The sequence below is a fragment of the Sinocyclocheilus rhinocerous genome, unplaced genomic scaffold (genome assembly GCF_001515625.1).
Source record: "Sinocyclocheilus rhinocerous isolate Xijiao unplaced genomic scaffold, SAMN03320098_v1.1 scaffold2749, whole genome shotgun sequence".
Classification (NCBI taxonomy): domain Eukaryota; kingdom Metazoa; phylum Chordata; class Actinopteri; order Cypriniformes; family Cyprinidae; genus Sinocyclocheilus; species Sinocyclocheilus rhinocerous.
Genome location: NW_015626398.1, coordinates 121,632 through 187,590, shown reverse-complemented (window position 1 = coordinate 187,590; position 65,959 = coordinate 121,632). Strand labels below are relative to the sequence as shown.

The 65,959-nt window shown below is 37.1% G+C and overlaps 3 protein-coding genes across 4 annotated transcripts; 2 read left to right on the top strand and 1 right to left on the bottom strand.

The window, feature by feature from the left end:
- Positions 1-16,893: 16,893 nt before the first annotated feature.
- Positions 16,894-22,461, top strand: fgf17 (fibroblast growth factor 17). Its single transcript, XM_016520531.1, has 5 exons — positions 16,894-17,245; positions 17,613-17,649; positions 18,223-18,403; positions 18,964-19,070; positions 21,827-22,461. The coding sequence occupies exons 1-5, from the start codon at positions 17,214-17,216 to the stop codon at positions 22,115-22,117; spliced, it is 648 nt and encodes a 215-aa protein (XP_016376017.1). The 5' UTR covers positions 16,894-17,213; the 3' UTR covers positions 22,118-22,461.
- Positions 22,462-37,563: 15,102 nt separating this feature from the next.
- LOC107714572 (tubulin beta-1 chain-like) lies at positions 37,564-40,642 on the top strand. The gene is made up of 4 exons (XM_016520445.1): positions 37,564-37,690; positions 38,654-38,762; positions 38,846-38,956; positions 39,466-40,642. The coding sequence occupies exons 1-4, from the start codon at positions 37,634-37,636 to the stop codon at positions 40,524-40,526; spliced, it is 1,338 nt and encodes a 445-aa protein (XP_016375931.1). The 5' UTR covers positions 37,564-37,633; the 3' UTR covers positions 40,527-40,642.
- A 2,942-nt stretch (positions 40,643-43,584) lies between these two features.
- bcl2l16 (BCL2 like 16) lies at positions 43,585-47,008 on the bottom strand. 2 transcript variants are annotated; one of them, XM_016520507.1, is made up of 3 exons: positions 46,817-47,008; positions 44,875-45,485; positions 43,585-43,761 (listed from the first exon to the last, which is right to left on the bottom strand). In XM_016520507.1, the coding sequence occupies exons 2-3, from the start codon at positions 45,340-45,342 to the stop codon at positions 43,633-43,635; spliced, it is 597 nt and encodes a 198-aa protein (XP_016375993.1). In that variant the 5' UTR covers positions 45,343-45,485; positions 46,817-47,008; the 3' UTR covers positions 43,585-43,632. The 2 variants fall into 2 exon arrangements, with proteins under 2 accessions (XP_016375993.1, XP_016376005.1); XM_016520519.1 differs by having other exon boundaries at positions 44,875-45,345.
- Positions 47,009-65,959: the final 18,951 nt, after the last annotated feature.

Sequence of the window (65,959 nt, the reverse complement as noted above, 5' to 3'; positions counted from 1 at the left end):
TACAAATAAACTTGAATTGAATTGAATTATAATTTTAACTGTAGAGTTATATTTGATATTACATTTAAAGTAAATATATTTTAAATTGACTAAATTGCAACTTCATCATTATAAATGTGTAATTATAAATATATTTATAAAAATAAGTTTCTATAGAAATTACATAAAAGTACATTTTAGTTTACAGTGAATGTCAGTATGTTCAGCAGTACACTTTAACCATATTTCAAAGACAATACAAGTAATTATTAAATTACATATAAAGATGTACTTAAGTCCTACTTAAGAGGGTCAAAACACTCTTAAATGGTTTTTAATATAAATTTAAACAGCATTTAATTTAGTTGCAAATAACATGCAATTAAGTGTCAGTTTATTATTTTAAAGTACATTATTTCGATAATGTTTTTTTAGAGTATGTTGAATGTGGTAACCGTGTAAGCGTGGCAATTTGTTATAATTTTGTTATATTATGCACATAACAAAAATAGAGCACTTCAGTCAGAAATTCTAAGTTTCTATTTTTTTTTTCCAGATAATCAGCAGTGAGAGGTAACCACTGTCTCTCTCTCGTTCACTTTTCTCTCTCCTTACTCTAGTGCTGGGATGAGTGTGGCCCCTGTGCTGTCACTGTTGGGGGTCCTGTAGTAACTTGCAGAGCTCTCCTCAGCGCACACATCCGCACAGGTGACTGGAAACAGGAGCTGAGAGAGTGTCTCTCACTGAGTGTTTAAGTGCTGTCTGCAGCGGTGTTCTGTTACCCTGCTCTCTGCCCGACCTCAAACACATACACACACACACAGCATCAAAGCCTCGCTCCATCACTCGCTGTGTGCTGATGTCAGTGCTGGAGAGAGCATTTGATTTGGTGTGTTTAAAGAGATGAATCTGAAGTGACCGAATGCGTTTCCAAGAAGCCAAACGCTGAGGTGTCCCGTGATCTCACATTTCAAATGGAAAGTTTAAAGTCAACATGAAAATTTCACCCAGTTTACTTTCCTAATGCACATTCCCAGTCGATTCCTTGAGCGATTCATCAGTGCACATGATATTTAAAATTAAAAATGCATTCGTAATCTTCAAACATATTCTGAAAATACTTTCCTTTTTCACTGATGTTTCTAAAGGAGCACAAACTAATAACCAATAACTACTTAACATTGTAAGTAGTTATTTATAACAACTCACATTGTTGTTGTTGTTGTTTTTTGCATTCAGTTGATGGTAGCCATTGACTTATAGACTTCTATAGGGGAAAAAATACTATAGAAAGTCAATGGCTACCGCCAACTGCTTTGTTACCAGCATTCTTCAAAATATCTTCTTTTGTGTTCAGCAGAAGAAAGAAACTCATACAGGTTTGGAACAGCTTGAAGGTCAGTAAATGATGACAGAATTCTCATTTTTGGGTGAAAAATAAATGAAGAGTTGAAGTGCCGTCTAAAGTTTTCTTCTAAAATTGTCATTTTTCTCAGGCTCCTATGTTTATGTTCAGTTATTTCACTTTAATGGCAAAGAAAAGAACCTATGCATTGCCATTAAAGTGAAATTACTGAACCTACACATAGGAGCCTGATAAAAATGCTCATTTTAGAAGAATATTTCAAACGGCACTTAGAAGCTTTTGCATCTGAACTCTTCAAATATACTAAAATGTATTAAAAAATACTTTTATTTCATGCTAGGTATACTACAAATACATTTACATATTTTTGTGCTTAATACAAATACCCTGTATTTGTACTTTTGGTACATACTAACCTGGTATACTTAAAGTCTGCTAAATTGGAGCAACTAATTTTGTACTAAATGCACTTTAATTGTGCGGAAGTAGTGCTGAGATTCAAATATAGATATGCTGAAGTATATTTGATTGGGCTAAAGTGGAACTATTGCCAGTATACTTCATGTACACTTTAAATATCTTGCATTTAAAGACCAATATTATTCAAAGATCATACAATCCTCATCAATAGTGACATTAAAACACGTTTTAGGCTTAATATTAAGAAATGTGCATTGTGTAAAAGTAGTACTCCAAAATAAAGTTTAATCATTGTTATATCAGTAAGTCTCGAGCGATATGTCAGTAAATATGTAAATAGATTTGAACTATACTTAGTATGAAATAAATGTATTTAAAATATATTCCTTTTATTCTAGGGTATGACTTTAAATACACTGAAGTAGCCTTTTATGAAATATTTTAAAATATACTTTTAAGGTTTGAAGTACACTACAAGTGCACTTATTTTTCACAAGGACTGTACATCCCTGCTCAGTATTCAGCAGCTACGGGTTTTCCCGCCACACCAGTGCATCCTCAGTGTCAGGTTAACCTTTGTCTTCAGCTCTGTGTACTAACAACGTGGCTTACATAATGCTAAACTCAGATTTAAACTCTGAGAAAGTGACTCTCCTTTCTTTTCTGCTGGGATGAAGCGTGCCTGAAGCAAAGATAGCATGTACTTTGTCTAACTTTTACCCAATTAAAAGGCATCTGCTGAGTTCAGGTGCCTGCTAAAAATTCATTCAATAGTATTACAAAATCAGCTGCATGTGTGTAGTATCCCACAATGCAGTGCACTTGAGTTGAGTAGGGAAACCTGATTTCAAAAATGACTAACACACACACACACACACAAAACAATCAAACATTTGAAAAGTACTCCAAAATAAAGTTTAATCATTGTTATATCAGTAAGTCTCGAGCGATATGTCAGTAAATATGTAAATAGATTTGAACTATACTTAGTATGAAATAAATGTATTTAAAATATATTCCTTTTATTCTAGGGTATGACTTTAAATACACTGAAGTAGCCTTTTATGAAATATTTTAAAATATACTTTTAAGGTTTGAAGTACACTACAAGTGCACTTATTTTTCACAAGGACTGTACATCCCTGCTCAGTATTCAGCAGCTACGGGTTTTCCCGCCACACCAGTGCATCCTCAGTGTCAGGTTAACCTTTGTCTTCAGCTCTGTGTACTAACAACGTGGCTTACATAATGCTAAACTCAGATTTAAACTCTGAGAAAGTGACTCTCCTTTCTTTTCTGCTGGGATGAAGCGTGCCTGAAGCAAAGATAGCATGTACTTTGTCTAACTTTTACCCAATTAAAAGGCATCTGCTGAGTTCAGGTGCCTGCTAAAAATTCATTCAATAGTATTACAAAATCAGCTGCATGTGTGTAGTATCCCACAATGCAGTGCACTTGAGTTGAGTAGGGAAACCTGATTTCAAAAATGACTAACACACACACACACACACAAAACAATCAAACATTTGAAAGGTCTTTCTGCATTTTACTTTGGAGCAGGTGTGATTGAGAGGTCACTGCAGTGAGAGATGCGGCTTTAGATTGTGGAGGTGAGGAGATCATTGAGAAGGAAGAAGGAATGAGAGAAAAGGAAGGTGAAGAGAGATTGACGGGGAGTTCAGAGGTCAGGGACAGGTAAGAGGGCATGCCGGCTGACCCGAATAAAACCACGCAATTCCCACGCTAAATGACCGCCTACGGACAAGATGCTTCACTGTCAAAAATGACCGGAATAATCAGCAAAAAAATAAAATAAAATAGTTATAATTATCATCTTATAAAAATAATAAATAAAATGCATCAAACATTTTCTTAAATTTTCCCACATCAATATTCTGACATCTTACACTACCAGTGAAGCATTTGGACACTTAATTCTTTATTATTAGTATTTTGATCATTTTAGAATAAAGTCATAAAAACTTTGAAAGAACAGAAAGTAAAGGAATTATGGATTGACCAAAGTATATTAAATCAAATGCATTTCTTCTTGACTTTATGAGGTGCATGTCTTCTAAAAAGCAGATGTTGTCATCAGCCTCCTATTACCTGAAAGAGCCTCCCAAATTTAAGGCAACAACACTAAGAATTTAAAACAATTTACAAAGCATAAATGGTTGTTGCTTTTTCAGATGAAGGTGTGAGTACACAGTGGTGCGTTGTGGTGATCTAGTGTGCACACTTTTGTACAGACTGTGACTGGCATATATGGTGTGTGTGTGTGTGTGTGTGTGTGTGTGTGTGGCAGTTGTAGGGGCCGCTGGGGGTGGAAGGAGGGACTGGCTGCTAGAGAAAATAGAAAATGGAAAATTCCTGTGTGAAGTGCCGTGGTTTGGGATCAGGTGTGAACTACAGAGAGATCAGACGCACAGGCTGGAAAGAGGGGAAGGGGAGGGGCGGAGTCAAAGGCTAGACAGCTGCCCCCCACACACAACATACACACACACACACACACACACACAAGCACGTGCGGCTCAGAGTCATACTTTAAAAAGTCAACCATTCTGACACTCCTGTAGTTTCTAGTAGGGATCTGCTGCCTGGATAAGATGCTGGGTGTTGTGGGTGGTTGCCAAGGTGTTGCTATGCAGTTGTTAAAGTTTTCTGTGTGTTTTTTAATGTGCAGCTATCAGTATGTTCAGGAGGGTTGCTAGGGCATTTTGATGTGGTTGCTAAGTGATTTTAGTGTGTTGCTATGTGGTTGCTAGGGTGTTGTGGGTGGTTGCCAAGGTGTTGCTATGCAGTTGCTAAGGTTTTCTGGGTGTGTTTTTAACATGCAGCTATCAGTATGTTTAGGACGGTTACTATGGCATTTCAGTGTGGTTTCTAAGTGATTTTAGTGTGTTGCTATGCGATTGCTAGGGTGTTGTTGGTGGTTGCCAAGGTGTTGCTATGCAGTTGCTAAGATATTCGGATTTTTTTTATGTGCAGCTATCAGTATGTTCAAGATGGTTGCTGGGGCATTTTGATGTGGTTGCTAAGTGATTTGTGTTGCTATGCGATTGCTAGGGTGTTGTTGGTGGTTGCCAAGGTATTGCTATGCAGTTGCTAAGATATTCGTTTTTTTTTATGTGCAGCTATCAGTATGTTCAAGATGGTTGCTGGGGCATTTTGATGTGGTTGCTAAGTGATTTTAGTGTGTTGCTATGCAGTTGCTAGGGTGTTGTGGGTGGTTGCTAAGGTGTTGCTATTCAATTGCTAAGGTTTTTTGTGTGTTTTTAATGTGTAGCTATCAGTATGTTTAGGATGGTTGCTAGGGCATTTTGATGTGGCTGCTAAGTGATTTTAGTGTGTTGCTATGTGGTTGCTTGGGTGCTGTGGGTGGTTTCTAAGGTGTTGCTATGCAGTTGCTAAGGTTTTCTGGGTGTGTTTTTAAAGTGCCCCTATTATGGGTTATGAAAGGTACATATTTTGGTTTTGGGAGTCCCCAACAACAGGTTGACATGCATGCAAGGTCAAAAAGCGCTTTCATTGTCTTATAATATGCATTTATTATGTTGTGGGTGATTGCCAAAGTGTTGCTATGCAGTTGCTGTTATGAAGCTGTTTCAATCTATTTACTAAGATGTGTTGCTGGGATATTCTGGGTGATTGCTTCATTGCTGATTGTCAACCATGATGTTAATGTAGGTCTCACATTCTGTGTTCTGTATGAATTTTGGACGTTATATGTGGTATGTTCTCCTGCTGGGGCGAGTCAAAGTGTTTTCAGAGTTGCTAATGTGTTAATGTGTGAGCAATACGATGAGATGTTTCACAGGCTAATTTTACCAGATGAAAGGCACAGCTATTGGTCCACTTGCCGCTTGCTGAAGAAAGAAATGAACTCCCTCGGAGTGAATGTACCAGTGCTCTTCAAAAGCACACAATAAGGAACTTTAAGTGGCTCTGTAGAACTCAACAGAACTGTTAATGGAGCCTGCGGTGTGTTTGTGAGTGTCTGTGTATGTGTGATATGAATGTGCTGAAGTGTTCGTGTTTGCTGATGACAACATGAGTCCCCAATATGACCGCTGACGAGACCCTGCAGCCGCAGACTGGACTGCTGATTTAATGGATGCATACGTCTCCACTGGGACATGGAGGTCACATCAGTCTGTATACAGAACATTGATAAATGCCTATTTATTAAAAAGCTGTTACAGTTTGATCAAGATCTAAGCTAGTAATCAGAAACATGCTGATTTGCTTTTTCTCCCTTAGATGTAAAGGAAACAAATTAGGAATCAGATCTCCTTTTAAAAGTAATAATAATGTTTTATTATTGTTTTTAAAGACGTGAAACAGCTTTGTTTTAAAATTGTATTCATTTAGTCAGTACAATACAAGCCATTTTGTATTTTGAATGCATTTTTATATATTACCATTTTTTTTCATCGTAAGTTTGTCCAAATCGTCAATGTGTGACACAAAGGAAACATCAGAATACTTTTTATTTAAATTCAAAATGTCAAAAACAATCAAATAAATAATAAATAATAATTTAAACATTCTTTACAATTTTTTTATTCATATATACACACACTGTACACTCTACACACTCTGAAGAAAACATCAGAATATTTTTGATAAAAATTCCAAATCTAAATAAATAATCAAATAAACAATAAATAATCATTTAAATAAATAATCATTTTACATGTTTAAATTCATATACACATACACTCTCCCTAGTAAGATTTTTACTGTAATATTATGAAATATTATTACAATTTAAAATAGCTGTTTTCTATTTTAATATATTTAAAAATGTAATTTATTCCTGAATTTTCAGCATCATTACTCCAGTCTTCAGTGTCACATGATCCTTCAGAAATCATTCTAATATGCTGATTTGATGCTCAAGAAACATTTCTGATTATTAATGCTGAAAACATTTTTGCTGCTCAATATTGTAGTGGAAACTGTGAGACAGATTTTTTTTATGAACAAAAAGTTAAAAAGAAAGTATTCAATAAAATATTATATTTTGCAACAAAATATAGTCTTTACTGTCACTTTTGATTACTTTTAATGCGTGCCCTTTATGAATAAAAGTATTAATTTCTTTAAAAATATATATGTTTTAAATATTTTATTTATTTAGAAAACCCCAAATAAGCCAAAGTAGACATTTTTATTTGTAATTGACTCATAAGGTTTTAAATTGATCATTTAATATTTAGCAGCAATAATCACAGCTTTGGCTCTCTGTCTTGTTAAGTTCCCCAGTGATGGTCACACCAGTCCGGTGATAAGGCTGTGACCGGAGCCCCGGATTCTGCCACACATGGTCCTTCTTTCCGTCTGTTCACTGCATGCTGACATTTTGCCTCTTAAAAATAACACAGATGTTTGAGTGCTCTTGGACAAAGCAGGCCAGGCCGTGCCTGTCAACCCCCTCCTCACTGTCCAGCAGGCGGCTATTTTAACTGCCCGTGCGAGAATGACTGGAGACTGAGTAACATGACTGGATTTGGGCTCTGAGATGTCTGCGGGACGGGTGGCAAACGAAGCAGTCAGCGGCTGTCTGCAGCTATTGGGTGTTAATTGAGGAACACAAACTCAACTTTCCACATTTGAGTGGACATTCAGAGCAGGTCCCTTATGGATTTGTGTATTTCTCTCTTAGAGAGTCCCAGAGATTCAAGCATATCATAATTCAGTGAAGTACTAATGTTGACAAATCAAGATTTAACTGAGGTAGTTGCTTTGGACCTGGCATGCAAAATTATAACTCATGCATGCCGCGGTATACAAGTATATTTATACATACATACGTCAATCTGTCATCACAGTGTCTAATCAATCTAAAAGAGAAAATACCTCACCCAATGGATCAAGTGAAGTTTTTTTTTAAATGTTTGATCCCCTTTTTTTCGTGTAAATAAATAAATAATAAATACATACATACAGACAGACATACACACATGCACACCAGTAAATTTATTTATTTATTTATTTTGTGCATTAAACCTTGTAAAGTTTTGTCATGTATTATTTTATCCCTGTATAATATTCTTTTTTTTCTGTGAAACCCAAAAGGAGATATTAGGCAGAATGTCTAAGCTTCTGCTTTTCATAAAGAAAATGTTAATAAAATAAAATAAAATAGAAAATGAATCCATATGACTATGTGCAATATTTATTCAAAATCTAACAAAAGTTGGTACGACATGAGAGTGGAAAAATTATGAACTTTTCAAACCATTCCCAAGCACTATTTGTATGTTTATGTTTGAACATATAAATATTTTAATATTAATTATTATTCAAAATATCTAATAATATAATATAATATAATATAATATAATATAATATATGTCATTTTATGCTGACTACTCCTGTCATTGTCAATTGCTTACAGAATAATTGTTGTAAATAGATAAAACATGTCCTAATAACTATGATAACACTAAACATTTAGGAAAGAATATATTACTATAAGTGTGATATTTTAATTAGTGCTGTCAAACAATTAATCGCGATTAATCGCATCCAAAATAAAAGTTTTTGTTTACATAATATATGTGTGTGTGCTGTGTATATTTATTATGTATATATAAATGCACACTCATACAGAACATATTTTGAAAATATTTACATGTATTTACATAATATATGTATGAATTATATTTATATAATTAATATTATATAGAAATATATTTAATATACAAATATAACATATTTTTCTTAAATATATACATGCATGTGTGTGTATTTTATATACATAATAAATATACACAGTACACACACATATATTATGTAAACAAAAACTTTTATTTTGGATGTGATTAATCGCGATTAATCGTTTGACAGCACTAATTTTAATTAAATCTTTGAGTAATTACATATTTATGCTATATTTGAGTGTAATCAGTTATTTGATAATCAAACCTTTTAAAAATAAGTGCCACCAGTTAGAAAACCTAATAGTCATGTGACCCTCTGACAGCCATCTAAAGCTCCCCTCATGTCACATGACCATCACCCTGAGAAAATCTGACCACTGTTTGATTCCATTTCACCTGATTTCCAATTTACCCTTTAATTCCAACAGTCAGAAAATGTGATGAGCTTTTAGGACTCTGAGTGCATCTTAACCTGTGGATTTGTGACTAAAGGAGTGTGTTTGTTGTGAGGGTGAGGGGCTAGGCCTCATCACAGATCAAGGGGGAGGTGGAACTAGTTCAAATTTATTGCCTGTGTCAGCTGTGTCAAATTTGGCAAGCTCAAATGGTCAGCTTGCAAATGGCTGGGGTAAAACGAAGAGTCAGTGGACAGTGTAATAATTAACCATTAATCCACTTCATTAGGAGGGAAATGTAGCTTATTGGCTCGTCTAAATGTTTTCATTTCTGCTCAGCAGTGTGTTACAGACTCTTGTTGTTGTGTGTCTCAGGCGTCTGAGGTGAGGAGTTTTCTGATCCCATGCTAATGTGTTCTAATCAAAGCACATTAGAGGTGTTATGAAGACAAGAACTTAACCTCACCCTCACACAATGCTCTTTTTTTTTCATTGAGAGCTGACCACCCACTTTCTGAAGCTTTGTCTCTATTTTTGTGGGGTCAGAAATGAGTAGCCAGTTGTTCTTTATGGTCCAGTTTTTTTTACGATGTGGTTTAAGCTGTTAGAGAGACCACCAATCGACCTTTCACTTGCAGCTCACAAGTACACTAACACATAGCTAAAGGCTAATGTTGATGAAAGACAAAACTTAGAGCAAGTGTGATAAAGAGTCCAGGTAGAAAATATTAGTATTAGTTTAGGTAGTAAATATTTAACAACACTGCTTCATTGCTTATTCATATATTTAAAAAAAAAAAAAAAAAGGCTGAATCAAAGTCATGTGGTGTAACCGACATGCAGGAAAAAACCCCCCAGAAAATTAGATCCTGAAGACCCTCGTGACTGTTTCAAGGTCATTAAAGGGATAGTTCACCCAAAAATGAAAATGTGATGTTTATCTGCTTACCCCCAGGGCATCCAAGATGTAGGTGACTTTGTTTCTTCAATAGAACACATATGATGATTTTTAACTCCAACCGTTGCAGTCTATCAGTCTTTTTAATGCATGGCAATGGTAACAAAATCTATGAGAGTAAAAAAAAACATGCACAGACAAATCCAAATGAAACCCTGCGGCTCGTGACGACACATTGATGTCCTAAGACACTGTTCGATTTCTGGCACAAACCGATCGTTTGGTGTCTTAGGACATCAATGTGTCGTCACGAGCTGCAGGGTTTAATTTGGATTTGTCTGTGCATGTTTTTTTTACTCCCATAGATTTTGTTACCATTGCCATGCATTATAAGACTGATAGACTGCAACGGTTGGACTTAAAAATCATCATATGTGTTCTACTGAAGAAACAAAGTCACCTACATCTTGGATGCCCTGGGGGTAAGCAGATAAACACCAAATTTTCATTTTTGGATGAACTATCCCTTTAAGTCCATAGATATGTAAACATAGATGCTTCATTAAAGGGATAGTTCACTCAAAAATTTAACTTCTGTCATTAATTACTCACCCTCATGTCATTCCAAACCCGTAAGACCTTCGTTCATCTTCAGAACACAAATTAAGATTTTTTGATGAAATCCAAGAGCTTTCTGACCCTTCCATAGACAGCAATGGAACTGACAGGTTCAAGGCCCAGAAAGGTAGTAAGGACATCGATAAAATAGTCCATGTGACATCAGTGGTTCAGTTTTTACAACCAGAGGCTGCACAATGTTGTGGCATCTTGGAGAACTCATTGATTTTTACTAAGTGACGACACATCGACCGTTCCAAGACATGTCTGAAGTTGTCATCGATACATATCTATGAATAAAGCCCCGTTCACACCAAGAACGATAACTATAAAGATAACGATATTAGCGTCCACACCAGCGAACGATATCGTCTGTTTATTCTAAGCGCACATGCGTCTGCCGCTTTAAATTCTCGAGCTTGTTACAGCAGGATGGATTCTGATTGGCTGTCAATTTTTTATCGTTAATCAGCTGGAGAAAAATCATTTTGAAAGTGATTCCAACGATATCATTTCTCTTTGTTGTTATCGTTATAGTTGTTATAGTTGTGGTGTGAACGCTGCTAATATTGAGTACGATTTTTAGAACTATATCTTTATCGCTATCTTTATAGTTATCGTCCTTGGTGTGAACGGGCCTTAAGTCTCTTAAAATATCAGGTAATTTGACTATTTTATGACAAGTCAAGGTTACTTTATGTCATGTGGTGCAACTCTCAAAATCGTAATGATATTTCTGAATTAATAATTCATTATCATTTAAAAAAAACTATACTTTTACCTTGAAAAATACATTTTAAAACCTGGAAAGTATTGATTAAAATGTATTCATAAAAGTCTCAAAGACGGTTGCACCACATATCATCGCGCTTTTTGAAAGTGGTATAAATTTTTTTGAAAACTAACATGATTTCATGAATACAAAAAAATATATTTCGAAGAACTTTGCATGTGTGTTTTAAAGGGGTCATATGATGTTGCTAAAAATAACATTATTTTGTGTATTTGGTGTAATGAAATGTGTTTATGCGGTTTAAGGTTCAAAAAACACATTATTTTCCACATACTGTACATTATTGTTTCTCCTCTATGCCCTGCCTTTCTGAAACGCGTCGATTTTTACAAAGCTCATCGGTCTGAAAAAGCGAGGTGTGCTGTGATTGGCCAGCTATCCAGTGCGTTGTGATTGGCCGAATACCTCAAGCGTGTGACGGAAATGTTACGCCCTTACCATATCGTGATATAGGCCGGAGCGATGATTCAAAAACATAAAAACCCGTAAACATAAAACCATATCTGCATTTGTGATCGGAGAAATGACAAACAACAAGCCCTACTCTACACTGCCCACAAAAACTTGCTTTAAATATATAAAATATAAAAACGCTTTAAATATAAAAAACGTACTTACAGTATGCGAGTCAGAACAGCCGGCATTGTAGTCTACTCTACCAGGATCAGTAAACAGTCCTCCATAAAATGTGCTGCACACATCTGAATATTTGGGTTGAAGTGTTCTGGAACAGTGTTGTAAATACAACTTAACCACTGATTTCTAGTCGTGTCCATTTTTGGAAGACCAAACAAAGTAGTTTCGCTTTCACAATGAAACACAGCGTCACACAAGGTGGCCTAGAGTGAGCAGCGGCGGCCTAGAGCGAGCAGAGGCCGGGGGCTAAAGTGAGGAACGGTCGGAGGGCTAGAGTGAGCAGAGGTGGTGGATTCGACGAAGGAGCGTCCGGCGGGTTTGTGTCAACCACATGTGACGACCCCGGGCTGGACTCCGTTAGAACGAGACGTTTTAGGTAGGCGTGGCTGACTCTTAACTTTTATAAAGAATATCTCTTTGGATTTCTCTTTGAAGAGCTTGTAACACTCCAAAGTGAAAGGAAAAATTGAAATATTTTTCTTTGTAAACACCAATGTAAGAACCAGTGTCAATGATGTCTTCTGTTGTTCTTTTTTTTATGGAAAAGATCTTCATTAAGAATCTTCGAAACGCCTCATTTCGTGTTCCACGGAACAAAGAATTTAGAATAAACTGAATATTAATAAATACTGACGAAATTGTCGTTCTGAGATGCATCATCACATACACTAAAAGAAGTGACTGCTCTGCATGCTCTAAGAATACAAGGATGACCAAACAACATGTGGCTCTTACACACAACATATGCGTTGTTAGCAATCACTCAATAAATAGATTAATGTGTTATGTTTTATAACTAGTTAGTTTTAGAGCTGCTTATGTTGGACCTGGGCCATTCGGGACACGACTGTGGTAGAAATGAATGGCTCAACACGTCTGTGCGCTGTCATCACATGTTAACACTTTGACATTGAAGCTCTGAACCCAAACATGATCCCATGTCCACTTGTCATCTGTGTTTTTTTACAGCATCTCCCAGTCTTTATTTAACGGGATACCCGTGGGTATATTCTGGGCCGGGGCTGTGGTTGGGGGAACTGCTACCTAGGTTTCTGTTGCTAGGTGTCTGATCGAGACTCTGTGTTGGTTTATTTCCATCGCTAAGGTAGCACCAGCAAAGCTCGAGACGTGAATAAATAAGATCAGGTTTCAGGGCCAAAGATCTCACCGCCGCTTCGTAAACTGAAGGGGGTGAAGCAAGGGAGGGAAAAAAAGTGGGAGAGGGACGAATCACACAGCGCCTTCACGACATGACGGCGGCAACAACAATACTACAGCGAGAATAAAAGTTACGCCTTCTTTCTTTGCGTGAACATTTGGGCAGTGTTATGCAAATCTTCCCACATAGTGATGTAGACATGTGGGGGCGTGTTAGAACGAGACGTTTTAGGTAGGCGTGGCTGACTCTTAACTTTTATAAAGAATATCTCTTTGGATTTCTCTTTGAAGAGCTTGTAACACTCCAAAGTGAAAGGAAAAATTGAAATATTTTTCTTTGTAAACACCAATGTAAGAACCAGTGTCAATGATGTCTTCTGTTGTTCTTTTTTTTATGGAAAAGATCTTCATTAAGAATCTTCGAAACGCCTCATTTCGTGTTCCACGGAACAAAGAATTTAGAATAAAATGAATATTAATAAATAATGACGAAATTGTCGTTCTGAGATGCATCATCACATACACTAAAAGAAGTGACTGCTCTGCATGCTCTAAGAATACAAGGATGACCAAACAACATGTGGCTCTTACACACAACATATGCGTTGTTAGCAATCACTCAATAAATAGATTAATGTGTTATGTTTTATAACTAGTTAGTTTTAGAGCTGCTTATGTTGGACCTGGGCCATTCGGGACACGACTGTGGTAGAAATGAATGGCTCAACACGTCTGTGCGCTGTCATCACATGTTAACACTTTGACATTGAAGCTCTGAACCCAAACATGATCCCATGTCCACTTGTCATCTGTGTTTTTTTACAGCATCTCCCAGTCTTTATTTAACGGGATACCCGTGGGTATATTCTGGGCCGGGGCTGTGGTTGGGGGAACTGCTACCTAGGTTTCTGTTGCTAGGTGTCTGATCGAGACTCTGTGTTGGTTTATTTCCATCGCTAAGGTAGCACCAGCAAAGCTCGAGACGTGAATAAATAAGATCAGGTTTCAGGGCCAAAGATCTCACCGCCGCTTCGTAAACTGAAGGGGGTGAAGCAAGGGAGGGAAAAAAAGTGGGAGAGGGACATGGGGGGTGCTAGACGTGTGGTGTTTCATTAGGACACATCACATCCCTCTTGCTCTGAGCCGCCCGATCCTAAAAAACTGTGTCCGACACCCTTGGCATCCTGCTGGGGCCGACGGAATTCCGGTCTGGTGAGAAGATCCACTGCTTAAGCCCTCTGATGCTTGGCGTTCACACACACACACACACATACAGAGCCTCTGTGGGTCTTCAGTTCAAGCTTTCGCAAAAGCTGCTTTGTCTCTATGTGTCTGTCAGGGTGTGACTGTTTAAATGTACAGTATGTCAAACAGTTCTGAGGGTCAGAACACAGTTTAATAAACATCTGTCTTCCTTTGATTTCCCACCACTGGACATTGTCTCTTAATAGGTGAGGAATTCACATCGTTTCTCATAACTCTATGAGGGCAGCAGAGAAGTTTTCCAGGACATTGCTTCAAATATTATAACCCTTAAGCAGGTCCACATGGAACCTGTACCCACAAAATTTCACTGAAAGCAGATTTTGGCTGAATGGACCCTTTTTACAGACTGTGATGATGCAGAGTTATTATTTCATAGTTATTAACATTGTAAATCTAAAAGTTTCACACACACACACACACATATATAACATAGTTAAATTATAAAATATTTAACAGTTAAAGCTGCTATGCGAGTGTTTCTAATACAACCACTGGGAGAGTGATGCAAATTTGACATCTTTCTCTTATCTGACTATGTAATCAATATCTTGATATTTTTCCTCCTTTGGAAAGTCATAGAAGCACCATCATGGATTTTTCATTTTGCTATTGTGTCAAAAATTATTTTTGCTGTATTTTCTGTTTACCACTATAAAATTACCCAACTACACTGTAAAAAAAAATTAATTTTTATAGTCAAAAATGAAGATTATTGGAGTGTTTAATAAGAAAATACTATTTTAGTCATTCTACTTCAAAATTACGTTTAATGCAATATGATACTTGCTGTTTCTTTGTATTTCTGAGTGAAAATAGTTTCTATACCAATTTTTTCTCAGATTATGATGGCTTCCCCTGAAAGCATGAAAAGGTCCATTGGAGTGCTTGTCAATAATAATATTTCTCTGCTTTTTGAATGTTTGTTTACATATTTTGCCAATATTTGGGCTATTTTGATTGTGCATTCAGCTTCCAATGAGAGTACCGTACTCTCAGATCAGTTTAGCACATTTTGCCATCATAAAATCCATTTAGCAGATTTCTCCTTCCAAAACAAAATTTGTGCAGAAATAAAGTTGCGTCTGGGCTTGCCCATGAGCCAAAAACTGACCATGAGCTTACACTGACTAAATTCTAAAAAAAAATTAAAAAAAAGGAGTAATGCTAATTTTAATTTAACACTAATCTAATACGTATTGCATTTATTTATTTATTTTATTTTTTTATTTAATTAATCAGATATCAGTGAAAAAGCGTGTACAGTTAAGACTCATGCCAGATTTAGAACATAAAGACGTGTGCTATTATTCAGTCCCCCGGTTACATTCACATCAAACACACACCTGTCTCGCCCGCCTTTATCGGCAATAACTATTCACACCTCCCGACTATCTGTCTATCGTTAGCAAAATACAGACTGATGGGTGGAGAACACATGGCAATATACGTCAAGAGTCTGTCGCCATCATGCCCAGTCAGATGGACAGTTAGCAAAGAATCAGTATGAATTTAAATTCATTCAGAGATTAGTCCATTAATAAACTGAATAAAAGGACCTCGGTGTGATAAAATGGAGGTATAAAATCTATAACTTTCTATAAATAAAGCAATAAATAGCCTCTCAACAGTGGTCCTCAACTGGTGGGTCTTGATCCAAAAATATGCCACAATCTAATAGGTTGCAGATAGCAGATGGGGAAATTACACTTAATTGCATTTAGGATAGCAAAATAATTAGGCTAATCAACTTGTGAAACTCACAAAATGCATATTTCAGCATTTTGACCACAAACAGATTTTGGTGCATCCAATCAAACTTGTATTTTGTCACACAGTTTGTCACTTTTGACTAGACAAATTAGATTCCAACATGACCAGGTTGTGAGACGTGTCCTGATTCTCAAAAATGATAAACAAAACTAAATTACATACTACATTAAATATGGGTTGGTTGTGTTGGATCACCAACTGATAACCAATCTGGGTTCTGAAGCAAAAACCAGTTAAGAAACACTGATTGACAGTATATAATCCTTGAGTTTCACTCTTCTAGGGTGGAAAAGTTCACACAAATTTTCATTCGAAGGGACCAAGTGGCGGCTCTGGTATGGTCACACTTGCAAGACAGCACTAATTGCTGCGATGCAACTTAACTATGCGTCGGAAAGCAAGCATCCTGTTGACGTTATATCGTTAGTGCTTGATGTTGATTCCGCATGAGCTAACAAAAGCCCGCTGGAGTCCTGCGATTAAAAGCCACCATTGTTTTCTCATTAGAGCTGCCAGGTTAGCAAAAGGTGTGAGCCGTGGCCCCTTCGCGGGGAAAGACCAACACTGAGATGGGCCCTAACAAACCAAACATCAGGCGGCACACCCCTTTCCCAGCGAACCTCAAAGCTTTAAATACAGAGGATGATCTGAAGACAGTGTTCATTCAGAAAGATTAATCATCCATCAGATGGGACCAAATTAGGAGGCCTCACAACCTACTCCAGAAATATGTAGGTTGTGGATAGTCACATGGTCATGCAGTTCATTTGAATGTTGTAGAAGTTGGAAACACCTCCACATGTTCATCTAGCAGAACACAGCTCAGGAGTCTCTGAAGAGGGCAAAAGGTGCAACATTCATGGGGAGGGATCTTGACGTCTATCACACTGGTGCAGTGAGGGATCCAGACGCGCCTCTCCACAAGTGACAGTGCCAACACAACATCAAGAGCACACTGGAGCCACTGCACCATTATTATCAAAACTATGATTTAGACAGCGACCTGCGTTGTACAAACACATATGATGGAACTCCATAATCTTCCGGACTGCATGTGGCTCGTTTTTTTCCTAATCGGATTTATCCGCATGTGTGTTTGCCGAGACGCGCGTCTGAAGATCTAGCGCTGCTGCACTCTTCACTGGCGTATGGATTTGACTCAGCTCATTTCATCGAGAGATCACAGAGCTGGATTATCATTCAGGAGAACCCGGGATACGACATTACACTTTGCGTTCCCACAATGTATGGAATAAATCAGCGCTGCTTGTACATGTGAGTATATTGATATTTAGCTATATTTATAGGCTTTTAAGCTTAAAAATAAAGGTCGCAGATAGAAATGTTGTCTGGCGCTACAAAATAACATTTGGGTTCCGCAATTAACGTTTATGTCCTATACTTTTGTACACTTTTTTGTTTAAAAAAACAAAACAAAGCGTTTTTAATCTCAGAAGAACCATACAACTAATTTAAGAACCTTATATAGTGAAAATGTTTCTTTATTTTCTTTTTTGATAAGAAATTCTTTGCTGAAGTGAATATATAACATAATGTGCTATGATCTAATTCACACAATATTATGTATTTTTTTATATTTAGCATATTGACTAACTTTCCTTACTTTTGTTTTATTTTGTAGCTCTTTTCACTTCTTCGTGGTGTGGTGTCACGCGCAGGTAAATATTTATTGCATTTTATTTATTTTTTTTCCCGTGTTTTTTTCTTCTTCTGTAACGTTAAAGTGGGTCATATTTATTGCACGGCTTCGACAATACATTTAGTCAATTTTGTAGTGGTTCTCAACCTTTTTGACTCCATTATGTTTCCTTTGATATAGCTACTTTTACAGTCAGTTACATGTCAAAGCTTCAGAATCGATTGTTTATTTAAAAAAAACGGTATGTTCTTCATTAATACAATAATATTTGTTGATTGGACAGATTAAAATAGGACAGGAGGTCAGTTTACATGTCGAGTGATTATAGCATTCTAATCAACATAAATTTAATGTTTAAAATAAATTTAAATCATTTGCGGCTCCTTTTAAGTTTGCTGAGGCCCTCTAGCGGGCCCCTATTCGAGAACCACTGCTCTAGATTAGAACTAAATCATTTTCCATAGCATATTAGTTAGGCCTAGACCAGAGTTAGATCAGTGCTCTTGCTGGCATTTACAAAACGAAAAGGTTTTCTATTCCAGCAACAGAGAGCGAAATACATGTGATCTTATTTTCCCTTTGCACCGAAAAGGGGGAGAAGAATCACCCTTCTCCTAATTTTAAGCAGTATGTGAGGGAACAGGGCTCTCTGACGGACCAGCTGAGCCGGCGGCAGGTTCGCGTCTATCAGCTGTACAGCAGAACCAGCGGCAGACACGTGCAGATCCAGGGCAAGAGAGTGAGCGCCACCGCCGAGGACGGGAACACTTTCGGTGAGTCGCACATTCATCTACAGTAATTAACTCACGGTAGGTTTCGGTGCAGATAGCGCTGTTTTCGCGTCTGATTGCTTTATTGGCTGAAAAGGGACTCGCTGATAGTTCAAAAGACTTTTCTTTGCCTAATCGTTTCCCTTTTGTGTTGATTAGGATGTGTTAATTTGCTTCAAACAGCAAGGGGAAATGAGACTGATTTGACTAGTCAGGATTTATGGGATTTCAGGAGAACATGTGGAGTCATCTTGAAAATCTTGATATTGTAATATTCGTGTAATAAATATACTGAAATCTTAAAAACCACTGATGCTTCATGTGACAACATCTAAATTAACTGGTTAAACAATCAGCCTGATTATATTGGATTATGCCAACAAAGGTGACTTTTCAAGGGTCAGGTCGGAATTGCTTGTACACTGCACTCAATAATGTTGAGCTAACTGGGGAATGTTTTCATTATGACTGCAGTATATTCTATGGTTTTGATAAATGGCTAAGCCTATTCAAGGCTACAGTAGCCTGTTTTGTTTGTTGCTAACACTTGTGCTGCGTTACAGCCAGACTTTATGTGGAGACGGACACCTTTGGAAGTCGTGTTCGGATCAAAGGAGCAGAAAGTGGCAGATACCTGTGCATGAACCGCCGGGGGAAACTAGTGGGCAAGGTATGTACCTCCAGCTTAATTGGAGATTTTGCAGGAGAAAGTATTTTAATTTTTGCTGGGGAATGTGTATTCGATTTTTGAGCCAACTGGATTTTGCACAGCATTAAAAAGTTTGATAATTAAGTTGTAGGCCTGTCACTGTTGTAGGGTAAAAGTGTTGTCTAAAACAAGGGTTTTCAAATTGGGGTCCAGCAATGGTTTGCAGAGAAAAGTTGAAAAAGTGTAAAAATGATTAAAAGTGTTTAAAAAGTGTAAAGAAAATAAATGGTAAAAAATATGATTAAAATAAGCAAATAAATAAATAAATAATACAAAATTTGATCAAAATAATAATAATAAAAAAATAGGCTATATAATTATATTACACAGACACACACCATTATGGTGTGCCAGGGGGCTGTGAAAAGTTTCGAGAAAAACTGTTTAAGAAGTGTAAAAATAAATAAAATAAGATTAAAATAAGCAAATAAAAACTGATATAAATAAACGAGTAAACAAATAAATAAATAATACAAATTTATATTAAATAATTAGTACAATGATATATTACATATCAATAAGTAAACATAAAAATAAATAAACAAACAGTAAAAAATATTATTTATTTACCTTTTTTTTTATAAATTAATAAATACAAAATAAAAACCTGCTTAAAAAAAAAAAAAAAAAGACATCTAACAGTAGTGAGTACAAAATGTAATAGAAACTATATTTTTCTAATAATCTTTTAAATTAGCATAGTGTCTAGCAGACCAGTTTAAATTGGGTTTTTATGCATGAAAACACATATTTGAGGATCCCTCACATGAGGATGATCATATTTGGGGGTCCAAGGCATTTAAAAGATTGAAAACTCCTGGTCTTAAACGTGGTGACAGAAATCTAAATTTGGTCAGATTGATCAAATCCCATCTTGAAACATAAAAATTCTATCATATACCCACCCGTATGTCACTCCAAACTCATATTATATCTCATAAACTCATAACATTTACTGTTAAAAACAACAGGAGTTATCAAAATGCCAACTAAACTAAATGCAGTGATGGGTGAGGTATTATCAGGACATATAGATCAGCAGCTATGGTGTGAACGGCGTCTTCTACAGGAGAATGAAGATCACGGAGACTCGACGGCCAGGCCTGTGAAGGAAACAGCTTTCACAGCCATTCTGTGTTTAGTCAGATGTTAAGCCACTTCTTCCTTCGCGGAAGTGGAAAAAATGTCTTCAGCTCTATGAGACAAAGCGCTGGGACAACTAGATGGAGACAGTGAGAGCATGAAGTGAAGCGTGTTGAGAGATGAGGGCACAGGCTGTGAGGAAGAATAAATAAAGATGGGCAGAGCGAGTCAAAACACTGATTACATAAGACCCAAGCCATTTGATAGCACTTTGAATTCCTTTTGGAAATTTGGAATTACTAAACATCTAAAACAAAGTCTGGTGGTGCGGCCCATCATGGCGGCTGCCGCGTTGAGATCACATGACCAGCGGCTACTTGCAGTCTATGAACACAACTTTATACAGCTATACTGATAGCTGTCAGTATGAATCCAACCTTTGTGAAAAAGAAGTGTGCTTAGTTGTATAATGTAGTTGTATAATATAATGCTAATGAAATAAAAGGTGACATAAGTGCACTCAAAGAGAGACACATTTCATTATGTTTCTTAACACACTTAAGTACACTTTTAAAAAGTACACTTTGTAATAATGACAAATTAAAGGTTTTACCTTTAAAGTATATTTTAAATCCTTAAGTTTCAATAATAATACCGTTTTAATTGGTCATGCTTTAAATAAGTACACTTATTTTTATGTGTTGACTAAAATAATAAAGCACGTAAAGTACTTGATTATAATTTTAACTGTAGTGTGTTATTCAATATTACATCAGTAAACACAGATAGACAGGTAAAACACCTGTAAAAAATAAATACGGAAAATTCTTTCATATTAATACAGTGCATTGTGCCATTTTTTTTTACAGTGTAAATTGCAACTTAATCATTACAAATGTATAATATGTTAAATATAAATAAATGACAAGTTTTAACAGAAATGGCATAAAAGTATATTTTAGTTTATCATACATGCTTGTCAGTGCATTCGGCAGTACAATTTAACACAGTAGAAGTACATTAGAAGTAATTATGAAATTACATAAAGATGTATTTAAGTCCTACTTAAGTGGGTCAAAACAGCACTCTTATTTCAACTAATTACATTTAATATACATTTTCGTTTAATTGCAAATAACATGCAATAAAGTGTCTGAAAACATTACATTCAATTCACACTTAAGTATATTCTTTTACAATATATTATGTATGTGGAATAATGTAATAATGACTTTTGTAAGATTAGTAAAACATAAAATAAACCCCGCCTTTGTTACTTAATTTATTTGATAAATATTTTAAAAGACGGCAATAACAGGTCAAAAAAGAAGAAATTATATCCTAAAATAAAAATATACAAAATTATATATCCTTTATATGAAAATCAATTGTTCAGGAAAAAGTCAGAATGCAACGGACAGATTCAGATGATACATTGTAAACTTGTTTTCAGTGTGGGGGGGGGGAAAGCGTTGTTTATAAGTAATTACAGAATTATATGTAATGTACATTAAATGTATTATTAAAGTAATTGATCATTAATAGAGAGTCATTTAGTAACTTCACAGTTATTCACCTGTTTTGAGTTTAAAGTTCAGTGAAATAACATGAGTCTTCTTCTCTGTTTCGCGCAGCCTAATGGCAGAGGAAGGGACTGCATCTTCACAGAGATCGTCCTGGAGAACAACTACACTGCTTTCCAGAACGCTAAATATGAGGGCTGGTACGTGGCCTTCAGCAGAAAGGGTCGGCCCATCAAGGCCTCCAAAACCAGGGAGAACCAGCGGGAAGTTCACTTCATCAAGCGCCTCCACAAAGGACCGCTCCCCTTCCCAAACTCAGACCAACCCAAACACTTTGAGTTCATCAGCTTTCCACCGACCCGACGCGCGAAACGCAACCGAAAACCACACTCTGCTTCCTAACACCATGCCACACAAACTCATCCGACTGTTAATAATAAGAAGAGGCAGCTTTATTTTTATATGTTTTCGTACGTAATGGACTTGAAAAAGCCAGCAACACTGAATGGATGCTCATCGGGGTGACTTGTAAATATGGTAAGATAGTAAAAGAGAATGTATATATTTAATTAAGGCGGTATTTGTATGTGTGTTGTGTGAGCATTTTGTAAAGACTTCAAGACAATATGCTCAATATTAAACACGATAAAAAAGCAATTTCCCTTTGAGGGGAATATAAATGTAAAATGAAAGATAAATCAACATCAGTTTCCACCGAAGATGTTGGACATTACCTAATGTGTCTGGGATAGAAATAAATAAATACAAGTCTTCAAATGATTGTTTGCTATCTGTTGATGTACTTGTAGCAACAAAAAATGTTGGGGTATGATTTAGTTTGTTTTTTTTAAAGAAATTAATACTTTTATTCAACAAGGCTGCATTAAAGGCAGAGTAAGTGATTTCTGGTAGCCAATGTTGATATTTGAAATCACCAAACAAACACGCCCCTACCCCAAAAGGGTCTTGCCCCTATTTTGATAGCTCCGCCCCACATATACGTACGCAACCCAGGCAACGATTAGTTCTGTGAAACAAAGCAAAACCAATGTTACACCGTGTCTACGGACGTGAGCGGCGCGGTGCAACAAATCCCCGACAGAAAACTGCTGCCGGGTTCTATTATGACGTGCTGACACAAATTTCAAATGGTTTTCAACGGTCGTTTGATCGCGTCCAGTGTAGGCAGACTTTAGCTGTTGTAGACACACGTTGTTACTCACCTATTGAGAAGAAACAAAGCAACCTCGGCGTCCGATCGCAGGCCTCCGCTCCTTGAGTTCTCTCCAGCGCCGGAAAGCTGATCCGTGCTGAAAATTCAGCTTTGCGTCACAGAAATAAATTACATTTTAAAATATATTCAAATAGAAAAAAGTTATTTTAAACTGTAATAATATTTCACAATATTACTGTATTTTTTGATTCAATAAATGGAGTCTTGGTGAGCAGAAGAGACTTCTCTCAAAAACATGTAAAAAAACAACAACTAACAAACAAACAAAAAACATATAGGCCTAGTGACCACAAACTTTTGTAAGGTACCTTTCTTATCTTCAAGTAAGGAACAACACCTCCAGGCCTCAAGAAATGTTTGACCAGTCCTTTTTCTCAATTCACCCACTAGTAATATTATTCATTTCGCTTTGTGAAAGGTGTGAAATGTGTGAAAGGGCTTTCCCATTAGCCAAAAATAGAACTTTTTTATATTAAAAACAAACAAACAAAAGTAACGTAACGCATTACTTTCCATAAAAAGTAACGCAATTAGTTATAACACAATATTATAATGCATTACTTTTAAAAGTAACTTTCCTCAACACGGATGTTGACCATGTCTGAGTACAACATGATTGTACCTCCAGATAAAGAGTGAAGGGTGGATGAACAGATTGAGAGTAACTATGATATCAAAGATATCATGCACATTGCACATTGCACACCGAATATTCAGCCTGTGAGGTTTTTTAGGTCACACCTGTTCTCTGCTGTTGGATAGATTTTATTGTAAGTTAAAGTGAAGGCTGACACGTTAAAGATGTGTTTGTCAGCATCACTAACATCATGCTGGAAGCCAGACATGCTTCTTAAATTAATATCACACCCTGCTGTCTGTATACCGGTGATTTGGCCATCTTTCTTGTGTTCTTGTTGTACGTTCTGCATTATCATTAAATTGATCTGCATTATCATAAAAATTAAGAGTTTAAGCTTTAAGTAAAAATGAGAGTACAGGGCATCCACTGATTTCTGACTGATGGTGCTATTTCTATAGCACACATGTACATGAGATCAACATACTTGTCTAATTTATTTCAACGCTTGTCATATTCATAACCCCAAATCACCACAGCAGCTGCTGAGAGCTGATATCAGTTTTGAAGCCGGCTGATCCTCTGAAAAGCCAATATAATTGTAAGATTATCCATAGTAATGGATTTGGACATGAGCATTATATTTAAATATGTTATTTATTTTGCCATTAATAGTATTCCTCTCTGGGCTAGGAAAACAACCTGTGGTTTTGTTTGGTTTATTTAAATACATAACTGCTTAAAAGTTTAGGGCAGGTACATTTTAATTATATTAAAAGATACAGTAAAAGACATATTCATGAAATATTATTATTACAATTTTAAAAAACTGTTTAATATTGAAATATATTTTAAAATGTAATTTATTCCTGTGACATAAAGCAAAATTTTCAGCATCATTACTCCAGTTATCAAGAAAGGTATGTGTATTCATACTCACATATACACATATTTTGATATATGTGGGCAATACTGATCCAAATGCATTTTATTGCATAACATGCTTAGACTTTATTGAGCCTCAATTCTGATATGTAGGTTTGCATAAAACTATTTCTTTCATCAAATCAAAAATGTATCAATAATTAAATTAAATCTACACTCAGAAAAAAATGACAGTACAGCTGTCACTGGGGTAAAAGAACCCTGGTTAAAAGGTCTATTAATGCAATAATATGTATCTTTAAGGCACTAATAAGCAACCGTTAGGTGCAGGCTACACTATTGTAGATTACATAGATTGTACAATTTTGGAGGTTACTGTCCCATTGACATCTGTAGGCTAAGTAATTAAGTAAGTAAGAAAATAAATAAATAAATAGTCCTCTATTTTATTTAATTATTTATTGCAGTGATGAGCACAGTACGTGACTCTCTGCTGCCCTCTTGCATTTGGATCCAAACCTTCCAATAGTATCCAGCTGCAGACCCGCAGCACCAGCAGTTTCAGAAACGCATTCACAGAACCGGAAGTGAGGTTTTTTAACCTTAAACCGCATAAACACATTTCATTACACCAAATACACAAAATAATGTTCTTTTTAGCAACATCATATGACCCCTTTAAGTTATATTAATCTATTGTAAAATGGAGTATTGAATGGCATTTCATTAACATTGTGCACAACGTGCAGGACATTTAATGACGTCATCATCACATTGAGCTGCAGTTACATGTATGCTCATTTATTTGTACCTGAATAATCTACTACTTTAATGACAGTAGTTTTGTGGTCTTTATATTTTGTGTGCAGTTATTGTCAAAACAAATGATTCTAGTACCAGCCTTCTCTGTTGCACGTTGTGCATGATTCTCTACATCTACATGGCACTGTTTGAGCTGCCACAGTGGTAAATTTGGGTCATGTCACAACAGTAAATCAACACGGTAAGTTCAGCAACCCTAATAATCAGACTGACTGCCTTTCATTTGAATACACATATACCTAAAGATTGCTGCAGACCACGTACACCCTTCACGGCAGCGGTGTTCCCTGTGGCCTCTTTCAGGAATGGTTTGAGGAACATTACAAAGAGTTCAAGGTGATGCCTTGGCCTCCAAATTTCCCAGATCTCAATCCAATTGAGCAACAATGGGACGTGCTGATCCCAACAAATCTGATCCATGGAGGCCCCACCTCACAACTGGCACGACTTCAAGCATCTGCTAATGTCTTGGTCTCAGATACCACAGGACACGTTCAGTCCATGCCTCAATGCATCAGAGCTGTTTTGGCAGCACAAGGGGAGCGTACATGATATTAGGGATGTTGTTTTAATGTATTAGCTTTGTTAGGCTATGCTAGTTTTCAAAATATCACACATGCTATTGATCTTATTGGTCTTAATGCAAGATAATTAACAGGTGTTCTGCAGAATCTTTCTAAATGGCACAACTAATGAAAAGTATTCTTTGTTTCTTTTTCTTTTTTTTTTGTAAAGCACACTGAATTATCACTGTGAAATCTGCTATTTAAATAAACCTGCCTTGGATTCTCACAAACAAAAGTAACATGATTAAACGGATTGTTTGATAGCTATCCACCTACAGCACATGACATTTAGCCTAAAGAGGAACTTAAGTATTTTCCATAAAACATGCTTGCGGTCTCATAATTTGCCAATTTAGGTCAAAATATCACTTTTACAACACTAGATGGAGCCAATGATTTTGAAAGAAATCTCCTACGCTCACCAAGGCTGCATTTATTTGGTCAAAAATTGCAGTAATATTGTAAAATAATATTATAATTTAAAGGGACTGTTTTCTATTTTAATACATTTTACAATGTAATTTATTCCTGTGATGCAAAGCTGAATTTTCAGCATCATTACTCCAGTCTTCAGTGTCACATGATTCTTCAGAAATCATTCTAATATGCTGATTTGCTGCTCCGTTATTGTCCGTTATTATTGGTTCTCAATTATTAAAAATTGTTTTTATTCTTATCAAAGCTGAAACCAGTTTATGCTGTTTAATGTTTTTGTAGAAACTATGATTTACATGCTTTGCCATATATATTAGACTTGGAAAACAGTTATTTTAAATTGTAATAGATTTTTATAATACGTATAATATAATATAATTTATTTATTGTTTTATTTTAAATTATAATACACTGTTATAACATAATATAATTTAACAATTTAATAATACTGTTTTTACTGTATTTTTAGTCAAATAAATGCAGTGATCATAAGAGACTTCTTTCAAAGACATTTTTTAAAAAAATGTGTAAGTGTAGTGTAAGTCCTACTACCAATAAATGTCACAATAACATTGTTTTAACACTAGAGGGAGATGCAGTTCTTTGTAAGGTAAACCTGGGCGAGGCCTTTCTTAGTATTTCATAGCCGACATGGCATTTCCAACAAATGCTTTAAAATGCCTTCCAATCAAGTCCTACACTTGTATTTATACAACACAAGACATTAGCTGAATCCAACTGAAAAACCAGCACATTTCTATTTAACTTTTACAGGTTTAACCTTGGTTTAAATCAATAATTTGTATTAAATGGTAAATGTGCTTTATGCTGGTAGCTGGTGGACCAACAAACATAGCTGGTAATGATTAACAAAGATAATCTTGCTATAAATATATAAAATAAATAGCCACCATATTGTGTGTACAGCAGATGTTGCGTTGGCAGCCTATTACAAATGACTTCCTTCCTTAGATTAGGGAACGGCTCATGGCACACTAATGACCTTTGATCCGAAATAATGTCTCGTTATTGATTGAGAAGATGCAAAACCTTCCCCCGAAAACCAATAAGGTTCCCTCGACAAATCTCCACAAGGCCTTCAGAACAGGAAGTGCTCAAGCACTAAAAGTAAAATGTGCCTTACCATTACACTTTACAGTAAGACAAACCAATTTCACAAGCATTCTGTTTATCTCCAGTGCTGTGGATCACTGCATCAGTGGATCTTCTATATCCGCATACATCTGTGTTCTTCTGTCCACATCTCCAGGGCCTCATCAGCATTGACTGCGGGGAAGAGCAGAGGGGGTGGGACAGTCCACTTGCATTACCGTCAGAGCTCATATCCTGCCAGCACTTCCCTAGAGACACTGCAAGAGCAAGACTCAATCAGATGTGGGCAGCTTAAAATGAGTCTCAACCCCCACAGCTGTGTGTCTGCATAACTCAATAGCACATAATGCACACTGACCACTGCAAAAGGAAAGAGAGCTGCCGTTTAAACAGCATGAAAAAGGCTCCTTCTTTTGAGTCTATAACATTCATTCGAGCACATCAAAAGAGAGTTAAATATGAAAGGTGATACTGTGGATGGTTGACTTACATGTCAATGGTTTACTCCAATCGTGGTGCACTGCTCATACATATGCAAATCAGCCTCCTGCCATTTTGAGCCGCTACAGCTGTTGAGCAAAGCCTGCTAATCTCCATCTGCTCTGCTGGTGTACTGATGACTGTTTGAGGATCATTCTGTGGAATAGCTAACATTAGCACTGTTTCCCTGCCTAGTACACTGCCTACATACACAGCATTTTAAGGCATCATGGCATGCTGCCTTAAAAAGTTACTTAAAAAGGTAGGCGGAATTATGATGCCTTCTGAAATTTTAAGGCATGGATAAAACAATGTCAGTAAAATATATAATATAATATAATATAATATAATATAATAATTAAATAATTTTCTTTTCAGCAAGGACACATAAAATTGATCAAAAATGACAGTAAAGACATTTACTTTCTTTCAAATAAATTTTGCTCTTTCAACTTTCACAATCCTGAAAAATGTACTATAGTTTACAAAACACACATACATACACACATATATATATATATATATATATATATAAATGTGTGTGTGTGTGTGTATACAAATATACATGTGTGTGTGTTCACTAATTTTACATTGCAATATTTCACAATATTACTGTTTTTACTGTATTTTTATCAAATAAATGAAGCCTTTGTGAGCATAACTTTCAAAAACATTAAAAAAGCGTATCTTACCGACCCCAGATGCATACATACATACATACACTTATACATGAATATATTCATCTAATTAGTTTGATGCAACTAAATAACCTGATGTAAAACAACAACAAAAAAATAAATAAATAAAAACTAGGGTAACATATAATATAGATATATAAAAAAGTGAATAAAAATGACAAATAAACAACAAAATTACTAAAATTTTAACTAAAATGAAAACTAAAACAGAAAATATAAAAACTAATTCATCAAAATACATGAAAAATAGAATAGTACCTCAATGCTACTAAAATAACAAGGAGAATGAAACACTGAAAATGATCTATAAAATGGTTTTATCTGATATTTGTGTGGTGTATTTTATGTTTATTATAACACTCCAATGTTAGCTTAGTATGCTAACATAAAACCCTAGGTTTTGAAACCTAGCTATCATCTCATTCAGTCAAACTTGTCGTTATCTTTCATACATTAATACAGCGCAGGAACCTTTTCCCTTTAAATCTGTGGAGCTGCTCAATGTTCGAGCTCACTCTCAGTCTGACCTCAAAAAATAGGGCAAAAGAGAGAGATGATTATAAGCTTGTTTCTCAGGGGCTCTTAAAACTGATTTACAGAGTTTGAGACCTCCAGCCAGCACTGTATAAAAAGAGCCTAATGTTGTGGTCAAATGCACTTGTAGGTTCTGTGTACAAAGCTCCTCTCAGGCCTAAGCAGTGTCTAGTGTCTAGAACAGGCAGCTGACTGTGGGAAGTGCTCTGAGGGGATGAGGCCATGACTCAGGCTTACTGCTGCGGGGGATGGGCAGATTCACTGCACAACAGCCAAACACCGGCGCGTTCAACGAACAGTTCCTGAGTAATAAACAACATTAAGAGGATCTGACGCAGCTGTTTATGCTACCCCTTTCAAACAGTGTCGCGTTCCGAACATTGTTTAAGCGACATACTGCGGTATTGTGGTATTTAAAAAATTCATATCATAACAAAAATAAACACCGGTATTCGGTATGAGCCGGTATACCGCCCAGCACTATGCTACACTGCGGTTGTATGTTTTATGTACAGTGGTAAATTACTGATCATGACACATTGATATTGTGGGATCTTGGAGAATTTCCCCATCTACAGTCGATGCTCAGTGAGAAACAGCTGTTCGTATGCAGGATATGCAACACTGAGATCTCACCCATGACTAATGAAGTGCTATAGCTGAGCATTACGTCTGTTTTACCCAATAAACACACACACACACAGACTCTGTAACAAAACACTAATCTACTTATGATTTAGGACATTTTTGTGAGATTACTTTTGTAGAAAAGAAGTGTGCTTAATTGTATTGAATGTGTACTTGTAGTGTGCTTCAAATCTTAAACGTATAAAACACTGTGCTTGTAGATAGTATAATAATACTGAAATAAAAGGCCACTTAAGTGTATAGAGGCACTTTCATGACTGTTTCTTAACATGCTTAAGTACACTTTTAAAAAGTGCACTTCGTAATAATGTAAAATTGAAAGTTTTACTATTTAGTTATTTTATAATCTTTGGTTGTGCTTTATAAGTAAACTTATTTTGATGTGTTAACTAAAATACTAAAGCACATGTAAGGATTATTGATTATAATTTGAATTGCATTGTGTTATTTGATATTTCATTTTAAGTTAGTTTTAAATGTACTTTGTACTAAGTTGAAACTTCATTACAAATGTGTAACTGCAAATATATTTCAATACATGACATACAAGTCTCAATAGAAATGACATTATAGTGTATTTTAGCTTAAATGCTTGTCATTACATTCAGCAGTACACTTAACCATATTTCAAAGACAATAGAAGTAATTATTATAGTTAAAAAAAAAGCACTCTTAAGTTCAACTAACTGCATTTAATATCAATTTAAACTATAATATATTTTTATTTAATTGTAAATAATATGCAATTAAGTGTCAAAAACATTACACTCTAAAAAGTGCTGGGTTAAATATAACCCAGCGCTGGGTTATTTTTAACCCAGCATTTTTTAGAGTGTACACTCGGTTCATACTCAAGTATATTCTTTTAAAGTATATTATTTCTGTAACAAGTACTCTTTTTAAAAGTATGCTACAGTATACTTATTTTTCACAAAAGTCTGATTTACCAATGCTAAATGCTAACACTAATACTAAAAAAGTAATGACTGCTACTCTCTTCCTGATATGGTTTTGTGTACAGTTTGGACCTCTTTAATTATTATAACCCTTTAATTATTTGATGATAAGATAATAACTAGATTTTTAGAATTTCAGAGGAAATGTGAGTGGGGCTTGTCTGTAGAGAACTCACTGCCAAATGTCAGAGACAAGGCACTGCTAAGGTTCCAAAAAGTTTTCCCAAAAACGTTGGTTCCTTAAAGGGGTCATATGATGCTGCTAAAAAGAACATTATTTTGTGTATTTGGTGTAATGAAATGTGTTTATGCAGTTTAAAGTTCAAAAAACACATTATTTTCCACATACTGTACATTATTGTTTCTCCTCTATGCCCCGCCTTTTTGAAACGCGTCGATTTTTACAAAACTCATCGGTCTGAAAAAGCGAGGTATGCTGTGATTGGCCAGCTATCCAATGCGTTGTGATTGGCCGAATACCTCAAGCGTGAGACGGAAATGTTACGCCCCTCACATACTGTTGATGCCGTGTCCCGGCCGGAGCGAAGAGACAAAAACATTAAAACCCATTACAAACGAAGCATTTGTTGCATCCAGTGGGGACATAATTACTGATTATAATGACTTATACTGTCTTTTTACGCATTGCGTTGCATTGCGCCGCGTAAACATAAAACCCTGTCTGCATTTGTGATCAGAGAAATGACAAACAACAAGTGCTACTCTACTGCCCAAAACTCGCGTTTGAATCATCAGTGGCAAATCCTTTAAATGAAAACGTACTTACGTGAGTCAGAACTGCCGGCATTTTAGTCTAACGTAACTCTCCCAGCATCAGTAAACAGTCCTCCATAAAATGTGCCGGCAATCCACAGCACTAAGTTGATGTATTTCCTCAGCGACCAGCACAGATCAGCTCTAGGCATAACGAAGCGGATATCGTCCTCTTTTGGAAGACCAAACAAAGTAGTTTCGCTTTCACAACGAAAAACACAGCAGCCTAGCGTGAGCGAAAGCCCCGGCTTAGCCTGAGCTGAAGCCGGGCAAGAGTGAGCTGAGGCGGCGGGGTCGAGAACGGCGGTCCCGGCAAAGGAGCGGTGAAAACGGACGGCAACAACAATACTACAGCGAGAATAAAAGTTACACCTTCTTTCTTTGCGTGAACATTTGGGCGGCGTTATGCCACATAGTGAACATAGTGAGGTAGATATGTGGGGGCGTGTTCGAACGAGCCGTTTTAGGTAGGTGTGGCTCTTTTATAAATTTTATAAAGAATATCTCTTTGGATTTGAGACTTTAGTCTTTACAACTTTACAGATCTTCTTTATGCACCAAGAGCTTGTAACACTCCAAAGAGAAAGGAAAAAATGAAATCGCATCATATGACCCCTTTAAAAATTGTCTTTGATCTTTCAAGCTGTTTTTTGTATAAAATGTACAACTGCATTGTTTTGCTAACAATAATTTCACAGACATATTTTTTTTTCATTAATTAAAGTGTAATTTTTGCCACATCTGAAATTACGTGCTACCCCTTTCTCAAATCGAGCCGATCTCAGATGCCTGTCTGTGTGACGTCACACAGACAGGCCCCTCCCACGATAGTTTGATTGGCAGTAGCGTTTCAGCACAGACTGGACTGGTGTCTTACCTTAGACCCGTCCTGAGTGCCGGAGCAGATGTAGACAAGAATGACTCTTAAGCGATTGAGGTGTTCTGTTGTTGGATGTAATAATGAACATAGCAGTCGTCATTTACTCCCGACATCTGAGCCGCTGAACTCGCAGTGGATTATCTTTGTTTCTGAAGGGAATGCACCCCCGATCTACATAAATGCGTCTATGTTTGTGCGAATCATTCGTGATCCAGCTTCACCTACAGAAGAATTGAGTGTAAGGTTTTTAATGAATCTTTGCAAATCGCCTTTCCTAACAATGTGCTAAATAGCAAGTTTCACGATGAATGCAGCTAAAGTAAACAGTCTCTCTGAGAGCAGCTCTGAAGAGAGGGGCGGGGTCAGCAGAGCTCATTAACATTTAAAGGAAAATGCTACAAAACTGCGTGCTCTGAAAAGAGCTTGTTTTTGGCAGGGTAAAAAATGTGTTTTTTGAGACATTTTAACCAAACTATGTTTGGTTTGACTTTTCATTAAGACCCTAAAGAATCATATAAACTTGTGGAAAATGGGCATCATATGACCCCTTGGAAGAGAGGGGCGGGGGCAGCAGAGCTCATTAACATTTAAAGGAAAATGCTACAAAACTGCGTGCAAAAAAAAGAGCTGTTTTTGACCGTGTAAAAAAGGTGTTTTTTACACTACCATTGAGAAATTTTAACCAAACTATCTTACAGACTTTTCATTAAGACTCTAAAGAATCATATCAACTTGTGGAAAATGGGCATCCTATTTTTTTCTTAGTGTTGAGAATGTGATTATTTTTTAGCCTGTTTTATCATCCACCACATAAGAATTATAAGTCTGATAGCTTATTATGCTTATAATAGTAATAGCGATGCTTGCCTTAGCCAGCACTAGCATGGTTCACTGGCAGGACATATGCTGAGTCAGGGACGAGAGACATTCACTGTGTCACCTCGGGGGATCTCCAATCAGACAGACGGCCAACAGAAGGCAAGGACATTGCAGACAATTCAATAAAACCAAACCACTGTAACATAAGGGCCTTTCGCACCGCGGGAACCTTTTCATAGTACCAGAACTAATTGTGGAACTGTCCCAGTACTTTAGTACTGTACATTTAGTTCTGGAACTAAAGCGGTGCGAAAGGCCCTATAGTGTGTCTTCACATGGCTCTGTACTGCTGTTATCCAGCATCAGTTAAAAAGTACAAACAGAACTCAGTGCAACGACTTAAATGTTCCAGGTTCAGCTGCCTCGCTGCATAATTCATTTAGCAGCCAAAATGCTTTTGCGACAGAGCTGAATTAAAGGGGTCATATGATGCGATTTCCATTTTAGAAAGCGCACTTTAATGTCACATTAAAAGTTTAACTTAAATTTAGGCCTACAGTTTAAGTCATTATGATTTATTAATCTTTTAAAGCGCTTTAAAGATGGACACTTACTTTTATGTGCTGACTAACCTTACATGTAAGGTACTTGATTAACATTAACAGTAGTGTGTTATTTGATATCACATACATTACGTGTGAACTGAAAGTAATGTTTTGACACTTAATTGCATGTTATTTGCAATTAAAATAAAATGTATTAGTTTAGATTTATATTATATATGCAATTAGCTGAACTTAACTGTGCTTTTTTTTAACCATTTAAATACGACTTAAGTGCTTATTTATATGTAATTTCATAATTCTATTTCATAATTCAACATTTCCGTTGAAACATTTATGTCATGTATTTAAACATATTTGTAATTACACATTTGTAAGATGCAATTAGATACATTTAAAATATATTAACTTAAAAGTATATATTTTTAAAGGATTGTGTTTCCATAATAAGCACTTATTTTAAAAGTATGATAAAGTCTACTTCTTTTTCACAAGGGCCACTAAGGATTTCATAAAAGAATGTTTCATTTTTATGTGAAAGTGAAAGTCAATGTGAAACTCCATTTGAAACCCATTTTACTTCTGAAATTTCAAATATTTCCAAGTGATAGAAGATACTGTTTAAAATGTAGTGATTTTATCCATGGTGAATTGATTGGATTGTAACTATCTGACTATTGGTTAACATTATCGAATAGCCTGTGTGGGGCAAAAGAAAAGTCATTTCAGAGGAATAACAAGTTTTAAAGTTTGATTAAAGTTGTGATGAAGTGGACAGACCTTTTCTTCCATATTGTTTTGCACATCTGAGTAAAAAGGATTATTGAAAAAGAAAATAATGTAGGGCGGGGACTTTGTTCTATGCATCAGCTGTTAAATGGATTTTGAGGTGTCAGCCCTGCATTAGAAAATGAAAATAAGCTTGCAGCTGATTGTGGTTTAAGTAAAATAAATGATTGGAGAAGTCCAGCATACATCACCAGAGAAAAGACGTTTGGTCGTTTCACCAAAAGATCAGTTATGAAATTGTGATTAAACAAAATGAGGTGACAAACTATTTTATAAAATTACACCCTTATATAAATTATATATATTTTTTACTATAAAATCTATAACATGCATGACTAAGAGCATACATGTCATGTTAACTTCAAAGGGAATTCAGTATGAGGGAAGCTGACACAACAGAGCAGTAAAAACGAATGCTATATATTAGATCTCACAAATATGACAGACATCATAAAAACGAAAATATCTATTTACAAATATGTATGCAGCCTTCGACTTCTCCTGCACAGAATGACGTCTTTGTTTTGACTCTCACCCAGTTCTCCACCCTCTTTAACTCACACGTTCTCTGGGAAATTGGCCCATCAGATTTCTTACTTTCAAAATCAAAGAAGAGTTAGGCCCTTTGAGGCTTATTCTTTATGATTCTCTTGTCAGGGCGCAATTTCTTTGTGTTGGACATAAGAATATTAAGGGTCATATGGATTTGGAACGACAAGAGGGGGAATACATTATTGTCAATATTGATTTTTTTCCCCCCTATATAATCCCAACTGGAAAGTTGAACTCATTTATACTAAAAGAACTTCACGAAACTGCCATGACTCACCTAAGTGCTCTTGTTCTGTAAGTTACTCACTGTAATTAACCTATGTTTATAGTCACGATTAAGTCTACTGATGAACCTGTGCATTGTAGTGAAACAATAGGAGAACTGTACATAAGTAGCCTCATTTCGGATTATTCAAATCAGAAAGGCATCAGTGTGCCATCTGCTTCTGTAACAGTATCTGCAATCTTATCTGGTCAGGCCTGTAAAATCCCCTGAGGACTTTGCCCATGATACAGCAGGAGGGCTGGGGCAAACACTCATTCTCTCAGTCTAAGTCACAGCAACTGTGCCAATGCGGATTATATTACCATGCATTCCCTCTCCTACAGTCAGATTGTTTTTTTTTATAATACAACTGCACCCAAACCAGAACTGTGTCTGCCTGTGAAACATGAAACCTTAATATACTACATGTATCTCTTCTTCACTTTCACACATACACGCACTAAACTTTTCATCATTTCTTTTTGAGTGTAACTGAAAAAGGGCTTCATTTTGCCAAAATATTAATAAACACCATAAGCCTAATGTATGCTGCTTTATCTCTGGCTCTGACAAGAGAAAAACACGTTTCTCACAACGTGAAAAAGAAGTGTGCTTCCAGGGTTCACCCAAAAATGTAGTGATTCTGTCAAAATTCTGTTATGAATTACTCACCCTCATGTTGTTCCAAACCTGTTAGACCTTCGTTCATCTTCGGATCACAGATTAAGATATTTTTTATTAAATCCGAGAGCTCTCTGGCCCTCCATAGACAGCAACACAACTTGATTTCTTTGCGCACAAAAATGTATTCTCGTAGCTTTGTAAAATTAAGGTTGTACCACTGATGTCACATGGACTATTTTACTGATGTCCTTGCTATACGTTTCTGAGAACTATCCCTTTAATTCTTTTGAATTATACACTTGTAGTGTACTTCAAATCTAATGCAATATTAATGAAATAATATCATATTAATATAATGGCATATAATATTAATGAATATAATATAATCTAAAATATAATGAAATAAAACGCCACTTAAGTATACTTGAGATATACCACTTTCATGGCTAAACACACACACTTATACACCTTGTAAAATAAAAAATAAAAAGTGCACTTTTTAATAGTCAAATTAAACACAAAATACAATTTAAATTATTTGAATTAATTTGTTTTAAAAAACATGTTGACGTTAAACAAGTACGCTTATTTTGATGTGTTGACATACATGCAAATTATACAAATGTGTAATTAGGCCTACAAATATATTTAAACACATGGCACGTTTTCAATGGCATTGAAGTATATCGACAGTACATTCAGCAGTTATACTTTAACCTTATTTCAAAGACAACAGAAATAATTATGAAATTACATATAAAGATACTTGCGTCCAACTTAATTGGCACAAAAACACTAATTACATTTATTTATATTTAAACTATAATACCCTTTTACCATTTAATTGCCATTAGCATGCAATGATGTGTCTGAAAACATTACATTCACTTCACACTTAGGTATATTATTTTAAAGTATATTAATAAGTAGCTACTCTGTTAAAAAGTATGCTAAACTGTACTTCTTTTTCACAAGGGATTTTCTGCTCACTCTTTTTTTTATGTCAAGTGGGCAGAATTTAATTACATACCATAGCCGGAAAGCAGAGGAAGGAGGCCAATATTTGTTACCAAGCCACTAAACAGTGGGTACAGTATGTAAAGCAGGAAAACTGAGCGGCAATGTATAGGCCTAGTCGCTTTGATTTAATACTATGGGTACACTGCGTTATGTGTTTGCTTGTTAAATATTCTATTCTACAGTATCTTACACAGTTTTGTATTAATGTTATGATATTTAGCCATTACGTGCCTTGTAAATATAATTTAACATTTTACTTCCTGTTATTATTCCGAGCTGTTTAGATTGAGCCTTGGCACGCAGAACATTTCAGAGTCGTAAACAACCAAGCGTTTGTGTGCGATTTACAGCTTCATTATAGGATTTTGCTTCTGTGGTATGCCATCTATTTTATTTTATTTTTTATAAAACAAAGTACTGTGTCGTAGAAAATCATACGTTGACATCAAATTTGACTGACAGTCGAGGAGGGCTAATCAGCGTTCCCTGTCTCTACTGTGATTGGCCAGACGGACACATATGGGCGGGCTCTTGGAAGCCAGCTAATGGCGTGCTGATACATACTAACCTTGTGTCCAGGGCGGGGTGGGGAGACTATTTATATGGGGGAAGTCTCCGTTCTCTGCCATTTGAAGAAAGAAAAAGGGTTATTACTTTGTCAAATCTTCTTACTTCAGATTAAAAATGAGGGAAATCGTGCATCTTCAAGCTGGACAATGCGGTAACCAGATCGGAGCCAAGGTCTGTTTATTTATTTAAAATTCGCAGTTGTTGGTTAATAATCTAGACTATATAGAAAACAAGATATTGCTTTTTCTTTTAGATATTTGTGAAAAAGCGCAGAATTAACCTATTCGTTATATTTTCTCGAACCGCCTAAAGCGGATGCTCGTTCTGATCTGGTTTGAATGAAATCTAGGTCAACCATGTGCTTCCTCATTCGAGTTTTATTTTGTTACATTGTGAAACGCTTGGGAAAATTAAGAAGACGACGAAATTTAATAGTTGCTCAAGAAATATGTATGTTAACGCCAACCGTTCGTTCTCACCGGCGTCTGTCTGGAACTCCCCTTTGTTGAGATTCACTGCAGTGCGACAAAAGGCGTTGTAAAAGCCAACGCAGTCTAGATGCAGCCATAGCTATTTTTTTTAAATGAAGTAATTGCATCAAATATTACCAGACTAGGATAAAACCACTCTAATTTGCTAGTTAAAATAGATTTAAATATTTATATTTAAAAAAAAAAAATAGGTGCCTAATAAATCGATTAGTTCGTAAAGACGCCGGAAATGGATCTCAGCCAACAGGCGTGCGTGCCGCGCGCGCGAGAGTTTTGGGCGGGAGGAGTTTAAAAAAAACACACATTGTCTGCAACTTTGTAACAATTTCTAAGCGACATTAAAATTTATAAACGTGCCTTAGACGTACAAAGGACTTTTTATCTATCGTATTGAGGCAAACAGCATGTTGATGCGAAATATGCGTGGGCGTTTGTGAACAGTTGGCGCCTTTTGTGAGACCCACGCGGTGAATATTTGAAAAGCACAGTTTTAGTGAAACATTTCAATTCACAATAATAAACGAATACATTGTTGCTTTTAAATCTGACATGCATGAATAACATTGTCATGAATTGTTGCCTGTAATTTTACATTCAATCCTCTGAATTCCAGTCCTCTAATATTATCTATTATATTCTTTAGTTCTGGGAGGTTATCAGTGATGAACATGGAATTGATCCCACCGGCTCATATCATGGCGACAGCGACCTCCAGCTCGATAGGATCAATGTCTATTACAATGAGGCATCAGGTACATCCACATCAATAGTACTAAGTGAGCGTGCATTAGGGGAAACCATTTTGTCTTTCTAACTCTGTTTTGTAATCTTTTAGGAGGCAAATATGTGCCCCGTGCTGTGTTGGTGGATCTGGAGCCTGGTACCATGGACTCTGTGAGATCCGGACCCTTCGGTCAGGTCTTCAGGCCAGACAACTTTGTTTTTGGTGAGTATCGTTATTAATGTAAAGAAATTCCATTTGTGACCCTGAACCACAAAACCAGTCATAAGTAGCACGGGTATATTTGTAGCAATAGCCAACAATACATTGTATGGGTCAAAATTATAGATTTTTCTTTTATGCCAAATCATTAGGATATTAAGTAAAGATCATGTTCCATGAAGATATTTTGTAAATTTCCTACTGTAAATATATCAAAACTTAATTTGATTTGTAATATGCATTGCTAAGAACTTAATTTGGACAACTTTAAAGGTGATTTTCTCAATATTTCAGAGATTCCAGATTTTCTAGTAGTTGTATCTCGGCCAAATATTGTCCTGTCCTAACAAACCATACATCAATGGATAGCTTATTCATTTAACTTTATACAGATGTATAAATCAATCAATTTAAAAAAACTGACCCTTGCGGCTGGTTTTGTGGTCCAGGGTCACATTTATGTAAAAAAAAAAAGCGGATGTGAAAATTAAATGCGTTGCCTATTGCAACAGGTCAGAGTGGTGCTGGAAACAATTGGGCTAAAGGCCACTACACCGAGGGAGCGGAGTTGGTGGACTCCGTCCTGGATGTGGTTCGTAAAGAGGCAGAGAGCTGCGATTGCCTGCAGGGCTTCCAGCTCACCCACTCTCTCGGTGGAGGCACCGGCTCTGGCATGGGCACTCTCCTCATCAGCAAGATCCGCGAAGAGTATCCCGACCGCATCATGAACACCTTCAGCGTGGTGCCCTCGCCCAAAGTGTCCGACACCGTAGTAGAGCCATACAACGCCACGCTGTCTGTCCACCAGCTGGTGGAAAACACAGACGAGACCTACTGCATCGACAACGAAGCTCTGTACGACATTTGCTTCCGCACCCTCAAACTCACCACACCTTCATACGGTGACCTCAACCACCTCGTCTCCGCCACCATGAGCGGAGTCACCACCTGCCTCAGGTTCCCCGGCCAGCTCAATGCAGATCTGCGCAAGCTGGCCGTAAACATGGTGCCCTTCCCCCGTCTCCACTTCTTCATGCCTGGCTTCGCTCCTCTCACCAGCAGGGGGAGCCAGCAGTACCGCTCCCTAACCGTTCCCGAACTCACACAGCAGATGTTCGACTCCAAGAACATGATGGCCGCCTGCGACCCGCGTCACGGCCGCTACCTCACAGTCGCCGCCATCTTCCGCGGCCGCATGTCCATGAAGGAGGTGGACGAGCAGATGCTCAACGTTCAGAACAAGAACAGCAGCTACTTCGTCGAATGGATCCCCAACAACGTCAAGACTGCCGTCTGCGACATCCCTCCCCGCGGGCTGAAGATGGCCGCCACCTTCATCGGCAACAGCACGGCCATCCAGGAGCTGTTCAAGAGGATCTCAGAGCAGTTCACGGCCATGTTCAGGCGCAAGGCTTTCCTGCATTGGTTCACCGGAGAAGGTATGGATGAGATGGAGTTCACCGAGGCCGAGAGCAACATGAACGACCTGGTGTCCGAGTACCAGCAGTACCAGGATGCCACCGCAGAGGAAGAGGGCGAGTTTGAGGAGGAGGGAGAGGAAGAGCTGGCTTAAGTCTCTTAATATATACGTGTCGTTTTCCAGGCTGTACCTTTTTGCTCATGTACAAGGAAAAAATAAACGTTCCAAAGCTGTTTTCTTTTTCTGTTCTTGTCTCTTGTTTGTACAGATGTCATTAAAGGATTTTTCTTCTGTTAAAATGTCTCCCTCTTCATTTCCTTAATTTGCAAATATGAATGAACCAATTTGAACCCATCCTCATTCTTCACTGGTCACATACACTGACACATCCTTGTCAAACCTGTTGGGATTGCCTCTAGACATCACGTGAATTAACTGATCTCATGCAGAATGCTTCTTTACGTTACCAGTCATAAGTTTCAACTGTCGCCAATTATGTAACATCCATATATGCAAATCATAACTAACACTAACAACTGATCACATGAAATAAAGATGAATTTTTATGACATTCGTAAATATTGGTTTAATGCATTTTATCATTTCACATTGTGTACATTTATCTGTTATGATGTCTTAATTGATGTCCATTTTAAGTTATCAAACCTAATGACATAAATGGAAGTTATATAGTGTCCAGAAATGTTAAATTAAATTTGATCTTGTATTTACATGTATTATAGTTGTGGACTATCTCAAACATGGTGGCTGCTTGGCAGTTTTTCATTCACGCGATGGCCATCATTCATTCTATATACTTTAATATATACAATTTTAATAATTTTCATAACTTTAATAATGAAATCGAGTAAAAGCAAGCAATATATGTGTATGTGTATAACTATATATATATATATATATATATATGTATGTGTGTATATTAGGGATGTGCATCTCATGGCCGATACAATACGCATCTCGATGCATAGCCAACGATACGATACATTAAAGATACATATGCAACAGCTACCGATGCGATGCGATTCACCCCTATTACGATGCAGTGGAGAAAATATGATCACTTTTAATGCCTCGAGGCCTGTTTCATAAAACAAGTTTACCAAATAACCCAGGCTTATTTCATTTAGTCTGACTCATTGTCAAATGATTTCCATAAAGCAAATTTAACATGGGCCTAGATCAAGCTTAGTCACTGGCAACTTATGCTGGGAAACTAACCTGGTCTAAAGCAGGCTAACTCTACTCTACTGACCAATAGGAACATAATGATATTACCACTGTCTTTTTTTTTACAGTTTCTAGCCATGCAGCCTTTCTCTCTGGTTTTATTACAGCTGTACCTTTTATAGTTTGCAGAACAGATAGCAGAGCATTACAATCTACAATAGTTCTTTAAAGCATTAAAATCAGTTACTGCTATCATAAAAAATACACTTTATATGTAGGTTTAAAAGTCTATAAAAGACACATTTAATGTCCAAACATTTTTGTTTATCAAAATGTATATTTTACTCTGAATTATTGCGCTCCTATTCGATTGCGCTCAGTCTGTTTACGCGCATGCGCTCGTTGCGGGGAATCTTCCCATCCCTAGTGTGTATAGATATGTATATATACATACATACATACACACACACACACAACTAAAAGCTATATGATTTATTTGTATAAAAAATTTTAAGCATTTAAGAATCTTTTACTCACTCTCACATCTTTCCAAACCTGTAAAACACAAAAGATGATCATTTGAAAAAGTACAAAAGAAATATGATCTTACAGGTTTGGAATTGCACAAGTGATATTAATTTTAGAACTATATCAAAGGGTCTCTGAGATAATGAGAAACATATCAGTCATGTGCGGTCAAAATTATTATTATTATTTTTTTTAATTTTAACATGAGTATTAGCTTCAGTAAAATTAAGCCATAACTGTATATTTGGCCAGCACAGCATAATTAGAGCTGTTTTAACTGGAAACAAATGTTGATAACATGGTATTTATTAACAAGGGATGGTTTATTTTTCATAGTTATTATATAACAAGTTGTGTTTATAGCTTCAAAACCAGTAATACTTAAAGGCATAGTAAGGGATTTCTGGTAGCCAATGTTTATATTTGAAATCACCAAAACAAACACGCCCCTACCCCAAAAGGGTCTTGCCCCTATTTTGATAGCTCCGCCCCACACATACGTACGCAAGCCAGGCAACGATTAGTTCTGTGAAACAAAGCAAAACCAATGTTACACCGTGTCTATGGACGTGAGCGGCGCAGAAAACTGCTGCCGGGTTCTATTTATGACGTGCTGACACACATTTCAAATGGTTTTCAACGGTCGTTTGATCGCGTCCAGTGTAGGCAGACTTTAGCTGTTGTAGACACGGTGTTACTCAACTATTGAGAAGAAACAAAGCAACCTCGGCGTCCGATCGCAGGCCTCCGCTCCTTGAGTTCTCTCCAGCGCTGGAAAGCTGATCCGATATTTACACGGGTCCTACTTCTTGCCTTATCGTTCCGCAGACGTTTTCCTCTTTTGTTTTTTATCCGCCATCTCTATCTTTCTGTCACTCGGCTCGGCTAATGTCCGTCCTGTGCACTGAAAGCTCTCTCCTCCACATCATGAGTAGACACGCCCCTTATTGCTGATTGGCTACAAGTTTGTTTTGCGATTCGGCCCGAATCAGTTTTTAAAGCGTTTTTGAAAAATCACTTACTATGCCTTTAAATGCGTTAACTTAAAGGAACACTCCACTATTTTTGAAAATAGGCTCATTTTCCAACTCCCCTAGAGTTAAACAGTTGAGTTTTACCGTTTTCTAATCCATTCAGCCGATCTCCGGGTCTGGCGGAAGCACTTTTAGCTTAGCTTAGCATAGATCATTGAATCTGATTAGACCGTTAGCATCTCGCTCAAAAATGACCAAAGAGTTTCTATACTTTTCCTATTTAAAACTTGACTCTTCTGTAGTTACATCATGTACTAAGACCGACGGAAAATGAAAAGTTGAGATTTTCTAGGCCGATATGGCTAGGAACTATACTCTCATTCCGGCGTAATAATCAAGGAACTTTGCTGCCGTACCATGGGTGCAGCAGGCGCAATGATATTACGCAGCGCCTGAAAATTTGCGTAAAAATACTCCTCAAAAATAGTGGAGTGTTCCTTTAATCTTACCACAAACCAAGCGAATCATGAATGTCCTTATTACATTTTCTCAGCAGATGGCGCTGTTGTCTAAGTTTTTCTTCTCCATACAAAGTAGGATAAGATCCCAACACTGAGCAAGAGCAGAGACCAGCAGCACACCTTCATCACCTGGTCTTCGAGATTCTGCTTCTCGCCAAAACGACTGATAAAACCTGACTGAGAGCAATACACAATGTTAGATATTATAAAATAATTATTAATATAAGTATCCACCTTATTTTTCAACGAAAAAGTAAGCTATTTCCTGTGAATGTGCGACACTTCCGATCATTAACAGCCAGACGCCAGTAAATAACTAAAATAACTTGTGCACTAAACGGTAAAACTAGCTATACCAGTGTATTTGATTACAATAATGGATTTAAATGATATGATGACAAATGCCAGTTTGCAATATTAAGCAGCATATAAAGAAGGCTGCTGTTTTTGTACAGCTAAAATAACTGGAAGCCTCGCACATTCACGCCCGTTAAATAAGCGCGATAAAAAGGTGTTCGTTTACTGCAGCACTAAATATCTTCTAATTTAGAAAATTTCAGGTACTCAGTATGATATTGACAATTAAAAAAATAAGTATGAAAAATATGTCCCATGAAGATGATGAATTTCTATAGAGTGGTAACATAAATTGCTCAAATCATGGCAGTAACCACTTGGATTAGATCACGTAATGTGTTTTTCTTTAGAAAACTTTACTTCACTACATTCCAAAGCATAATGTACTTTTCACTGCGCTACATTTCATAAATTAAAGTTGTTGTTGTTTTACCTTTTAATACTTAAGAACATAAAAAATGTAGTACTTTCTTGTACTCAAGTAAATCTTTGAATTATTTTTACTTGAGTAAAAGCAAGAAAGTAATAGATTTCTAATGTAATTAAGTATTAAATGATATTTAATATTAAACGTAATGCAGTAAAAAGTACAATATTATGCTTTGGAATGTTGTGAAGTAAAGTTTTCTAAAGAAAAACACTCTGATAAAGTACTGACACTTGAAAAGTATTTTTACAGCAGAGTAAAAATACTTCACTACTGTCCGCCTCTGTAATAGCACAGTCTAATGTTCCAAAATATTTAAATGTGCAGTTCCTATTCTGCAGGAAACTTATTGAAACCTCTTACAAGTCCAGATTTCACTCCAGTATATTCAAAGCACCCGATTCAGCTAGCATCTGGCGACAATAATCATCATAATGATTCAGAATGGAGCCAAATGGGTCCTGAGGCTTAACGAGAAGAGACCTGCTTGGACCCTTGACACTTACCCATCCTCCTCTGTCCCTGATCTCGGGGCAGATGACCCTCTCTACGTAGCTGCCCACGCACTCCTGAATCTGGGGCAGGACATCAGACATGCCCCTCTCCTGGCAGTGCAGTGCCAGCTGTCCAGAGAGAACAAACACGGACAGCACGGCGCTCCAGGCGAGGTCTCTACGCCGAGTTGGTGCAAAGTGCTCATCCAGAATTGAAACGAGGGTCGAGCAGGCCGTTCGGTCCGTCACGTCCTGGAAAACACGCGGCCAGCGGCGAAAGAAGATGGGGAAGCGAGTGAGCAGCTCATCTCCAGCGTGACGCAGGGCGGCCGTGGCACGGGATGGTGCTGGACCCACCGGGATGCCTGGTTTGGCCGTCACATAGTTGATATAGTCATATGCCATCAGGTAGGCCTCACGCACCAATGGGTCAGGACTGTTGAGGCCTCGGCCAATCACAGCTTTATCTGACAGTCCCATGACCTTAAATTACAACAATCTGCCCTCAATAGGCAGGCAGTGCCAATGTGCAAACTTTAGTATCCACTCTTTAGATGTTTAGGTCACATTCCATGCCATGGTTCATACATAAACTGTCATTAGTAATCTGCACTCAGTGATTGCTGTGAATAAAAAGAAAATTCAAGATCAGATACTTCTGTTAATAAATTATCTCAATGCCCCCCTTTGTCTAAGACATTGGTAACGAGGCACATCCGAATTCAATCATAGTATCACATCCTGTCTGCTGAGATAAATTCATCTGACTGATCTGATGATACCACTACTTTATGATTCCGTCTGCAAGGTGCGGTTGGTGGTCATTGGTCTGTGAGTAAATGTACCTTTTTGACCAACCTTTTCCACTTTTGATGTAATTTGTAGCACTAAATTAGTATCGAAGTAATTAAATATTTGCTTACATCTTTATTTAAGTGTTTTTTAGGCATTTCAATTTAGAATATATTAGATTATATTAATTTCAATTCATAAATGTATTACTTTTAACTCACTGGGGCCCCCTGGAAGTTTGCTGAGACCCCCTAGTGGGCTCTAGCTCCATGGGTCACTCTTAAAAATAAATGCTCTTTATTGGCATTGATGGTTTCATGAAGCACCTTTAACATCCATTGAATATTTCCATTGCACAAAAGTTCTTTACAGTGGAAGATGGTTTTTCAGATAATTAAAACATCCTTAACTAAGAAATTTCCCAACTGTTCATTGGGAAACCAAATATTATTATTTGTTATTATTTTTAAAAATGTTGAGAGAACCATTGCCTTATTTCTCTGGGTCAATGATATATTTAAATTTCTGTATTAAAATACATATATATATTTTTTTTTATAAATTCTTGAAAACGTCATTATAAAGTAGTTTGAGCTTATGGGTATTTCTTATTATTTCTTATTCTTTTTTTTTAACAAACTGCTTAATAATTTAAACATATATACACACACAGGACACATGCAGATAAAGGTCGATAAGTCTCTTAAAATATCAGATCACCTGATCTTGTTTGTTTAGGTTGTGATATGGTAGTGTAAAAAATAAACTGATATTCATGAATTAATAATTCATGATGTTTGTAAAAATACTTTTTATACTTTGAAAAGTACATATAAATTTTTTTTTATTTTTATAATTAGATGTATATACACACATGCATTGTAGAAAACCACATAACACCAACATGAGAAGAAAGAACTTGGCACATGTGTTTACATTAAAAAAAATATATTTTACCATTTTCTTTATCATGGACACTCTTATTTGTCATTGACCTCAGTCTTAAACAGCATTCAAGGAAATTAAATCAGTTAACCTGGCAAAAAAAGTGAACTATCAAATTATTCAAAAGCAGAAGTCTCTAATTTAAATGTCCAGATTAATGCATTACAATAATCCAGTGAAAGGAAATATCCTTTCCAGCGAAGGCCCGGTGACTCACCCTTCTAGGCGCAGAAGTGAATCATGCCACAGCCAAACAATCAGGATTAGTTAACAGCTGACAGAAGTACACTGTACAACTGGAGATTCTCTAGAGTGAGCCGATGTCTGTGAGATTTACATGTGCATGTTGTTGTCCGGCTCAGACTATATTTAGTTCCCTTGTCTGTAACAGATACAGAAGCTATTTGCATGCTCAGTCATTTGGGAAATGACACCAGGACTCTGTCCTGCATGACTACAGCTATAAATACTCCACATATAGAAGCGTTCAGACAAGAGGCGGCTATAACCCGCTGTGCCTTTCACTATCTGGTGTGTTTGTCTATAACGTAAAGTTCCAGAATAATATCAGGCTACTTTGCATTGTAATTGAGCTATATATTTGAGAGAGACGAAAATTGTTTTTACGGGTGAAAATCTACCAAAGTCCATGCTGGGTGACACACTTGCTAGCCAGTTTGCTGGTTATGATTCATAAATTATTTAAAAGATATTAGTTGTTTTTTAAAATTATGAACTGCAATGAATAATTGGTGTTCTGAAGTAACTGTTTTTATTTTTGGTTTTATTTTATTTTTAAAGGTTCTGCACACAATGATTGAATGTCTTTGCATTACATAAAATATGAATGCAAGTGGCATTTTCCATAAACAAATATAGCATGAAAACCCCTTTAAGATTGATAGACTTCATACATAGATTTCACAGCATATGTTTGCAGTTGCCACTGGCTTTGATATTTTGTATCTAACGAAATTACCAATGTTATAGACCTTAATCATTTTATATTGAATTAATGCAAATGAAAACGAGGCCGTCCCTTTTGAAAAAAACAGCATATGCTGGTTAAGTATGTTTTGACGCTGGGATGCTGGTTTAAGCTGGTCCTTTGCTGGTTTATGCTGGTCCTTTGCTGGTTTAAGCTGGTCCTTTGCTGGTTTAAGCTGGTCCTTTGCTGGTTTAAGCTGGTCCTTTGCTGGTTTAAGCTGGTCCTTTGCTGGTTTAAGCTGGTCCTTTGCTGGTTTAAGCTGGTCCTTTGCTGGTTTAAGCTGGTCCTTTGCTGGTTTAAGCTGGTCCTTTGCTGGTTTAAGATGGTCCTTTGCTGGTTTAAACTGGTCCTTTGCTTGATTATGCTGGTCCTTTGCGGGTTTAAGCTTAAACCAGCAAAGGACCAGCTTAAACCAGCATCCCAGCGTCAAAACATACCTAACCAGCATATGCTGTTTTTTTCAACAGGGGTGGGGGATAGACAATGGCACGCACTTGATAAAAGGTCCTAGATCATGTAATTATCACAACTCACAACTTTCAAAACGATTTTATGAGGGTTTTGTCTACTGAATGTCTTTTTAGGAAAGACGTTTCGCCAGCTGAACAATCACTATGTTGTTAAACGGCAATCCATTGAACGCATGTATAGTTTATCACTCACATAGGCTACTCGTTTTACATTCCTGTCAAAAAATAAATATTACGCTATCCTGACTAAGGTTTATACTCATTAACTAGACTACTCATATACCTACCATCAAAACAACTGATAGTACAGAAGTCAGAACATTTTTTTAACCATTATGATTAAACATATTCGTACCTGAGGCAGTGCATGGTGTGATTGGATGCTTTAAAAGAAACATAAACCCCCAAAATAAACTCCTCTAGACAGACATTTACCGACCACTAGGGGGCATTGTTATACTTATAAATGGGCTTCACAGAACCCTGCAAAACCAGTCCAATATCTTTATCTAATTGCATTCTCTTGTCAGAAATAGCTTAACATCATATGGGTTGCTACCATGTGTGTGAATGATTCACTGAATGCATTTAAACTGTGATAATTAATGAATATTGAATATAATGAATAATATTCTGAATATGTACATCACCCACAGAGCTTTTCAAGTATTTATTATTTTCATACAGGGTAGGTAAATGATTTTAATAAGACTAGACCAAATGATTCCAAGTGCAGTCTGTAGCTAAATAATTCAGTATGAAACACAATGTGATATTCTACACTGTGTTTAAGGGATAAAAACTACTTGATATGAGAATTACAAAACATCTAGTTATTTATTAAACGTTTCAAATGGATTGTTAATGTGTTGTGAAATTTTAAAATGCAATGCATTGCACTGTTCTGGAAGCTCCTTTCTGCACTATATTGGTCTCTCTTAATTGTGTGTATTAATTAAAATGATTACCCTCCGTATTTAAATGATTGACCTCGATTTGCAAAGGGGCTTACATTTATTTGCATACAGTTTCGGAAAATAGTGTGGTGGAAAGCGTAAGAGTGTGAAAGCGTAAGAGACGACTCCATTAAAAGAAGTTATCAAGCGCGAAACATTGAGAGCCGTCGTGAAATTCTTCACCGGTCCACTTTAAAACGCCGCGAATAATCGGTGATTATTTTCTCATTTCGGAGCCTCTGTGGTTTATGGGTAATTTTAAAAGGTTTTTAATTTCCTGTCGAGTGCGGAGTGCTCAGATGTATCCGTGTGTGCGCGAGGGATTTGTGTTTTTGTTTTTACAGCGAGCTGTGCTCAGCTCTGGGCTCGTGTGTCATGTAGGATTTTAATACGGAGCTCATTTCCTGGAGCAGCTAAGATAGAGATCAAAGCCTTTGCTTGCTCTCATTGCTAAGTGTGGGACAGTCTGGGAGGTGTGTGGGTCTGCTGCACGTTTAAACCTTCCTCCCCAATAGCTCTTGTGTCATCAGCTTTCTCTCATATTGGGCTCATATCGTTCTTTGTTTTACCTCATGTTAGTACTCTCTCTGCTCTAAATCAGGATAATTCAGTTTTGGGACTGAATGACACAACCATACTGGCATGTCCGTCCTTTATAAGATGGTCTCTGGCTCAGCGCACTGACTGCAGAGCATATTTTCCTCTCATTACAGATTGTATAACTGGTTGTATTTTACATAGCAACACTGGGATGCTTTATATTTTCTATAACCTTATTATGCCAATAGGATGGAGGTGGATGATTATCCTGAGCGAAGCGATAGCTGCTGAATAATGACTGAAGGGACCTTATGAAGGGAATTATGATTGGTGTCGTGATCCTATAGGTAGACGTGGATCAGCTGAGTGCGAGCTTGACTAACATGGCCTGCCAGAACTATCACTACGCTCCATTTGTCATGTAAACACCACAGGATCTGACTGAATGTAAACTTTGCGGATAAATAAACTCAGAATTGCGAGATATTGACTCAGAATTCAGACTTTTCCCCTCTCGCAAACTCGCGAGAGTTTATATCCCACAACACATCTCACATATATATATATATTTTTTTTTAGTTTACATCTTGTAGTTCTGTCTTTTTTTCCTGCCATGGAAAAAAAAAATGCGATTTTTCATAATCTCACAATCTCGATCTCACAATTTTTGCAATTGTGAGTTTTATCTCACAATTCTGACTTTTTCCTTCAGAATTCCAGGAAATGTCACAATTACAATTGGTCAGATTGTGTTTATCTATATGTGAGTTAAACATAATACCACCTTTTATAAGTAATCAATGCAGAAATCCAGATGTAAGAAACTATCACTCCATCACTCATGTGTTATATTGAAAAGACATGAATGAGAATTATAGGGTTAGTTCACCCAAAAATGAAAATTAGCCCATAAATTACTCACCCTCAAGTCATCCTAGGTGTATATGACTTTCTTCTTTCAGACGAATCCAGTCGGAATTATATTAAAAATTGTCTTTGATCTTTCAAGCTGTTTCATGGCACTCAGCGGGTGTTGCATGCATCAGTCCAAAAGCACTTAATTAAAATGCGCCCATCCATAAAAAAAAGTGTCTCACACGGCTCCGGGGGGTGAACAAAGGCCTTCTGTAGCGAATCGATGCGTTTTTGTAAGAAAAATATCCTTATTTAAAATGCACCATTTAGTGGTAAGATTATTGAAGAATTTACTTAGTTTTACCTGTGAGTTTAGTAAACACGACAACTTTAACACTACTGTTTCATATTGTCTGTAAAAATGAACACCAAAATGACACCTTCTTTGAGACAACTTTGACGAGCCTTTTTGTTTAGTTCCTTGCACATCTATAATGGTTTTATTTTGTGTAACCTTTTTCCATTTACTGTGATTTCTGAAATGGGTTAGAAGACATCAATAATCTTTTTTGTGACACAGAGGGAGGGAAAGAGAGGAAGGTATAAAAGAACGAGCGAGTACACCTCACCGGCTGAGCATGTCTGATTTGATAGAGAGAAGTGTAGGGAGTCACTGCAAATTACAGGATGTTTTTATTGCATTGTGCCAAGGGCGCCTTCCAATTTCCCTCCTCCCCATACACCTATCACTTATTTTAAACCCCTGCCTCTCACAGTTCATCTTTCTCCCCTCTGAATCACTCCCTTCCTAAAGTGGAGGATGGCATCAAACGGAAGAAAAGAGGGGAAATTTTCCCTGTGTTATTACTTTTAAAATAGGGATGAGACGGGAAGAGAAAGAGGGTAATTTAGCTGTTTGAGACTTGCTGCTAGGCTAATGGCCTCGCTAGGTCTCCAGCAGTAAGCTCAAACAATAGCTAAGTCTTCCCACTGACACATTAAGAGCAGGATAAAGAGAATGAAAGAGAGATTGAATGTTTAAAGGATGAGAAGCGACACAGGGAGGTAGGATAAGGCCTAGGCACAGGTTTAAATGCACTGTTTCAGCCCAAACATCTGTGAAACACACATAGCGCCTGACAGAAGAACAGCTCTAGCAATGGTAGGAGGACCATTGCTAGAGCTGGTCGCAAGACTTGATTAATTCCACCTGTCTAATATGCTGTTGGTCATTATGCGTGGCCTAATGGATGGAGAGTCGGACTTGTAACCCGAAGGTTGTGGGTTCGAGTCTCAGGTCTGGCAGGGATTGTAGGGGGAGGGAGTGAATGACCAGCGCTCTCTTCCACCCTCAATACCACGACTGAGGTGAGACCCTTGAGCAAGGCACTTCACCCCCAACTGCTCCCTGGGCGCCGCAGCATTGGCTGCACACTGCTCCGGGTGTGTGTTCATGGTGTGTGTGTGTGTGCATGTTTGTTCACTACTCACTGCTGTGTGTGTGCACTTGGATGGGTGCACATAATAAAAACTCTTTTGTTATGTTTCTTTAAACCATTCCTGAACAATGTGACAATGTGTGCAGTGTAGCAGGGTGAAATATCCTACCAAAGCTATCAGGGAAATTCATTGCCATGAAGGGTGTACCTGGCCTGCAATGAGGTTTATGTAGGTGGCATGTGTCAGATTGACGTCCACATGAATGGCCGGAAACAGGGTTCCCCGGCAGAACATTGTCCAGAGCTTCACAGTCCCTCAACCAGGGATAAATCTTCATACAGTGTATCTCCATCCAAGAAAACATGATATATAAGAAAACAGGATTCATCAGACCAGACAACCTTCTTCCACTGCCCCAAGATCCAGTTCCATTGCTCATGTACCCATTCTAGGGGCTTTCGGCTGTGGACAGGGGTCATCATAGAGACTTTGACCAGTCTGCACCTACACAGGCCCATCATTAAAATTGTTGTCACATAGACCTTCTACAATCAATGAGCCTTGGATGCCCTACATGCTGTCACTAATTTGTGGTTTGTCCCTCCTTGGACCACTGTTGCTAGGTTCACGAATGCTGACCAGTAGCACCCTACAAGCCTCACTGTTTCCAAGATGCTCTGACACAGTTGTCTGGCCACAACAATATGGCCCATGTCAAAGTCATTTAGATCTTTATACCTGCCCATTTCTCAAGTCCAAGTCCACCAGAGTCCAAGTTCATTCATAATTGCAGTCTAAGTCCGAGTTCATTTGTAATTGCAGTCTGTGTCCGGGTTTAAGTCAACCTGAGTCCATCCAAGTCCAAGTTCATTCATAATTACAGTCCGAGTCTGAGTATAAGTCCACCTGAATCTGTCCGAGTCCAAGTTCATTCATAATTACAGTCCGAGTCGGAGTATAAGTCCACCTGAGTCTGTCCAAGTTTTTTCATGATTACAGTCTGAGTCTGAGTTCAAGTCAACCGGAGTCTGTCCGAGTCCAAGTTCATTTGTAATTGCAGTCTGAGTCCGGGTTCAAGTCAACCTGAGTCCATCCAAGTCCAAGTTCATTCATAATTACAGTCTGAGTCCGAGTTCAAGTCAACCTGAGTCTGTCCAAGTGCAAGTTCATTCATAATTGCATTTTAAGTCCACCCGAATCTGTCTAAATCCATGTACATTCATAATTGCAGTCTGAGTCCGAGTCCACCAGAGTCTGTCCAAGTTCATTCATAATTGCAGTCCGAGTCTGAGTCCAAGTACCCCAACTCTACAAATTACCCAGACATTCGCATGTGGCCTTGTTAGGAAATAATTAACAATATTTACATCACCTATGAGCACATATCATGGTATCTTGGAAAACTGTATGTAATCAATCATCTGAAAGTGAAAATGCTGTTTGTTGAAAGTGCATAATTTTAGCAAAAATAAAGTTAAGTTTCAAGACTTTCAGACCATTACTATTCAGTGTAGATTTGCAAATGTAAAAACTTCTGTAAAACTGGATCCTTCCTTTTTCACTCTGGTGTTGACAGTGAGTTGAAGGTGACTGCAGGAGAGCTTACAGAGGATTGGTGTGTGCGATTACCCAGCGTCCCTCTCCTCTTCACCATAGCAGCAGGACGGTAGCGGTCATCCAGACGCTCTCTCAGGCCTCCATTACTCTCGCAGTGTGAAGCCAGGCCACTGAATGGAAGAAATTACACTGAATCTTCCAATCATTTAAAATGCCGATTGCACCTTATGGTTCGATCCCCTCCAAGCATGAAAAGACAGGGCTCTTTCTTGGTCGCCAACTATCTCTCTGTGCCATTCACTCACGTACACCGGCCCAAACAAAGGACAAGCTTTTCTCTTTGATTATTCTGAAGCACGTTGAATGGTCCCCTGTTTTGTCCCCTACTGCACGGAATTGATGCAAACTGGTGGCATCCCAATTATTGTCTGCTTGCAGGATAACACACTCATGCTCTACTGCCAAACACACACACAAAGAGCCCGCCATGGTAGATTGCAGGTATTGATGCTGTACCTTTGTATCTGTGGGCCCAGCAGGACCAGCAGTTTGGGTAGTTAAGGGGAAATCGGGGATCCTTAGGTGGAAAAAGCTTTTATTGATCTCCAAACCCTTTATTTTATTATGGCACCAGGTTTTACAGAACCTAGAGACATTTCTAGAAGAATCATTTGCTTGCACAAGTTTCTTGCCACTTGATTATGTGGAATTGCTAAGGAATGTAAGACAAAAAAGATTCACACTGACTAATATAACAAATTTGAAATTGTAAACACCCAATTAGATGGTACATTTTTTGAAAATTGAAAATGGTGTTTGTTCATGAAACACAATGCTAGGGCGTTCTGGGTGCTTTCTTGGTTCAAAGAGTCAAAAGAGCCCATCTTCATGTCTCTATGATGTTTTGGCCCTAGTAAAAGCACGTCTCACCTCAACAGTTTGCACAATTTAAGGCGTAATTCATATCTGTTGGATAAATTATCACTAAAGGTCAGGGGTTTTGAAAAATAATAATGCTTATCGTAGAAAATACACCAGAATTAGTACATGTTCAACTAATGATGAACCCCATTAGTGATTCTGAGTGCTTCTGTGAGAAGAGGTTATTTAATAATCAGCTCTTAAAGCTGTTAACTCCTACAAACACATGCCAGTGGGCTTCATGCTGGTTTATTTTTAATAGACAGCAGTACACAATAAGTGTGTGCTCTCAGTTAGCCCACACATCACATGATCAACACATACACACACTTGTGTGTTTGGCATCACATTGACACAGTATTTCACCCTCCCTTTATATATTCTTTCCATATATTGGTGTCAACGTATGATAATGTCATTAATTTGTCACTCGTGAGCAAATCGTGTACTTCCAGGGAGATTCCTGCCCCAGTAGTGAGCAAGTACCTTGCTGAATGAGATGAATGGGAATGCTAATGGATCTTCAGGTATGGTGTGCTTAGGCCAGACCCAACTCTCAACCTTTTTCACATGTGAAACAGAAGCTGCACTAGCTGTCTGTTAACATGATGGAATGATAAGAACTAGAGAGGCAAACAGGAAACTCACACTGGTTGTTAGATGGTGATAAGATGACAGCAAACTGAATATCAGCCAGCAATGAGGACTCCATTAAGATTTCCACTTCTGTCATAAAATCCCAAAAATAGAATAGTTTTATTTTTCGTATCGTCATATGACCCATTTAATAAATCTATTAAAAAATAGAGTCAAGCCAAATGTGACTTTGCTAAAACAATGACAAGATAACTATTTGGCTATTAGTTCATCCAATAGCTCATCCAATAGATTGCACGGCAAGTGACATCAGCAGAATAGAAAAGTTGTTTCTAAATTCAGTTAACGTTATTAAAAACATTTTTTTCTTCTAAATAACTTTCTCTGTATTGTTTTGAATTTTGATGGTAAATAGGGTAGATTTTGATTTTATATAGACTCTAATGCTCATGCCATTTTGGCAGGAAGAGCAAAGTGTGGATATAGAGACTGGAAAGAATGAAAGACCATGAGAACTGCAGACTCACTGCAACTCCAAATCAAAGCAGATGGACTCATTTACAGCCAATTAGCTGCTGCACTTTAAGAACGGCCTCACTTAATTAAAGCCATTACAAAAAACCTCCCAACAGCTTCAAGAAAGCATCCCCACCCCCAGAGCCCAGATGGGAGGCTGGAAAAGTGGCGCTCAGCATCGGGCAACAATGGAGGAGAGGCCCACAGACTTGGCCAGACGGCTGGAGCACAAAAACACAGCAGACAAGAGAACAAGACATGCAACGCAACCTGAACTCAGGGTGTGATTCATACAACACCAAAGTGTTTCACATGAGGGAGTTCAAGATATTTTATTGGCCTATCCTGGTTCTTATAGGTCGGGTATTAATGTGTTCCATAATTCTCTTAAAGGGGTCATATGATGTTGCTAAAAAGAACATTATTTTGTGTATTTGGTGTAATGCAATGTGTTTAAGTGGTTTAATGTTAAAAAAACACATTATTTTCCACATACTGTACATTATTGTACACGCCTTTCTGAAACACGTCGATTTTTACAAAGCTCATCGGTCTGAAAAGCGAGGTGTGCTCTGATTGGCCAGCTATCCAGTGCGTTGTGATTGGCCGAATACCTCAAGCGTGTGACGGAAATGTTACGCCCCTCACCATACTGTGATGCCCTGTCCCAGCGCGATGAGACAACACCAATAAAACCCATTCCCACACAGTGACGTAGACGTGGGGGCGTGTTTAAACGAGGCGTTTTAGGTAGGCGTGGTTGACTCTTAACTTTTATAAAGAATATCTCTTTGGATTTGAGACTTTAGTCTTTGCAACTTTAGGGATCTTATCTATGCACGAACAGCTTGTAACACTCCAAAGAGAAAGGAAAATTTGAAATTGCATCATATGACCCCTTTAATTCAGTTTGATCTCTAAACATCAGTGCTTACACTATGAGGAATGTAAACGTCTGTGTTTTGGGATTGGGTGTATGGTATATTACTTGTGTGGACTAGTTTGTTTGTTACAGCTTAAATTAACCAAAAGAATGTTCCAGAGATTGGAGAATAAGGCCGTGCTGCTAAGATGGGAAGCACAATTGTGTTGTGTAGTTAGTTAGGGAGGGTGGACAGATTGCCTCACAGAGAGAATGGAAATCATGCTGGAATGTTGAAGGAAATTTGGGATTATGCGTGAATTCAGCTTTAGAAACACAAACTGGGTGGTATTGTGTGTGTGTGTGCCAGTCTAACATCTGCCATAGATTCAATTGGTATGAATTTAATAAGTTCTCTCCCTAATTCTCAGAAACATGCACATATGCACATAAACATGCAATTTACTTTATTTTTCAAGTATTAGAAACACTAAAACAGTTCAGTTCACACATCTAAACAGTGGTTTTTAATACGAGACAAGCATCAATCCCTTTTACCATGGCATGAATATCTTAGGATTCTAAAATTTGAAAGTTCTGAATTTCCAGATACAATTTGAACTTTAAACTAAAAATAATATAAAGTTTAAAAATATTGCAAAATATTGCAAAATATAAAGATTTCCGCACTGTTTGTGATTCCAGTGTATTCCAATCAAAAGTGTGGGATCGAGGAGAGAATATTCCATATTTTTCCACTTTATTATAAAACACTATTTCTGTAGAATGGGAGATTATGAGTAATTAAGTCTGAACTAATGAATTCATAATTATTAAATAATAATTAAATAACCCTTTTTAATAAGAAACCCTTTTCATCCTGGTAGTTGTTATCCTGTGTGGATATTCATTCATTCTTTCATTCACTCTTTCATTCATTCAATCATTCCACTATGGTGAATAAATGGAAGGTTAAAGGTGCGGTCACATTTGCAATTGCTTGACGAAATTTTGCAGCCAAAAAAAGCAATGTGACATAATTAAATATAGAAATAATAATAAAATAAGCATCCAAAGCTGGCTAGCATATGCAAATGCTTTCTAAACAGAATTTTTAATGAATGATTTCAAGTGTTGTGTTGTACAAAACTGGATGACACTGCCAGAATCATAGATATGTATATGCAGATCAACGTTCAACAGCTTCTGACACATCAATGCATCCGCCATCATGTCGCCACAACATTGTGCAGCCTCTGGGTTTAAAAACCGCCTATGTTTAAATTCCCGAAGAAATGGGAAACGTTTGAACAGTGAGAATGTGTTGGTTTGTGTATTTAAATATTATAGGTTTTTAGCAAATTTATGTCATGCTAGCAAACAACTTCATCTTGTTTTATTATTATACTTTAGCAAAATAATCTGATGAAGTCTATTGCAGATATACAGTAGATATTCATACGTACATATAACTACAGTTGCCGCCCATAGCATACATTTTCGCAATGAGGCATCTATGTGTATATATATATATATATATATATATATGATAATTTCAATTTCAATTGAGCAGAGCAAAAATAAATGTGACCACACTATCTTTAATGCTCCTTAACTGGCAACATTGAAAATGGCAGCTTCAGTCTGGAGTGAACTATGCAAGGACGGAATTTTGATATAGACTGATTCAATTTCATTTTCTTCACCCACGACTGCATAAGCTTAATAAAAAATTCCCACCTCTTCAGATGTGGTACAGACAAGGAAACCTTTTTACACTCCACATGGTCCTGTTCTTTAGTTTGTGTTCTGGCAAAAAAAAGAAAGAAAAGAAATTGCAGTATTCTATCTCCTATACATGGAATCTCCTTTCCAACAGACACAGAGATATGTTTGATGGGCAACTTTACCAACTCCAACCTCAAGCAAAGCCATCAGAATAAAGCTTATAGAAATTTAATTACTGATTGCCAAGAAGTGTATTGCAATGAAGTGGAAATCTGATACGGTTATTCCAATAAGTTTGTAATTATCTGAGGTTAATAATTGTATACCTTTAGAAAAGCTAACATACTGGTTAAGAAATAAAATAAAACACTTTTTTTTTTAAAAGAGAGTTTGGCAACCTTTTCTTGTTTATATGGAAAATACACCAACATACCAGAGGGAAATTTCCCCTGACTGAGATATTACAATATATAGAAACGGCAATTAATTTTTAGGTATTATATTTCTTTATCTCCCTGTTGTCACGCCCATGGACGGTTTTGTGTTTGTTTTCCTCCCACACGGGCTCCATGTCATAGTTTTTCCCTCATGTCTGATTGTGATATTGATTTCAGGTGTTTCTTGTTAATTTCCTCGTTTAGTTCCCTATTTAAGCTCTGTGTTTTCCTGAGTCTTTCATCCTGTCTTATACGTCTATATAATGACTTATACCGCTCCGCGTAAACATAAAACAATGTCTGCATTTGTGATCGGAGAAATGACAAGCAACAAGCCTACTCTACACTGCTCAAAACTCGCGTTTGAATCGTCATAAATTTAAATATAATTTATCACAGTGAAGTTCAGCCTCTCTCAGTCATGATTGGTGCTGCTTCTGTTTGGTGACTGTAGATTGTAGTCATGCTAGTTTTGTTTGTTGTTTCATCACCTTGCTAACTACTCATCTTCTGCATCACTGTCTGATTGTGATATTGATTTCAGGTGTTTCTTGTTAATTCCTTCGTTTAGTTCCCTATTTAAGCTCTGTGTTTTCCTGAGTCTTTCATCCTGTCTTATACGTCTATCTCCTGCGCTACGTGTGTGTTCCTGCCCTTGTAAGTCTTTATGTGGATTAATAAAGATTGTTCCCTTTGTTTATCGCCATTGTCTCCTCGTTCCGACGCAGATCGTGACACCCGTGTCGTCTCATTGTGTGGATGAATATTATTTTTATTTTTATTAGCTTTGTGTACTTTTTAAATCAGGTTGAATGGTAAATATAATTTATCACAGTGAAGTTCAGCCTCTCTCAGTCATGATTGGTGCTGCTTCTGTTTGGTGACTGTAGATTGTAGTCATGCTAGTTTTGTTTGTTGTTTCATCACCTTGCTAACTACTCATCTTCTGCATCACTCATAGCATCACTCAGTGCAAAGTGTAGCACATGTTATTGAGATGGCGGCACCGATAGCGTTTTCAATACACTTTTTTTTTATCCCCAACAGATTGTCCTGGCCTCAAATGGACTGATATTGAAGTTATGCTCAGCCTCGTTGCTATGCATACAGTGAGATATGTTTCAGTCTACAGACAACACAGACTTCTTCAGCATTTTTGTATTAGTCTAAGCTCAGTACAGGAATGTAACTGTGGCTCTTTGTCCTGATTCTCGCTGTTTTTCTCTCCTCTAATCAGTCTTTCTATCACTCCTCCAGCTTCTGCTTGACTCCTTTTGTGGTGGTCCACTTCATCTCGGTTATAAACAAAGGCCCCAACTTGCCGTCATCTACACCAATCTTTTACTCTTTCTCCCTTATTTCCTCTCTCACCTCCTTGTCCTCTGCACTTTCATCCGTTCACTCCTGTTTTAGAGAGATCACTTTGAATTAGCTGAATGTTATTTGCCTGTTAACAAAGTAGTGACCAGATAGTTTTTAAAGAAATAGATGACCAAAAAAATGTAAATACTGTTATTAGTTATTATGCTATTTTTTTTTTCTGTGAAAAACAGGAGAATTTGTTTAACCATGAGTCAGTTATTAACTCAAAAACTCCAGATCTCAAAAAGTCCAGATCACTGAGTGAAATTTTTTTTTAACTTTGATTCATGAAGGAATCAGCCAGATTCAGATGATTTGGTAGCTGGATCAAGAAAAAAAAAATAAAATAAAATAAAATAAAATCAGATTCTGAGAATATGTATTAGGTACTGGTCCTGATGGTCAACTAGTTGCAAAACAACCCACTAATCAATTAGTCAAGTCAATTATGTTTTTGATAAATGACTTTTTACCATTTTTAGGCACTTTAATTAGCATGATTTAAATTCAAAGCACTGCAGTCATAATAATTTACACACAGGTGTGTTTGTTGTAAGTTGCAATGTGACTCATACTGTTTTTGCATTTGGCAGATGCTTACATTGCATCAAAGCTAAACGTTTGATCAGTTTATGTATTTATTGTGATTTAAACCCAAGTAAGGTCCTTTCACATGATCATTGTATTAAACTCTATAAACTGAAACTTTAAAAGACAGAAGTTGTGGAAATGATCTGTTCAAGCGGATGTTTATTTTGCTTCTGTTTATTTTAATTTGTGATTATGTTTGAAAGCACTTATGCAATCTCTGTGTGACAATACAAAGTTTTTGTTGTTGTTTTTTTTTAATAGAAATACATTAACATAATTAGAATTAACATTAGGAGTTTCACTGTTTTATCTTTTTAGAGAACCTTTTCAGTTTTACCAGTTTCCATAATGTAGAGAGTGTTTGTATTTATGATGATATAATAAATCAGGAAACTAGATTATAATAAACCATATGAGTTGACATTCTATTGATTTGTGCTTCTAAGTAAAAATGTGCAATAATACATGATTAGTAATCACAATTACAGTTTTGAGCAATTTAACTGTGTAAAACATGACAAAGTTTCTAAAATTCCCAGACTTTCAGTCAAATTTAAACTTGACTAAACAAAAAACAGGATAGGCTGACTGAAGGTACGTTTACACAACAACAATGTAAAAACAGTAAAGTTTATTGAAAAGTTTTGCGTGCAGGTGATAATGTTGTCAAAACAATATATGTGAGGAAAAAACAGTGCACTTTTAAACCCATTTTCAAAAGTTTGCGTTTTCAGGCTCCCAAAACACTGTTGTTGTGTAAATGAACAGACAAAATGCATAAAACGTTTCACGTTTTTAGTTGATAACAGTGTCATGTAAACACCACCTAAATATGATAAAACCTAAAAAGGACATTTGACACAGGACTTTACACAGGACAAAATTTACAAAAATAGCTAACAACATTAACACTGTGGGACAACTTCAGTTAAATGATCTGCCCTGTTAGAATATCCAGCTTAAGCTGGTTCACTGCACAATGGAAAGTCATACGGGTTTGAAATGACATGAGGTGAATAAATGATGGATTATCACTTTTAGGTGAAGGAACTCTTTTAAGTGGGCATTTGTGGAACTGCGTTCATTACTTCAGGGCGATGTCTATAATCAATCTTCTCTTCCCACACTGTCAGTTATGGTGTGTAGATCTGCGGGTTAAATTCCTGCTGGTTTGACAGCAATCAGGATAAGCAGGGAAGTAATGGGGCGGTTCTTCTATAAACAGACACTTAAGAGGAACTATGTGAATAATTACTGAGCTGAAATGAAATATGACTGATTATTATCATCATTAGGTCATTCTCACCGTCATCTCTTATTGTAATTGTTGACACCATCGTCGCTGACATCATCATCGTTTTCCTCACCATCTTCACTGAATGCACTGTTACTTAAACTGCTCATCTGGTGTGAGCGTTTCAATCTGCTGCTTGTTTATAAAAGCAAGCAGCACTTTTTGATCCTGCTGAAAAAAGCACTTTAAGCAGGTAGTTGTGATTTGAAATAGTAACTGGTAGACCAGTTTGACAATAAAACTGGTTTTGGAACTAGTCAACTACCTAATAACTAGCTAGAAACCAACTGCCATGTTTCAGATCATAACTAGCATGAGCAGAAGCTGAAACAGACTCAGGATAGGGGAGACTGGGGCTAGTTGTCACAGGGCTGTATCTCAGAAATGACAAGGTCAGAAGTTGAATTACACAAATGTTTTCTGTGTGTGGGTTTCTGACCCAAACCCACAAACCTTTTAAATGTATATGAAAGTGTATGTAAAAGTAAACAGTCCCTAATAAAATATTTACTGGAGTAAAAAGTGTAGTGTGACAACTTGCCCCAGTCTCCTCTACGTGATTTAGAAGACTTGAGTTCTAAAGGGATGTCTGATTTTAAAAGAACTAAAAGTGAGAAAGAAACAGAGCGAGAGAGAGAGTGTGTGTGTGTGTGTGTGTGTGTGTGTGTGTGTATGAGAGAGAGAGTGATTGAGTGAGAGAGAGAGAGAGAGAGCGATATTACCAGGCCTCCTCAGTATCTGCTCAGTCATCAGTTTGTCTGCTGCACAGTGTCTACAGTCTGGCTCCAAAAGTCTTATCAGAATTCCTCTGAGACTTATACAATAACCTCCTCTGAGACTTATACAATAACCTCACACACACACACACACACACAAATACACATATGCATACAAGCACAGATGCATGAACAATGCACTGATTTCATCAGTTGCAATGCATTTGACAGGTTAGTTAAATTCTAATGTATCAATGTATCTGATGAACTTAAAACTACAAAGCAGTGTACATCAGGGCCCATATTCATGAAAAATCTTAGTGCTAAGAGTTACTCCTAGTAACAAACTTCTAAGAAAATTCTTAGAAATGTGGGTGTTTCGTCTTAAAATTAAAGAAAAGATCCTAGTAAAGAAGAAAGTAATTCAGAAAGCATCTTAACCCTTAAAAGAGCTCTTAAGGTCCAAAATTGTTAGGAGTACGGACGAGGACTTTTAAGAGGCTTAAGAGTTTCTTTAGCAGTGGAGAAAATGGACGAAACATGAAGAGGGAGAAGAAATGTGTTGCACACAATGCATGACAGTGAGTTAACAAGACGCTACACATTAGATCGTGCAGGGATTATGTTTGTGACCGATCTTATTAGAGACACGCTAACATCTCTGGCACCGTACAGAAATGCCATAGCGCCAGAAATGGAAGTAAATCAGTACATTAACTTATTTGGCAACTGGAAAAATGCAACTATGCAGCAGTGATGATTTGGGTCTGTCACAGCCTTCTATAAGCAAAGTGATCACTCAAACAATTACAGCACTTTCAGAACCTTATTGTGTCGCTGTTCATTTCCTATAAAATGTTAAGTATGACAGCATGGTAAATAAAAAATAAAGAATATATATACATATATAACGTGTGTGTTATTTGGCCAATCACAACGCACTGGATAGCTGGCTAATCAGAGCACACCTCGCTTTTCAGACTGATGAGCTTTGTAAAAATCGACGCGTTTCAAAAAGGCGGGGCATAGAGGAGAAACAATAATGTACAGTATGTGGAAAATAATGTTTTTTTTTAACTTTAAACCGCATAAACACATTTCATTACACCAAATACACAAAATAATGTTCTTTTTAGCAGCATCATATGACCCCTTTAAGAATACGGGCCCAGATGCTACACCTGAAAAAAAACAAAATTAATATGCAAGTGCGCAAATTCATATACAAATGCTTGGCCAGTGCACAGCAAACTGTACTTCACGTGTTTCTGTGTGTTACTGTGGCAGTAAAAAAGTAAGAAACTTTTTTAACTTTAACTGTTTCAGTGTTTACTCCACCATGACAGTTGCTCACTGAAAATAGACAACTTTTTGTAGAATACAAGGCAGTCTATAATACATGGAGAGAAAGCTATACGTTTGCATACCAGTCATGGCAACAGCTTAGCTAGTGCAAGAACCAGTGAGTATGCAGTCTGAAATCTGCCATATACTTGGTCATGGACATTGGAAGATTTTGAGCCAAACACCTGATTCAGAAATGTCATGTAATTATTCACTCTGGACCCACAGGAAAATGACAATGCTAAATGGCTAACTGGCTAATCAAATAGCTTTAAAAAACATCTACTATAATGAATGAATACGTTTTGTTGGCTGCCAAAAAATGGAAAGTGTAGTTTTCCCTGAGATTGCATAACATCTACAAGCAGAGGCTAACTGTGAAATGCTAACTAGCCAAACCCAAACCCTAGTAAAAATAGTTTACATTAATGCCTGCTATAGCACCCATTCAGTGATCGCATGTGTGCTTGCTGTGCATTATTAAAGGGGTCATATGATGCGATTTCAATTTTTCCTTTCTTCACGAGTTGCTCCCAGGAGGCAACAGTCCTCAAAACACACAAACCTATACCAAACCACAGCCGACTAATATGTCTTGCTCCAGAGTGGGATCCAGTAACTAATGTAATCAGAGTTGGAGGACGATTACGGAGACTGGAAAGCCCAAATGTTGAACAGATTCACCCTATCGTGCTAGATTCGCGGCATCCAGCAACAAAGCTTCTCATTAAAGACTTTGACGAACGCTTATTGCACCCAGGTACAGAAAGAGTGTATGCAGAACTACGGAGACAATACTGGATCTTGAAAGGTCGGCAAGCTGTTAGACACCACCAGCTTAATTGTTCATCCTGTCAACGGTGGAGAGCTCAGCCTAAGGTACCACAAATGGCAGACTTGCCGCCAGAGCGGCTCAGACTTCTCTGTCCACCATTTTCAATGCATATCAGTGTGTATATGGTGAAACCCTGCACATAAATAAATGGTGGAAAGAAATTTGATGACTCCGACTCCCTGATCAGAGTACTGAAGTGGTTAACACCATTAAAGAACCGGCATTAGTGGGGCAGTCCCCAACATACATTATATGGAAAATAATGTGTTTTTTAACCTTAAACTGCATAAACACATTGCATTACACCAAATACACAACATAATGTTATTTTTAGCAACGTCATATGACCCCTTTAATTGCACTTTGACAATTTCGCAACTCAACGACGTATGAAATCTAGTTTAGGTAGCTGAAAGCTGTGATGGAATTTTTCTTGATGGAGATGGATGCTTATTCCGAGAGTGCAAAATACATTTTTTGTTGAATTGACCCTTCGCAGGGAGTTTGATTGACAGGCAATCTGACCAATCATAACGCAGAATCTGCCATTTTTGTCCGAGAAACAAACCAGACAGGAGAGTAGATTAACGTCAGTGAACTTGAAAAATGGTGTGTATTGACGTCTTTCTGCGATTGAAACAAGATACCTTCTGATGTTCATTCATGTTTATTTCGTGCTATAACTAGTAAAGAGGAAGAGATGATCATCTGTCACGACACATTAAAGAGCCTCAAAATGGTATTTATTGTTTGAATTTCTTTAAAAAAAAGACAAAAATGTTATGTTTCAATAATATCAATATGTATATCATGTCATCAGATACTTAAAATAGTGCTTAACAGAATAGAACTAAAGCCGAGACACACTGCACGATCTTCGGCTGTCCCAGACGAAAGATTGGTATTGTGAAACAATTGCGGCGATTTCTGTGATTGTGGCTACTATTTGGTGGTCCTGTGTCATACAGTGAGAAAGGTTCAAAGACGGCCGATGTCACGGTCCTGCGACCAAAGATAGCCTACGATACAGCATGATCATCGCACAGTGTGTTTGCAGCTACGACCCACGTTTACTGACCAGCCAATAAAAATGCGACATGAAATCAACGCGACATGGCGCTAAAACAAAACTGCTTACCTCAAGCTCTTATCCCTTCCTCTTTCACCACGTCCACTTTTTTCAGCGCACATAAAAACTCAAGCTGCCAAAGTGAGATTCATCATGCTCTTTTTGTTTACCACTAGCGCATGCTAATGACATTATATTCTTCTATAGTAACATGCGTCGTAGCTTACAACTCAATAGGTGTCATCATCTTACAGTCTACATGCATGTAGTACCCAAGTTTAT

Excerpts from the sequence above, each read along its gene's own strand:
- fgf17 (XM_016520531.1), top strand. The coding sequence starts at position 17,214 with ATGTATGGAATAAATCAGCGCTGCTTGTACAT. Across the intron at positions 17,246-17,612 it reads AATCAGCGCTGCTTGTACAT|CTCTTTTCACTTCTTCGTGG; the intron begins GTGAGTATATTG and ends TTTATTTTGTAG. Across the intron at positions 17,650-18,222 it reads TGGTGTGGTGTCACGCGCAG|GGGGAGAAGAATCACCCTTC; the intron begins GTAAATATTTAT and ends TGCACCGAAAAG.
- LOC107714572 (XM_016520445.1), top strand. The coding sequence starts at position 37,634 with ATGAGGGAAATCGTGCATCTTCAAGCTGGACAATGCGGTAACCAGATC. Across the intron at positions 37,691-38,653 it reads GTAACCAGATCGGAGCCAAG|TTCTGGGAGGTTATCAGTGA; the intron begins GTCTGTTTATTT and ends TATATTCTTTAG. Across the intron at positions 38,763-38,845 it reads CTATTACAATGAGGCATCAG|GAGGCAAATATGTGCCCCGT; the intron begins GTACATCCACAT and ends GTAATCTTTTAG.
- bcl2l16 (XM_016520507.1), bottom strand. The coding sequence starts at position 45,342 with ATGGGACTGTCAGATAAAGCTGTGATTGGCCGAGGCCTCAACAGTCCT. Across the intron at positions 43,762-44,874 it reads TCAGGGACAGAGGAGGATGG|TCAGGTTTTATCAGTCGTTT; the intron begins GTAAGTGTCAAG and ends TATTGCTCTCAG.